Source organism: Lynx canadensis, chromosome B2 (assembly GCF_007474595.2).
Source record: "Lynx canadensis isolate LIC74 chromosome B2, mLynCan4.pri.v2, whole genome shotgun sequence".
NCBI lineage: Eukaryota > Metazoa > Chordata > Mammalia > Carnivora > Felidae > Lynx > Lynx canadensis.
Genome location: NC_044307.1, coordinates 56139918 through 56212006, shown reverse-complemented (window position 1 = coordinate 56212006; position 72089 = coordinate 56139918). Strand labels below are relative to the sequence as shown.

The 72089-nt window shown below is 35.7% G+C and overlaps 1 non-coding gene across 1 annotated transcript; it reads left to right on the top strand.

Moving 5' to 3' along the window:
• The first annotated feature begins 23809 nt into the window (after positions 1 to 23809).
• LOC115514086 lies at positions 23810 to 68547 on the top strand. The gene is made up of 3 exons (XR_004343640.1): positions 23810 to 23886; positions 49479 to 49537; positions 67679 to 68547. It is a non-coding gene; the product is annotated as an uncharacterized LOC115514086 (transcript).
• The last annotated feature ends 3542 nt before the right edge of the window (positions 68548 to 72089 follow it).

Below are 72089 nucleotides of genomic sequence, written 5' to 3'. Positions count from 1 at the left end.
GTGAACCTTCAGCCTTATTAGGAACTTTCATCCATAGCCTAGGGCTAATAAGGCTCCAAAACAGTGGTCCCCAAATCGGTCTGTTCATTACTATAATCTGGAGAACTTTAAGAATTTACCAATGCTCCATCCCTAGTACAGACCAATTAAATTAGAATCTCAGGAGGGGGGCCAGGCAAAATATCAAGAGATTTTATTAAATAATTTATTTTGATATCTAACTTCTAAAGCATTTCTTTAGAAAATATGTTACACCTAGTCCTTTTTGGTGTTCTGTTTTCACACATCCTTGAATATAAAAATAAGATCTGATACATAGGACAACATACGTGTCAAACTATTCAGAGAAGAGAGTGCCTAGAATGAATCCTTGCAAAATGTCATGAAATATTAACTTGTTAGATGTAAAACAGTTAAGTATATCCATTTGGGCTCAAGCAGATATTGTTATACTAAATTCTACAGTAAATTTGGTATTAAAAGTCAAAATTGTAATGACAATTTCTGGAGGAAAAACTTGACACTGAAAAATGTCTCATTTGTTAACTGGGTTGAAAAACACTGCTATCATTTCAATACCTTACATTGGCCTTCAAAGTTACAGTTTAAGAAACATTCTCTTAACTTCATGCTTGTTACTGATGCCTTTACACACTCCTTTTTCTTGCTTCTATTATTTCTTGGCTTACATTCATTCCACAGTCAATAAGTACCATTCACAGTTGATGCAGCATTTTCTTCCAATAATCAATTACAAAGATTTGTAAAACCAGGAGCAAGGTCCTATGTAAGGTCCTGCTTCAAGTGGGAAGGTTGATACAAAGAAGCATAAAATCTAGTCCATACCTGAAAAACAATTACTTTCATGACTTCGTAAAAACCTGCCCTTGTGTGCCTCTAAACATAGTCTGGGTTTATAATCCTTGATTCTCAAACCTGTACCTCAATTTAGAGGGAGACAGAAGTTCTGGAAGTAGTAACAGGCTCACCTTTCACTTACTGAGCATGAAGTCTGCAGCACACATAGGACTCACGCTTGGGGACCTCGCAAAGCTATCCTGCCCCACTTATGAATAATGGAACAGGTCATCACTTTATTTTTTGAGGCCCTCGCCAGAGGACCTGGATCAGGTGTTTTGTTTTAAGGGTTGTTGTTTTTTTTCTTTTTAGCAGCCCCCTTGCTTAACGTGGGGCTTGCACTCATGACCCTGAGATCAAGAGTCACATGCTCTATTGACTGAGCCAGCCAGGTGCTCCTCAGGTGCTTTGTTTTAATGCAGACAACTTCTAGGTTCTCCACGTTCTGAGAATCCCAGTTAAATTGTTGTCTTTTCACTCCTCCGTATCTGCATTAACTACCTTCAGCTGCTGTAACAAATTACCACCCATTTAGTGGTTTAAAACAACATAACTTTATTCTCTCAGAGTTCTAAGAGTCCAGAAGTCCAAAATCAAGGTCTTGGCTGGGCTGTATTCCCTCTAGAGATTCTGGAGAAACTCTTACTTCTTCCAGCTTCTAGTAGCTAGCAGCATTCCTTGGCTTGCGACCGAATCACTCCAGCCTGTGCCTCTGTGGTCACGTTGTCTTTGTGCGTGCGTGCGTGCGTGTGTGTGTGTAAAATCTCCCTCTGCCTCTCTCTATTAAGGACGCTTGTGATGTTATTTATAGCCCATTCAGATAATACAAGACAATCTTATCTCAAGATCCTTAACTTAATTGCATCTGCAAAATCCTTTTTTCCAAATAAAGTAACATTTACAGATTCCTGGGACTGGGACATGGACATATTTTGGGAAGTAATTATCAGTCAGCCACACCATGCCACAACACACACTAATTGTAGATGTGGATAACAGATTCGCAGCTTTTTCTGCATGTCTGGCCAGATCTCCACACTTCCTCTCATCTCCCTACTTTCCTCTCTTTCATTTAACCCTGGAGAGGAAAAGAAAAATCTCAACACTACACAAATATAAACAAATGATCCACAATTTGTTCAGCATAACCATTACTGAGTCACTCAGTGGAGCTGACTATAAGTTATAATCTCTGCTTAAAGATGTTTAGGGGCACCTTGATGGCTCAGTCTGTTGAGTGTCCAACTTAGGCTCAGGTCATGATCTAGCGGTTCGAGAGTTCTAGCCCCTGTGTAGGCCCCTGTGCTGGCAGCTCAGAGCTTGGCTCCTGCTTCAGATTCTGTCTCCCTCTCTCTCTGTCCCTCCCACACTCGCCCTCTGTCTTTCTCAAAAATAAATAAATATGAAAAACTTTTAAAAGAAAGAAAGAAGTTTACATCCATTCTACTGAACAGTTACTATCACCATCTTCTTTCTGAGAAGTGCTCATATAGTTTTGAGGGTACCAGACCATTCAAGTCATGATTCCTTATCCCCCAGAAATAATGATAGGTACAAAGAGAAGCATGTGATCTTCACTGATCACTGAAGTTTGAAAACTGAAGCTAAAAGAAAAACTTCTTTCTTTGGTTAGCTGCTAAATAATGTGACTACAGAACAGCTGGTGGCTTTATTCCCCGCAAATTGGAGATGGCTGACAGACAGAGAGATGAAAAATTGAAAAAAATAGGAGAGAGAGGGGAGAGAGTGAGGAAGAATGACACAAATGGTGTGTTTATGGCATTCCTAGAGCTACCTTTCCTTCCAGTCTGTGAACTACCAAATCCAAGTACTTCCAGTTGGTTTTCAGACACATACATGGCCATGAAGAATATAGCCAATGAAAGTTAAGTAAGAACTTAGATCCCAGTGAATTCTGCAAGTCTTTTTAAGTCACTAATATTATTTCAGTCAAAAATACATCTTATTCAGACAGTGCTATAAATCTCAGTCTCTCAGGAAAGCCTGCCCTGACTACCTTATTAAAATTTACACGCCCACTGCCCCTGTTCCAAAAACTCGGCTCTATTTTTTTCCAGATATCTATCTCCACATAGCATAATATAAACTACATTTAATCACTTTGTTTATTCTTTGTCTCCATTTTAACCATCAACTAGAATATCATCTCTATTTATGGAGAGACTGTTGTCTTATTTACTCGTGTATCACAATCACTGGATTAAGTCCCTGGCACCTTGCAGACACTCAAGATATATTTGTCAAGTGAAATAATTAGGTTTTCAGTTTGTTGAATTCTGTAATATTAGAGACAAATATTAGAGAAAGCTAATGAGATGAAGGTTTAAAAATAATGCAGTTGAGTAACATGTCTTTTTGTATTTTAGTTATAATTGTGTTGGATATTTGGCTTATAGAAAAGCACATTTAGGAAAAAGATTAGGATTTAGAATCGGCTAAAGCTAGGTCAAGTCTTGTCTGCTATTTATTAATCTATGAGATCTTGAATGAGTGACATAACCCTATTAAACTTATTCTAGTACTATCAAAATGTTGAATGGGACTTTCAGACCCAGGGCAATCTGACTAGACTTGGCCTAAACCCCAGACCAGACCTATGATGTATGAGGGCCCTCCCACTCTTGCCTGTGATTTTTGGTGCCTTACTTTCTGTTATGGCCTGTGTTGTGTCTCACCCATCTTAAATTCATATGTTGAAGCCCTAACACCTGATACCTTAGATTGTGATTATAAGGAGACAGGGCCTTGAAAAGGTAATTCAGTTAAAATGGGATTGTTAGGGTGGGCCCTAGTCCAATATACCTTGCGTCCTTATAAGAAAGGAGATTAGGACACAGATACCAGGAATGCAAACCAAGAGGAAAGACCATTTGAGGACACAATGAGAAGGTAGGCATGTGCAAGCCAAGGGAAAAGACCAGGAAAAAAGTAAACCTTCTGATGCCTTGATCTTGGACTTCTAGCCTCCAGAACAATGAGAAGACTAATTTCTGTTAAACCACCCAGTCTGTGGTATTTTGTTATGGCAACTCTAGCAAACTAAATACACATGCCCCAAGCTTTTTCTGACAACAGGCCCTTCCATCAGAGTGTGCCAATTTGGTTAATCCCTAGAATTGAATTAATAGCTCCTTAATCCTTTTCTAGGTGAAATCCAGCACTATTCAGCATTTAGGTATTATGTTTATTTAGCAAAAATGTGATGGATTGCATCGTGGACAATTCAGCCTTGTGTCATTTAGCTGATCATTCTGCCCCCTTTTCTCTGAGCATCTTTCCCATCTATGTGTCGCATTATAAAGTTCGGATTCTTGCAATAGGACACAACCTGCTGTGTGTGACCCCTTGAGAAGTTTATTTCATGCCCAATTCTTACTGTTTCTGTCATAGATAGACCCCATTGCCAAATTGGCTGGCTGTTCCCTGGAATTCAAATGATTAAAAATACACATACATTACCCCCTATGTAGGAATCAGTATAGAGAAATTATTAGTAGTTATAGGGGTTAGGAAATTGAGTATAAATTTTGAAAAAAAGTATAAATGAAAATGCATGGTTATTCAAGAACTTAACAAGTTGAGCCAGTGTGGTCTCGTAGTCTGTGAGTTCAAGCCCTACATCAGGCTATGTGCTGACAACTCAGAGCCTGGATCCTGCTTCGGATTCTGTATCTCCCTCTGTCTCTGCCCCTCCCCTGCTCGCACTCTATCTCTCTCTCTGTCTCTCTCTCTGTCTCTCAAAAATAAACATAAAAGAAATCATACAAGGATATCCTCAGTTGTAAAATGAGGATGATACAAGTAGTAGCCTCCTAAGAATGAATGGAGTAAGCTATGGGAAGTGTTTACCAGGTCCCAGAATATGTCATTCAAAATTCTTTACTATACTATGACATATTATAAAATTCCATATTTGTATATTTCTATTTGTTATGCTAATAATAGCAATAACATTACAATCACTACCATAGTTTTACTACGGGCATATCATGACACCATTCATATGGAAGGCTATGCAAGATAAAATCAGAAACATAGGAATTTATCCTTGGAAAGATCTATAACATTTGTCAAACTTGACTAATCCCTGGGATGATTAATTGCTTCCTGGTTCTTATTTTTTTCTTCTTTTGGTCATAAATGAGAAGGGAGGCAGTAAACAGGGAAAATAAGAGAGAGGGAAAGAAACAAATGTTAAAAGTTTAGAAAGGAAATAGTATAGGGGCATAGGATCAGAAGATGAATTTGTCTGGGAACACTTGATTGCTTTCCAAAGAAATGGGCTGGAGCTCATGAGCAGAGCCCCGCCCCGCCCCCCACAGGTGGATTAGCGAGGCTAATGGTTATAACCGACATTGCTCGCACATAACTGTCCAGGACATATAAAAAGGAACACTGGGAGTTCAGAAATGCCCAGTATGTGCTATGTGGCTACAAGAGTCTTATCTATTTATTTATTTGTTTATTTATTTATTTATTTTTATTATTATTTTTCAATAGAAGAGTCTTAAGGAGATTTAACAGAAATCTAGACAGAATGAGCCTGAACCCTGTAGACTGGCCTGGCTTGTTCCCTTTGGTGTTCTCTATATTTACCAACCCCGGCACAAGCCTCCCTACCACCATCCTGCTTCTTTCTCTTCTGTTACCCTTTGTCACTGGAACAAAAGTATGCCTTTATTCACTGGTCTCAGATTTAAGCATAGCACAGACTTTTCAAAACTGACCTTTCAAATCTTATGATGCTTTTCTCAATTCCTATTTTCTTCTCCCTGTGTTTATATCTCCTTGTGGCAAGAATGTTCTTTTGCTGTTCTTGTTGTTTAAAAAAAATGATAATATCACACATAACATGTTTCTGGTGCCTTCTACCCTTTACCACACAGTAATCTTATGTATTCTTAAAATAACTTCACTAATATTACACTGTATATTCACTAACTAAAATTTAAATAAAAACTTGAAACTTCAAAAAAAAGTTCATTTTGAGAAAAAAATAACCTTTCATTTTCAATTTTGTGAATGTTGAAAGCTTCCTTAAGTACAAAACCCAGAGGTCATTCTATTAGTTTATAAGGAAACATTAAAGAATATAGAACTGACAACATAAGATTCTGCTTTAAAATAGCAGTCTTGAAAGCATCAAAGATTCAGGCATATGAGTCTATTTGTCTCTTGTTGATTTTTTAAAATGATTATAAGAAGGATAAGTGCAGAATCAGAAAGTGTTTTTCATTTCCCTTAAGCTCATTTCTCCTTGCTGTGTTTGGATGTTTGCATATTGAAATTTTCTCAGAACTATCAAAGATTATTATGTCATTAGTAGTATCTTCATTTTATTTCTGGATTCTCCCAAAAAAAGTCAGTTTATTGACTTTATTGAAAATGCCCTCCAAGTTCCCAATCCGTTTCATTCACTAGAAAGCAAAATCACTCAAAATCACGAGAAAATCAAAGATACGTTATACAGTGAGACAGAAAAGATGAAGAGAGAGTGGATGGAAGATTCAAAAAATATATTATTTTTGCTATCAAAATGAAATCATTTATAAAATCTAAATCCTTTGGCTTTGTCTCCCTCTTTCCTTAAGTTTGAACTGAAAAAGAAAACACATCAAAAAAGTTTTGGTAGCTGAGTATTTCATATGTATCTTTCAGCAGTGCCGCAGTGTCCAATATGGTACCAAAGAGCCACATATGGCCACTTATTTTTAAAATTAAAATTAAATAAAACTAAAAATTCGGTTCTTAAGTCACCCTAGCCACATTTACGTACTCAACAGCTACATCTGACTATGACCGCCATATTGGACAGCACAATTCTTAGGAGGCTACTACTTGTATCACAGAAATACCTACTGGAGAGCACTGCACTTATATAAAGTCTCCCCGTATGAAATATAACAGGCATTTTAACATAAGCCAATGCAATGATAAATTTGGAAAGAAATTAATCACCACAGAGTAAATGAATAGTTAATAAAATAATATAGCAATCTGAATGATCTTTCGATACCAAATTGAGTTTCTATATGACAAACTGATATTTTTAGCCCATATAGCTAACATTTGTGAGTTATAGTAGAACATGTAAAGATGTTTAGTAAAGCAGAATGCTCTATACCATGGTTTATAAAATTTTTTAGATTGACTTTTTTAAAGAAATCTCATGTAAAACTTAAAACACAGCCAGTCGGGTTACAGTGAAGACAGAGGGCCCCTGCCTGCTCAGTCTTCCAGGCTGAGGGTTTCCAAGATACTTCTGAATCACAAGCCCCAAGAAGAACCTGAGTTCCCTTTAAAAAAGAAAAAAAAAAAGTAAACTCTGACCAGAGTAGGTGAGAGAAATTTTAAAAGTAGAATGTTAAAGGTACACCTGGGTGGCTCAGTCCATTAAGCATCTGACTTCTGCTCAAGTCATGATCTTGCAGTTTGTGAGTTCAAGCCCCGTGTTGGGCTCTGTGCTGACAGCTTAGAGCCTGGAGCCTGCTTCGGATTTTCTGTCTTCCTTTCTTTCTGCCTCTCCCTTGTTTGTGTTCCTCTCTCTCAAAAATAAATAACCATTAAATAAAAAGTAAAATATTAAAGATCAGGACTAAACCTACTTCAGCAGTGAGACTCCTCCCTACTCAGTGTCAATATACTTTATTATTAACTTAGTTAATTTGAATGTTTACATCTTCTCCATGAAAATAAGCACTGCTGAAACAAAATATCCCAGAAAAATAAAATTGGTAATGCTCTCATGACTTAGAACAAGATCAAGCTTTAGAAGACAATTCATGTTTTTCATTCAAAGTATCATAAGGTTAAGGATGAATAGAAGGGCATTGTTATATCTTGATATATTTCTAATCATAGGAATCTGTAAATATTAGAAATGCCTTCCGCTTTGGATAATACAGGAATTTTTGTTACACATAGTACTGTATAACTGAAAAAAGTCACCATAAAAATGAAGATTACTTAACTGGCTTATATGAAATCATTATTTCATTTTGATTTGCATTTGCCTGATGAATAATTTATTAGAAAGTGATTATTGTATAAAACAAAATATCAAAATTGCTTTATTTATGAATGTAAATGATAGATTCTTAAATTGTTTTTTAATTGAAACAAAATGTTACTAAAGATCATAGCTCAAATAGTTTTGGGGAAGAAATACTGAAAAATATTAAACAGATCCATCATGCCATCATACTCTTGTTTTGCAAGCCATTAAAATCCCTGTTTCCACAACCAAAATCTTATTGCCAAGAAGTATGACAGGAGTCAATATGGGGCTTGAACTTTAAGGATTCTATTTTGTTTTGTTTTCTAATTTATTCCCTGCTATACACAGGTTGAATCAAATCATTTGCATCAGATTCCTTACAACGACTTTTTTAGTTTCTTATAGCCTAAAACAGCAGCAACCTCAAGGCCCTTTATGGATTATTGGAGGTAAAAAAACCTTTAAAAAAAGAAATTCTAAAAAAACAAAAAACAAACAAACAAACAAAAACCACTTCCCTTGTGTGGCCAGCTCACTGAATTCCTATGATTAGAAATATATTAAGATATGACAGTGCCCTTCTATTCATCTTTAACCTTTTGGTACTTAATGAATGAAAAACATGAATTGTTTTCTAAAACTTGATCTTGTTCTTAGTCATGACAGTGTTTATCTTTTTTTCTGTTGAGTGAATTAGAAGGACTTAGACACTTGTAACACTGATTTAAAGCATTTGCTTTGGATTGTATTCTGAAGTAGGACTGATGCTTATGATGCAAAGTACATAAAGCATTAATTAGCACATTTAAAATGAATCCATTAGCAAACTAGCCCTCATTAGTATATTACTTTAAATTTCCAATTTTGATAGTCATTGTTCTATTCATTAACTAGATTGAACATACTGCTGTCTGATTCCTAAAGTGTTAAAAGGGGTACCTGGGTGGCTCAGTCAGTTGAGCATCCAATTCTTGATTTTGGCTCAGGTCTTGATCCCAGGGTCATGGGATCAAGCCCCACATCAAGCTCCACACTGAGTGTGGAGCCTGCTTGAGATTGTCTCTCTCCCTCTCTCTCTCCCTCTGCCCCTCTCCTCTGCTCACACACACACTCTCTTTCTAAAATAAAATGATAATTTAAAATAAAATAAAAATAAAAGGCATTTATAAAATAAAGTAGGAGAATCCTACTAATAAATGAATCTTCTCAAAAAACATAAAGTTAACAACTTTTCATGGCATAACTAATGGAAAATAACTAAAATATTACAGGATATCTAACTTAAATTAAACCATGGAAGAATTTTTTAAATAGCTACTACTTCTGTCTGTCCTCACCAAACACCAGGTATTACTATTTTTATTAATCTAGAGCTTGTGATGTACTTTGGTTTATTATATATTTTTTTACCAGAAAACTTAAAAAAGTTAAAAACTTAAAAATATAAGAATCACCTACTTGGAAACTTAAACCACATTTAATAGTATTGATCACCAAAAATATAGATAGATAGCTTTGAAACTTGTAAAATCTTGGAAATTAATTTTCAGTCATTCTTTCCAATAAAGAGAAGCTAATTTGAAACCAGGATGGTAGAAAATGTTAATATTCAGAAGAAGCAGGGAGTCTCACTAAAAATGTGTATCTATGTTTTAGGTGATTGTATGTCACAATTCACAATGTTTATTGCTAGTAATAGAAAACATTTGTTTTAACCATTCCCCTTGGTTAAAACACTATAGAAGTCTAGGAAGCAAAAGAAGTGCAGAATAAAAAAAAGGAGAAAGCACCTTCAATTTTTCCGAAGAGATAAAATTAAAGGCACTCACTATGAGCTGCTAACCTAGCCTTTAGATATTCAATAAACAAGGAAACAATATAATCATCTATCTATCTTTCCTCAATATCAAACATTACTTTTAAAGGACTCCTAGATTTCATGCATTTTGCTTATCTCTTCTTGGGAGAAGCAATCTACTGTGGACCCTGACTGCCTTTGCACTTTCTGCCTGGGCATGCCAAGAATACAAGGCCCTATTATCCATGCTGTTTTTCAGGGCTTTGTTTTGAACAAGAAACATTGAGGGATGAGGTAACACCTCCCACAGACAAAGAGCAGGTTTGCTTCTGCTTAGTTTAAGATCCCTGCAACTCGCTACTCCGCCCCTGTAATGCAGCCCAATGACTGTCAAGAATCCAGCTTGGCTCCACCTGCACTGCCCCCCTGGGTGGTGGGACGCATGAATTACAGGCACAATCCAATATGAAGCTCTGGCTATTACTCTACTGTGAGTAATGAAGTCCCTAGTTGCCTCATGTTTTCTGCCAGCATCCATGAAACAGTAATAGGTTAGCTTATTAACTTAAAAGTAGATCAAAATCTCAAACCCTGCAGGGTTATTGACATTTAAAGATATAACACTGTTTTTAAAATATATAATAAAAAATTATCAACCCAGCATGTTTTGAAATTATTTCCTCATGTGTTTTTTCTTTGAAAGATTTTATTTTTAAGTAATCTCTACACCCAGTGTGGGCCTCGAACTCAAAACCCCGAGATCAAGAGTCACATGTCTACCGACTGAGCCAGCCAGGCTCCCCTCCCCATATGTTTTTAACAGCTAAAACCTCAAACTATATTTTCATTATTATTTAAAACTTGCATACTCATAATGATTTTAAAATAGTCATGAGAATTATATTTTTCCATTAACAGTATTAGGCTTTTAGTAAAATAAATAGACATTAAGCACTAGACAGTGTCAGAGACTAGGTTTGAATTCTAGCCGGGCCATTTGCTGATGGGCTGTGACCTCATGAAATTACTTGTTTCCTAATCTGTAAAATGGATGTGTAAAGGTACAGAACATACTTTATAGGGTTGGTGTAGGTTTTTAAGGAAGTTCTGTGTGTATAAGCACTTCATGTACTGGTACTTAAGGGTCTTCTCATACATGCTGGTTGTATACAAATCCAAATGCTGTTCACGTGAATGTGATATTATCAATTTTATCTTGAAATGTACATAACCTCCATATGTACCTACTGAAGTTTGTTATTTGATTTTACTGGGCTTATCTAAATCAGAATTAGCCTCCCCAGAGATTAATTTTGTAGTGTAGGTATGCATGTGCATATAGCTGTCAGAGATGGTCTTATAGGTCTTTGGTAGCTTTTAATTTCCAAAGATTTCAGATACATGCAATTTCTAAACTTCATACTGAGTGTACATATATATGGAAAACTGATTAATAGCCACAATCTACATAGGAAATGAAGGTATTATAGAGTAGCTCTTATTAGGGACTGTTTCACTGATTTCCATAGAAAACTTTCCAAAAATTCAAGGTTTTGTCTCATTGCAGAACTAGACTGTTAGGTGTGGTGACTCCCCACCGATTATGTGGACCCTTATGCTGTAGGATGGTTTTGAAGAGATAATGACTTCCCACGGTGAGTGAGTGAGCTGACCTACTGCATCAGTAACAAAAGCTACACATTGGGGGGTATCCATAGCCATGCTGCTCCAAACCAACCAGCAATCTCTAATAGGCAGCCATTCTTTCAGTGGGAAAAAAGAAATGGAAGATACTATTAAAATCCTTTCTGTATTGTAAGAAATCCATCTATACAGCACCAAACAGGGAATGCATGATTTAAAAAAAAAAAAGCAGTAGGGAGTTATTCATATAAAAATAAAACTTTTAAGAAAAGAAACATGAGAAATTATAAATAATCCATAATTTAGGAGATACTTGTCATAACCATTGATCATTACATCCTGTGGGAATACTACCTATTAAGACATTGGGATTCTGTGTTTAGTTTTTGTTTTAATAATATTTCATGATATGTTTTTTTAATTTGTATAATTATAAAGAAGTGTTATTATAGTAACAAAAGATCATATATGAAGTGGACATTCTATGCATTTTATGATTTAACTCACTAAGTTAAAGAAGGAACATATGTTTATAAGAATTAACCACACTTCATAAAGAAAGTTAAATGTCAAGTTCCTATCTGACCTGTTAATTATATTCAATAACATTAAAGGGCAGCGTTTGCAAATTGCTTCTGTGCCTAGTATTTTAGTGTTTGGTGACAAAATTATGATCTTGACCCTAATAATGAAATTACTTAATTCTAACATATTTATTGGTTCTTGATTGCATGCTTGTCTTTATTCTCTTTTTCTCTCAATTGTACTAGAAAATTCAATGTTATTTCCTTTTATTTTCTTTTAATATCCACTGACCTTTTACAGAAAATAAAATCTGAAATGAGAATAATAGCAAATGCTAAATCTGTCACTAATGCTTGTTAAATTTAAAAGTCTTCAAAGAAAGTGGGGGTATATAACAGAGTGAAGATGACATTTCATATCATTTAAATTTCCAAATGATTTTCTTCTGGAAGTCACAATAATTTACTAGCATCATAAGACATTTTTGCTTCTCTTTATTTGATAAAAAATGTTCATTTTTATAGTTTCTATATTAGTATTAGGTTGAACTATAGAAATTGCCAATATTTGACATTTTTGACCTACAAACATGGCAATTTCATATGATCCAACTTAACTTTCCAGATAAGTAAATTCATTACAATAATCATTAACCACACTGTCAGTAACAGAATTTAATATTTTGGAAACAAATTTATGCATGCCTAAACTATGCTCTGAGATGGTCTCAACTATTTTTGAATGATGAGTCCCTTTTTGAGTTATAAGAAATCTTCAGAAATTCCATAAATGAGTGCTGATTAGAAAAAATCTCTCTATATAGAGGAAATTCAATATATAATCTATTTATGTTTCCCTTCTTGTCAAAATGTTTTGGTTTGGTGTCTGTGGGGGCAGTAATGTGCACACAGGGACAGCCAGAGATTTTCATAGGTACAGGTCAATGTTAAGAAAACACATCGGCGTGGGCATCTTTTACAACAGGATTTTCAACAAATAACATCTTTCTATTAAATCAAGACTGATCTTCTTTTTAGTGTGGGTTCTTCTTGTAGAAAACATGATTATATTTATTATACTGGGTGTTTTGCCTTCATTTCCTAGTGAGATGAAGACCAATTAAAGAGAGGAGTGGGGCTTATAACACCCTGTTCATGTAGAACATGAAGTAGCCTAAGCTTTTCATCTCAGTAGATACTCTGGTGGTTATTATTTCAATGGTCATCTATCTGTTGATGACTTCCAGAGCTCTATTTGTAGTCCAGACTACCTAAGCCTCAACCCCCTAGGTCTACCTACCTGAAACCAACTCGCATGACATCAAGGTCATCTGCAGGTTTTCTAACTTCTTACCAGAGGAACATTTAATCTCCTTTGGAAGGAAATACTGTCAGCCAAAGCTTTCTCAAGTTTCCGTACACAGTATTGAGGAGAGTTCACTGAAAGATTACAAGACATTGTTAGAAACAGTATCAATTCAATACAAACCAAGGGGAAAAAATAAAGGCACTGATGATTCAAATGTTGGAGTTGTCATCCAGGGGATTTTCAGTAACTATGATTAACATATTCAAGAAAATAGAGGGGGGAAATGGAGCCTAGTCCCAAAAGACTTGGCATTTTTAAGAGTCAAAAAAGTAAGTTACAAAATGCAGATGTATACTTTGTCATTCCACTGCTTGAAAACTTTCCATGGCTTCCTTCTCTACAGGATACAAATAAACTCCTTACCATATCATAGGAAGAATTTCAAACTTTACTCCTTCTATTTCTTTAACCAGACTTGCCTACCATTTCATAGATATTTTCTGCTTTAGTTAGATCCAACTACTAGCAGTTCACCAAACACAGTACTTTCTTTTATGGTGTCATGCATTCACGCCTGATGTTCTTGGAAACTGGAATGCTCTCATACTACTTGCTGGTCCACCTAGAAATAATTTATTTATCCACAAATAACCATCTCAAATACCTTTCCTGAGAAATTCTTTCATTCCTTCCATTGTAGTTCCATAGCACTCATTACATACTCTATTAAACACTTTTCCATTTCAAGAATTTCAATTTTTTTTATACATTTGTTGGTCTCCTACAGTAGGCCAAGAGCAGTGGCATGCTACAACTGACTTGTGCTAGCTCACAAGACCCTGTGTAAAATTTTTAGGGACTTTGTGAATTGGTTGTTAAACAGAGCTATTATTAAAAATTAAATTAGGGGTTCCTGGGTGGCTCAGTTGGTTAAGCGTACAAATTCGGCTCAGGTCATGATCTCACAGTTTGTGGGTTCCAGCCCTGCATTGGGCTCTGTGCTGAAAGCTTGGAGCCTGGAGCCTGATTCAGAATCTGTGTCTCCCTCTCTCTCTGCCCCTCCTCTGCTCATGCTCTCTCTCTCTCTGTCTCAAAAAATAAAGAAACATTAAAAAAATTATTAAAGACAGAGATAGCTAATATTTTCATCAATATGTGATTACTTTGTTACAATCTATGCTCTAGATTATTCATGTCTGTTGTTTTTGTATGGTGGAAATAATATATAATAGTGTATTACTGTTTATCTCTTCCCAAATTTGTTGTTTTTCATGCTAATAGCTTGACATCACCCATAGTATAAGTATTTATACCATAGTACCAGTAAATCCTAAAAGCCAGGACTTGATCTTTTATTATGTTGATTATTTGGATTTAAGAAACTATGGAGAAAAAATGAATAATACAGATTTAACTTAAAATTGTGTTATGTTGGATGCCTGGATGGCTCAGTTGGGTTAAGCTTCTGACTCTTGATTTCTTTTCTTTTTTTTTTTTTTTCAATATATGAAATTTATTGTCAAATTGGACTCTTGATTTCAATTCAGGTCATAGTCTCACAGTTCTTGAGTTCAAGCCGCAAGTCAGACTCAGTGTTAACAGCACAGAGCCTGGTTGGGATTCTCTCTCCCTCTTTCTCTGCCCCTCTTCATGTGCAAGTGTGTATGTGTGTGTGCACACAATCTCTCTCTCAAAAAAAAAAAACTTAAAAAAATAAACTAAAATTTGTTATGCCTATAGCCTTTACATTGTGACCAAAACACAAACTTGAGGAAATGTTCTTCTAGTATATGAAAACCATGGTCCAATTTAGAACAGAGCTGCTCACATAACTGACAAATGAGTAAAGTTCTGACATACATAGTTGAGGTTTTCCTTTCATTTTACTTGCCAACATTAATGAAAATTTCAAATGACATTTATGTCAGAATTATAATGTTCATGGATATAGAGGAGTCTTACTTGCTGAATAAGACAGTAATATGTAGGAGACACCATTCCAATGTCTTCTCCCTTCCATCATTTCTGTTGAAAAATTCTGCTTTGTCTCTATTTGTTTCACTCTAGGGATAATGTACCAGTTTTTCCTGGTGCTTTTAAAATTTCAATTTTCAGCAGTTTTATTAGGATGTTCCCAGGTGTATTTTCTTTGTATTTATGCTAATTAATGTTCATAGAGTATCTTGAAAAAAGAAGTAATCACGTTTTATCTATGTTGTGATTTATTGTGGTATCACTGCAATAGCAGAATTATAAAACTTAATTTACAAGAGATAGCATGTCACACTGAAGTTGTATGTGTATAAAACTTAAATTATATATTTTATCTATAAGTTCTGTGCTATAAACTTTAAAATATATAATCTTAGAGTATAAATGTAATTTATACATTATACATATTTATAAATTTGATTTTTATTTGTAAAATGTGTGCTCATGTCAGTAAAATTTACAGTGAAATTATGTACATACACACACACACCACACACATAAACACATACATGCAATTTTTTGAAGAGCCATTTGTTAATCATTTATCAGAACACCACAGGCTGAGAACCTCTCAAAGACAGGAATTAGGTCTTGTTTTTCTATCTTTATTGCCTGGATAATAAATTCAGTAGCTGATACAAAGTCTGGTGAATTACTATTATTTTAAGCTTATATAGAGAGCTAATACTATTTAGATTTGAAAACCCAAAATTGGTGCAGAAATCATAGTTCAAGATGGAGTGTTCAAATCAAATTGAAAAATTAGTAACATAATAAGGCAGAGAAGTATATTTTTCAAAGCAGATTTGAAAAGGGCTGGCTTTGAACAGCTATGTATTTATAGTAATACACATCTGTCCTGTATGCTGCTTTAGCCAGTACTCATAGAGTGTATGTATAATGAGACCTATAATTCATAAGAAACTATGAAGAAATCATCATCTCCTCATAGCGCTCAGGCCTTCCTGTCAGGCTACACTTCACATTGTAACTTAAGCAAATAGTAGAGGACATGGTGAGGATCTGGAAAACAGTCAAGACTGCATTTTCTAAGCATCTGCTTTTATTTGGTTCAAAGAACAGAAAACTAAAGAACTTATAATTTCACAAATATGAAGGAATTCAAGATAGAAGAGATATTCTTCATGACCATGTTCCAGAAAAAAATGAATCTTTTTTCTTTGGGCATTTTGGTTTTTTGTGAGAGATGCCAAATCATTTGTTGTCAGCTAGAAGAAAATAAAGTTAAAACCTTTTTTTTTTTTAATTTTTTTTAATGTTTATTTATATTTGAAAGAGAGAGAGTGGGGGAGGGGCAGAGAGAGAAGGAGACACAGAATCGGAAGCGGGCTCCAGGCTCTATGCTGTCAGCACAGAGCCCGACGCGGGGCTCGAACTCACGAACCGTGAGGTCATGACCTGAGCCGAAGCCAGACGCTCAACCGACCGAGCCACCCAGGCGCCCCAAGTTAAAACCTTTTTTAATGTTCATTTATTTTTTGAGAGAGACAGAGCATGAGCATGAGCAGGGGAGGGAAGAGAGAGGAGGAGACACAGAATCCAAAGCAGGTTCCAGGCTCTGATCTGTCAGCACAGAGCCTGATGTGGGGCTCAAACTCATGAACCAACCGTGAGATCATGACCTGAGCTGAAGTCATGCTCAGTCAGTTGACTGAGCTACCCAGGTGCCCCCAAAGTTAAAACTTTTAATTTCAGGAAGTGTTTTTGCTTTTACTGGGACACCAGTAGGAAATGTAGGAAATGCTACTCTGACACCCTGATAACTTAAGTAGCATCTGAAAGAGTCTTAATCTTTTAGTAGAAATGTGTGAATAGGCTGAGACATAAGATAGCAATTTCTTCAAAGGAAACAGCAGAAACAGTAGGGCAAAAATGGGAAAAATGTTTTTGGATTTCTTAGTTGAATATTCATATTTAATTTGAATCTCTTGCGGATACCAACTGACTTTTTAGGGTGCATGTCTATTTTACAGATTTATCTCAGAACATTACCAGCATGATCCATAATTATACTTGTCCTAAGAAAATTACATAAATACTTATATCAAGTGTTAGAAAACAAAAATAGATTATATACAAGTATCCACATTTACTTTCTCTTTTACAGTAAGGAGAATTATTTGGGAACTACTGTACCATATATTTTATGAAATTGTGGGTTGCCAGGAAAGATCTCTATATATTCTATGGATTTTCTGTGTAAGACTTAAAAAAATAAAGAAAAGTGTAAGTGAGGAGGGAAAATGTATGTCTTCCACAAACTAAATGGTAAAGCTATTCTTCATAAACAGAGATAATACTACTGTGTAATCATCATTTGAAATATTTCTCCTTTAGTGGTGATAGATGAGAATACTTTCCTTTGTGCTAATTTAACAGTTCAATACATATTTATTGAGCAAATACTCTATGGAATAAACTATGCTAAGCACCATAAGGTATCTAAAAAAGTAATTATGATAGAATCCATGCTTTTCAGGAGCTTCAATTCTAAAAAAAATAAAATAAAATTGTAAAAATAAATATACAGTATATATTTAGTACTGTACATATATCCTAAGTACTGATGAGATAAAAACAACAGGCTATTAGAATTCAGAGAATACAGGCCTCTGGGTGGCTCGGTTATGCGTCCAACTTCAGCTTAGGTCAAGATCTCACGGTTTGTGGGTTCAGGCCCCGTGTTGGCTCTGTGTTGACAGTTCAGAGCCTGAAGTCTGCTTTGGATTCTCTGTCTCTCTCTGTCCCTCCTCCGCCCATGCTCTCTGTCTCTCTCTCTCTCTCAAAATAAATAAATAAACATAAAAAATAGAATTCAGAGAATAGAGCGTTACCATAAGCTTGAAAGAAGGAGGAAAATTTTCCTAAAGATCATATAATAACTTTTAGACATCAGTAGCATTTCAACAGATAGAAACAAGAAAAGCAGAAGAAGTTTAGGGGTTAGAAACTCTGAAGACATGTACTTTTCCCCTCCTTGGCTCTTCTAGTTTGGGACACAAACACAACAACAAAATGGAACTAAACAAAACAAAACTCGCTTGTTTGCTTGTTCCTCATGGAAGTCAGAGCTCATGAGTCCTGAGTAACAAAGGAGGGTGAATGAAGCCATATTTTTATAATCTTGATGGAGAACAATAGCATGGATGCTTGAAAAGATGGTGCAGTCCCTGAAACACCTGTGGCAAATTCAATTAATCCCCTAGTTACTGACCTCATGATCCCCAAGACAGAAAGCTCAATTTTCTGTTGCAGCTATGGGAAATCCCAGCTATGATGTTAACTGTTGTTCCACCCAAGGGGAGATAAAGCCTTGAATTGAGAATAAGGATGCCTAAACGTCACCTGAGAACACAGGAACCTCATGTCCACACTCTAATGGTTGCTAATGTGTGTGTATATATGCATGTGTGTTGGTGGGGTATGGCTGTGTAAATAAAACTATATATTTTATAGGATGGTTGGAAGATTAATTTATAGAATTCTCCTATTAAGTAAAAAAAAAAAAAAAAAGAATAAGAGATATTACATAAGACACAAAGGTAAAATTAAAGCACCAATGCAGAAGATCCAATAGCTCACTAGTAAGAGTACTAGAACGAGAGAACAAAAGTACAATGGTATTTGCCAGAACTGGAGAATATAAGCTCCCAGAATTGAAAGAGCTCATTGAGTACCCAGCATACTGAATGAAAAGAGATACACACATACAGGCACAGCATTATAAAATTTCAGAATGCTAGAGGTAACTTTGTAAAAGCATCCATAAAGGAAAGAAAAAAAAGTGAAATGAAATAAAATAAAACTAGGTCACATACAAGTAGCAGGAATTCTCAGCACCAATATGTAGTGATGAAAACACTGAATCAAAGCTCTCAAAAATTCTGATTGAAAATCATTTTTCAGTCTAAACTTCTACACTCAGTTACCTGATCCAGTGTGGGATTAGAATTTAAAAATCTAAACCAGAGGGGCGCCTGGGTGGCGCAGTCGGTTAAGCGTCCGACTTCAGCCAGGTCACGATCTCGTGGTCCGTGAGTTCGAGCCCGGCGTCAGGCTCTGGGCTGATGGCTCGGAGCCTGGAGCCTGTTTCCGATTCTGTGTCTCCCTCTCTCTCTGCCCCTCCCCCGTTCGTGCTCTGTCTCTCTCTGTCCCAGAAATAAACGTTGAAAAAAAAAATTTTTTAAATCTAAACCAGATAAATGTCCAATATGCCAACAATATCACATATGTAGTATCCTTTCCAAAATATTGAAGCAAAATGTAATTATGAGAATAATCAAACAAGTTCAGAATGTGAGACAGTCTACAAATAATTGGTCTAGACAACTCAAAAAGGCAGTGTAATGGAAACCAATAAAAGTCTGGAAGAGTTTGATAGGGATTGCATTAAGTGTAGATTGCTTTGGGTAGTATAGACATTTGAACAATATTTGGTCTTCCAACACATGAACATGGAATGACTTGCCGTTTCTTTGTGTCATGTTCAATTTATTTCATCAGTGTTTTATAGTTTTCAGAATACAAGTCTTTCACCTCTTTGGTTAGATTTGTTCCTAGGTATAGTATTGGTTTTTTGTGCAATTGTAAATGGAACTGATTCCTTAATTTCTCTTTCTGCTACTTCATCATCGGTGCACAGAAATGCAACTGATTTCTGTATGTCGATTTGGTATCCTGCAACTTTACAGCATCTTTCACAGTGCTAGAAGAAACAATCCTAAAATTTGTATGAAACCACAAAAGACGCCGAATACCCAAAGCAATCTTGACGTAGAAGAGCAAAGCTGGAGGCATCACAATTCTGGACTTCTGTAGTGATCAAAACAGTATGGTACTGGCATAAAAACACACACATTGATAAAGTAGGACAGAACAGAAAACCCGGAAATGAACTCACAACCATATGACCAATTAATCTGCAACCAAGCAGAAAAGACTATCCCACAGGAAAAAGACAGTCTCTTCAACAAATGGTGTGAAAACTGGAAGGCAGCACCACTTCCTTATATCATACACAAAAATAACTTCAAAATGGATTAAAGATCTAAATGTGAGACATTAGGAAGTCTAGTTAAAATCCTAGAGGAGAGCACAGGCAGTAACCTCTTTGACACTGGCCATAGCAACTTCTTTCTTAGATATGTCTCCTAAAGCATGGGGAAAAAAGCAAAAATAACCTATTGGGTTTACATCAAGATCAAAAGCTTCTTGCACGGTGAAGGAAACAATCAACAAAACTAAAAGGCAACCTACAGAATGGGAGAAGGTATTTGCAAATGACCTATCAGATAAAGGGTTAGTATCCAAACTCTATAAAGAACTTCTCAAACTTAACCCCCATAAAATAAATAGGCAGAAATGGGCAGAAGACATGAATAGACATTTTTCCAAGGAAGACCTCCAGACAGCTAACAGACACATGAAAAGATGCTGAACATCACTCATTGTCAGGAAGTACAAATCAAAATCACCATGAATATCACCTCACACCTGTCAGAATGGCTAAAATTAACAACACAGGAAACAACAGGTGTTGACAAGGATGCAGGAAAGGAGAACTCTCTTACACTGTTGGTGGGAATGCAAACTGGTACAACCACTCTGGAGAACAGTATAGAGGTTCCTCAAAAAGTTAAGAATAGAAAACAACCCTATGATCCAGCAATCACACTACTAGGTATTTATCAAAGGATACAAAAATACTAATTAGAAGGGATACATTCAGCCTGATATTTATAACACCATTATGTACAGCCATTATGTACCATTATGGAATCAGCCTAAGTTCCATCAACTGATGAATGGGTAAATAACAGATATATATATAATCTATATAGAGAGGGAGGGGATATTACTCAGCCATAAAAAAGAATGAAATCCTGCCATTTGCAATGACATGGATGGAGCTACAGAGTATTATGCTAAGTGAAATAAGTCAGAGAAAGACAAATACTATGATTTCACTCATATGTTGAATTTAAGAAACAAAACAAACCAGCAAAGGGGGGGGTGGGGGGAAGAGAGGGAGGCAAACCAGGGAGAAAACAAAGAGAGGTAGGCAAACCAAGAAACAAACAGACTGTTAATTCACCCCTGAGGTTGGGGGTGGGGGAGGTAGATGTGTAAATTAGGTGACGAGGATTAAGGAGGGTACTTGCTGTAATGAGCACTGGGTGTATGGAAGTATTGATTCACTATATTGTACACCTGAAACTAATATTACACTGTATGTTAACTAACTGGAATTTAAATAAAAACTTAACAAAAAACCTGGAGGACTACATTAGTTCTAAAAATACTAAGCAGACATAATAACCAAATGCAATTCACAAATCTTGATTGGATTCTGATTTTTAAAAGGTAGCTGTAAAAGATGTTTTTGACAATAGCAGAATTTTGACTATGGACTGCACAGTAAATGATATTTGGGGATTATTAGGAGTGTTTTTGGTGGGAGTAATACCATTGTATTTATGTAGGAGAATATCCTTATACTCAGGAGATCCAAGCTGAAGTATTTAGGGATGAAATATCAGATATCCAGAATGGATAGAGAGAAAGAGAGAGAAAGAATAAGTATCACTTTCCAATATACCACTTAGTAAAAGTTACTGAAAGAGATATTTCAGGAAGAAAAGAGAACTAGTGAAAATGGAATTTGGTAAAAGATTTCATATACAAACAGTGGTGGTGGGGTGGGGGGGTGGTCCTTAGGAAAACCACTCTGCTCTCAGTCCAGACCAGAGTGCAATAAGTTGGCCTTGTGAGAGAGACTCTCCAGGTAACACAAAACGAAATGATAGATTATCTGGTATTGTTGAATATTTTAAAATATGATTGCTAGTTTGATATAACTGTTGGGATAATTAAAAACAAATAATTTGAATTATATAGAAAATCAAGAAAATAATAAAATGAATGAGGAATTCTTAACATTAGGAAAAACAAAAAGTATGTGAGAATAAAAAAATAAGTGTGTTAATCTATTTGGAATCTTAGTGAATAATATTTATTGTTATGTAATGATAATGTAGATATTGACTAATGAAAGTTATGATGAAAACTATGTTAATGTGTAGGGAAAATATGGGGAAGAGTCTATAACAGAACTAAATCCTTTACAACCTGAAGGGCTAGCCAATAGGGAATAATCAAAATTCATAAATCAAGGAATGTTAATTTAACCATATTAATAACACAAAAATTAATACTAAAATAATAGATGAAAAAAACTTAAAGAGAACCGGGGGTTAGAGAGGGACAAGGAAGTGCTGTTTTTTGGCCATAAACCCTTTAGTATTATTTTTAAATAATCTTATACGTTAAAATTAACTTCCAAATATTTAATTTTTTAATTCAATAGAAATCTAATTAGAATATTCAAAGATCAACTGGAGAAACTATTGCATACTGCAGAGCAAAAATATGATGAGATGGAAACCATAAGTGGAAAAATAAAAGAAATTGAAGTCAGACTCCGAAAACCCCATTTATAAATAATAGCATTATATAAACGGTAAACCAGATGGAGAAGTCATAATATTTTTAAAACTTTCTTAAATTCATGAAAATTATTAGTTTTCAGATTAAATGGGATCAATGATCTTAGTCAAGATTGAAGTAGAAACTTTCATATCCACACATTTTTTAAGTTTCTGAACACAATAGATTTATAATCCTCCAGACTGAAATGAAGTTATGAACTTGTGGGATGGGTTGGAAATGCATTCCAGGGAAAGAGACATACCAGCAAAGGTCCAGAAGCAGAAAAACCAGAGGTTTTTTTCAGAAGTAGGGAATAGTCCAGGTGGATGGCTAGGGTTTCGAATAAAGTCAGTGACTACAAAGGGAAATAAAACTAAATCTCTCACTAAGTGATCGGATAACTGCTAGCTTGCTTTCACATTCTGCAATGACAAGTCTGCCTTAGCTTTGATACCATTTTAGTTAGATAATAAGACTCACCACCAACATCATTTTGTTTATGAGACTTAAAAAGTATAGAATGCACAGCAAAATAAATGGTCTTTATTTTTTTTCCTCTTCCCTTCCTTCCTTCCCTCTATCCTCCCTCTCTCCTTCCATCCCTTTCTTTCTTCCTTCTCTTCCTTCTCATCTTCCCTTCTTCCCTTCCTTTTCCATCTTCTTTCCTTTTTCTTCCCCCTCCCTTTATTCTTTTTGTTTGTTTTGCAATGATGACTATCATTTTCTCACTGCAAGTTGATCACAATTTAAGGATCCCGTTTTTATAGGGTAAGAAAAAAAAACTCCCAGTGGGGCTGTAAAAAATAAAACCACCATTATGTTAGCACACTATCTACCTATAATATTTTCAAAAAAAAATTTATTTTTCATTCATTTTCTTCAGTACTACTGATCAAAATTCTGGATAAATCCTAGAGCAGGTATTGCTACTTCAATGATGTGCTGAGTTCAATTATTAAACATATTCTGATCCATGAAATATTATTCAAGGTTATGAAAAAATTGTTCATCTAGTAAAATCTGATGCAGAGTAACTAAGTAAACATAAAAACTAAATTAAGGTCACATTATATAAAATCTCATTAAGCAAAAACAGACCAAAGTTAATCAAGTTGATTGCTAATAGGTCTCTCTACCATTTTCTGCCTCAGGGGTATGATGATGGCTACGGGGGTGAATATGATGACCAGACCTATGAGACTTATGATAACAGCTATGCCACCCAAACGCAAAGGTAAGGCATTTGCTGTCTAAAGCATCCTTGTCAGGATTATTTCTAATCCTGCTATTTTGTTTCTTGTATCAGAGTACCAGTTATATTATGTGAGAGTTTCTAGCAGTGGTTTTTCTCCATTGTCTCTCTAAATTACTAAATTGCTTACTAGACTGAGGTAAAAGAAAATAATCTAGCAATTGTTAATAATGGTAGTGTGTTGGGAAGACTTGGTGGCTCAGTCAGTTCAGCGACGGACTCTTGATTTAAGCTCCAGATATGATCTCAGGGTTTCTGAGATCGAGCCTGCTAGGGATTCTCCCTCTCCCTCTGTCTGCCCCTCCCCAACTCATTTGCATGCGTGCGTCCTCTCTGTCTCTCAAAAAATTTTTAAAAATAATAGTAGTGTGTTATTTTAAGACTAGGTGATTATCATAACCAGTAAAACTCATTAAATAAGTTTTATGTAACAAAATACTGTTTTAGAAATTATTTTAGTAAATTCATAATTAACACAACAATGAAACACAAAGCACTTGCTCAATGGAGCTTTTTCCTCCTAAATGTAATTTTTAAAAAATATTTATGTATTTATTTGAAAGAGAAAGAGCATGCATGCCAGCAGGGGAGGGGCAGAGAGAGAGGGAGAGAGAGAATCCCAAGCAGGCTCTGTGCAATTAGAGCAGAGCCAGATGTGGGGCTTGATCTCAAGAACTGTAAGATCATGAACTGAGCTTACATGAACTTTGAAATCAAGAGTCAGATGTTTAACCAGCTGAGCCACCAGTCACCCCTGTAATTTTTATTTGTAAAACAAAAGATACAGGAATGCTTTTAGTGCTCTGAAAAGGGAAAATTTGTAAAACATCTTATGGAATGAATAATTTCTTTCCTATTTTGATGGATCTCTAAATCATTATTGACTATATCTCTTTAGATTGATTAAATTTGAAATATCAATGAATTTTTACTTCTTTAAAGTCATTTTTTTGAGGTAGTATTTACATACATTAAACTTTGCCCATTTAGGGTACAGAGTTTGTATGAGTTTGGCAAATGCAAACTATCAAGTGACCAACATCAAACTTAAGTTATAGGGCAATTTAGTCAGCCCCAAATGTTTTTTTATGGCTCTGTACAGCCAACTTTTCCTAGGCCCTGGAAACCACAATCAGTTTTTTGCCATTACACTTTTGACTTTTCTAGAATGTCATTTAAGTAGAAGTGATACAATATGTAGGCTTTGAGTCTGGCTTCTTAGCATGATGTATTTGATATTTATTTTATGTTTTTACATGTATCAAATTTCTCTTCCTTTTCATTACTATGTAGTGTTTCATTGTTAGGATGTGCTATAGTTACTTCATTCATGGGTTGAAGGACATATAGGTTGTTTCTGTTTTACTTTTTTTTCAATTATGTAAAAAAAATTGGCATGAACAAATTCATTCTTAGAAAAATCAATCTTCTAAATATTTTTCTGAAAAAAAAAGTTACAATTATCATGGGAAAGTAGGAGGAGTCCATATGACAGTTAAGTAATTCTTCACTACCTATAATTGATGGAAACCAATAAATGTTGCAAAATCATAGCATTGTCCATTTATTGATGAACTTTACTGGGACTCAGATCTGGATGCTTCATTAAGTAATATTTGGGGGGAGGTGACAAAGAAAGAAACAACTTTAAGGTCATTATGGAGTGGAGGAAATCTACATGTACTGCATAAGGTGCATTTTGTATGGTCTGAAGGACAACATAGTGAAAGGCATGAAGGGAAATTCTACTTAGAATATTGTGGGCAATTAGGAAAAAGATGAGTGTGAACTGATACTTTTAAAACTAAGCATAACATATCATTATAGAAATGACCATCTTCAATTTTGAGTAATTGGTTAATTCAAAATATGTGAAATAGAAGGGCTATCATGAGCTAAGGGTTTATATTATGGGTGATATCTTAATTGTCCCAATTGCATATTGAAACACAGCAAAATTATTTAGGATGGGGGAAAGTTTTGCATCATGTTACAGACACTGAATATTGTATGCAAATTGGCTACATATTTATATAGCATCTGCTAATATTTTCAGTCAAATTATTAGCTCATTCTTGTATATTAGTGCATAAAAATGGTGGTAATAAAGTTCTATAGCTTGTTTCAGAAATGATTTGGTAGAAAAAACAATTACCACTCACTAAAAACACAACTAGAACAGAGTAAAATAATTTCTTGATTTAGCTCTATAGAGCTACATTCAGCTGATAGAGATTTTGAAATAATTTTCTGAAAGTGAGAGACTTTCTGCATCTTTCTCTGGTGAGACTTAAATGGGCTTAACTGACCCTAAGACACAAGGAAGAAAATTTGGGGATTAGAATAACTTATTTTTGAACACTTAAAAAGTAAATGTTAGAAGAATTGAACTAAGTATGCATAAAAAGTAATAGAATAATTTCAGAAAAAAGTTTCTCTTAATGAACTATAATTTATATGTAAAAATATATTTTCTATGCACTTCTGCTATCTTCTTTTTTTCCCTTTCCTATCTATTCCACTTCCTATGGCTAAATTCATCCCATCCTCGTGGGCGCTGCTCAAAGCCAACTCTTCCAAAAAAGTTTTTCTTAATCCTTTATTTGGGAATAACCTGGTTTTGCTCTATCAGCACCATACATTTATTTCTCTATGGCACTTTCTCTCTCTGTCTTACATTTTACTTATCACTTTTTACTACTTTCCTAGAATCTTTGTCTCATACCTTCATGTCCCTCACAGTATCTAGTGTTGAGTCTTTCATAGGGTATTACTGAATAGATGATTGTTGAATACATGAATGTCAGACCTAATGCCTACCTACACTGTGAAGATACAAAATAAGAGCCTCTTGGGGTGCCTGGGTGACCCCATCATTTAAGTGTCTTGGTTTCGGCTCAGGTCGTAATCTTATGGCTTGTGGGTTTAAGCCCCACATCAAGCTCCACACTCTCAGCACAGAGCCTACTTGGGATTCTCTCCCTCCCTTTTTCTCTCTGTCCCTATCTCTCTCTTTATCTCAAAATATAGAAATAAACTTAAAAAAAATAGAGCCTCTCCCCTCAAAGGAGAATACAACATGCAAGATTCTATGTAATACATTTATTGACAAAATATTTATATATTGCTGAGATATCTTAGTGTTTAACCAGAAGTGATAAAGAAAACAGATCATGAACTTAATTAAAATGATACTAATATTCTATGATACAATAATTATAAAATATCTATTTTGGTCAAAACATATCCTTGATATTGGTAGAGTATCTGGCACACTAGAGGTTCTCAGTAGAGATTTGTTTAATAAATGAACAAAAAATAAATGAATGCATTAATGAATGAATGAAATTAACAGTCATTTCAGAAAACTCTGTGAAGAAGAATTTTTAAATATAGTACCAATTTGTAATAGAAATGGATAAACACTGAGAAAATTCATGACATGATCTATTAAATTCCTATATTTAGATTATTTCTATCAATCCAACTATGCCAGCAGAAGGGAATATTAACAGTTTAGTTAGATAAGAACTTATTAAATGATTATATGTGTCAGAGAGTATACTTGCCATGCAGTGACAACACTTATTTTTTGAAATTTTTAATTATATTTTAATATTTGCCCCTAACAATTTGTTTGAAGAGTCATTTGTGAGCTGTGTATATATTAAAATAACTATATTATAAGTGAAACAACTATAGAGTAACCAAGTATTAGAACTTATAAGTGAAAGTTTATTTTTATAAGAATCAGTATAGAACTAGTTCTCTTTAAAGTGGTGGCTCATTAATTGGACTTTTAAAATTATGATTTTGATTTATGGAGGAAAATGGAGAAAGTTTCTAAAGTTGACCAAAGAGAAATATATGAGCATAAAACATCTCCATCATTTATAAACAATGTGAATATTATTTTGGCACTGTCATGGCCAAAATTAGAAGAAATTCCAATTTAGAATCTGAAAGCAAAATAGTGAATTATGTGTGACTTAGCAGAATTGATATAAAAAAATAAAAATCTTTACAGAAAGTGGTCTTTAAATGACTAGTCAGAACAGGTGAATACAGAATTTGTAGAAATTATAGAGTAGAATCTGGCAGGTACCTAAATGGAGTAATTATATCATCTTCAATAGAGAGTCTAAGGGAAGTTCACAAGGTAACACACTAGAAAGGTTCACCTGGAGTTCAGAAGCTATAACAACTTTAATTAATCCCCAGTTGTCTTGTAAGGTGTCGTTAGTTCTGGAAATTTTCAAATGGATCAGAAAAGGGACTTCTCTGAAGATTCCTTAGGAGGCAGCTCAACATAAATGACATATTAAGGACTGGTAAAGAGGACGATGATATCACGGGTCTTGGACCATCTTTTTCTCTTGCTCTGTGTCTATGAGAATAAAAACTTAAAAAAATATGGATTGATGAGTTTATTATGCAAGCATCAACTTGCAGTATTAGTATTGCAGTTTCCAGGGGAACTCAATTATTGAAGTCTTTGGATTAAGACAAGTTACATCCTGTGATTAACAACTTTAATTGGACTAAATATTAAATTCTGTCCATGTTCTCAAACCCCATTTTTTATGTACTCCTCAAAGTCATTAACATTTTCAGAGATCAATCTTCTGAAATTATGTAAATTCATAAGGTTTTACCAACCAATTGACTTTTCTCAATGCCCAAATTTTCAGCAAGAATCTACCAAACCAAAGCCATAGATGTAGGAAAAAAAATTTATTGGCATGCGCTTAAGCTCAAATAGTAATATTGCAAATGAAAATCAAAAGACCAATTTTGATCATGGATTCTAAGGGCAATTTAATTTGGGTGTGAAATGTTAAGAAACTATAATTTTCCAGTGTAAATCTTTTTTTTTTTAGATAGTTGAGCTTTTTTTTATTGTTTCATTTATACATTTAATTCTGAATTAAAAAATTGTTTATTTGTTTTGGTTTAGTATTTATAGTCCTTCTGAAGTGATAGCAATGTAGTTCGTTTTGCTTGAATATTACATCTACCCTTTGCACCTGGGACAGAACTATATATTTTCTTTACAGGTGCTTAAACCCTAATTGGAATATTTCCCTTTATTCTATTTTTTTTAAGTTAAATTCAATTTAGTTAACATATAGTGTAGTATTGGTTTCAGGAGTAGAATTTAGTAATTCATCACTTACACAGAACACCCAGTGCTCATCCCAACAAGTGCCCTCTTTAATGTACACCACCCATGTAGCCCATCCCCCCACCCACTTCCTCTCCAGCAACCCTCAGTTTGTTCTCTGTATTTAAGAGTCTCTTATGGCTTGCCCCCCTCTCTGTTTTTATCTTATTTTATTTTCCCTTCCCTTCCCCTATGTTCATCTGTTTTGTTTCTTAAATTCCACATATGAGTGAAATCAAATTGTCTTTCTCTGATTCACTTTTGCTTACTATAATACGCTTTAGTTCCATCCACATTGTTGCAAATGTCAAGATTTCATTCTTTTCAATTGCTGAGTAATATTCCATTGTATATATACACAACACATCTTCTTTATCCATTCATCCATCGATGGACATTTGGGCTCTTTCCATACTTTAGCTATTGTTGATAGTGCTGCTATAAACATTGGGGTGCATGTGTCCCTTTGAAACAGCATACCTGTATCCCTTGGATAAATACCTAGTGTTGCAATTGCTGGGTCATAGGGTAGTTCTATTTTTAATTTTTTGAGAAACCTCCACACTGTTTTCTAGAGTGGCTGCACCAGTTTGCATTCCCACCAGCAATGCAAAAGAGATCTCTTTCTCCGCATCCTCGCCAACATCTGTTATTGCCTGAATTGTTAATGTTAGCCATTCTGACAGGTGTGAGGTAGTATCTCATTGTGGTTTTGATTTGTATTTCCCTGATGGTGAGTGATGTTGAGTATCTTTTCGTGCGTCTGTTAGCCATCTGGATGTCTTCTTTGGAAAAGTGTCTATTTACATCTTTTGCCCATTTCTCCACTGGGTTCTTTGTTTTTTGGGTGTTCAGTTTGATAAGTTCTTCATAGATTTGGGATACTAACCCTTTATCCTATGTGTCATTTGCCAATATCTTTGCCCATTCTGTCAGTTGCCTTTTAGCCAGTTGCTGTCAGCCAAGGTCAAAGAGGTTGCTACAGTTTTCTTCACTAGGATTTTGATGGTTTCCTGTCTTACATTTCCTGTCTTTCATCCATGTTGAATTTATTTTTGTGTATGGTGTAAGAAAGTGGTCCAAGTTCATTCTTCTGCATGCCACTATCCAGTTTTCCCAACACCATTTTCTGCAGAGACTGTCTTTTTTCCTTTGTAAATCTTTAACTTCAGATTTGTATAATAGGCAAAATATCAAAATGGAAGACTTTGCTTTCCTTAATTCATGAATCAGGTGAGGAATTCACTAGGAAAAGAATCTTATTTTCTGTAAATTCCAAGTGACTGTGCTAGGAGAGCAAATATACATCTCTTTCTGATATTTAAGTTCTCAAAGTTTTCTAGAATGAAGACCCTTTTTTGAATACCTGTATTGGTCAGGGTCCACACAGTAGAGGGGGAAATTACTCTTAAATTAGGATAATTTGAGAAAAGTTTAATAAGAGAACTATTTTCAATAGCAGAGTATAGGGAAACCACAAGAGACAATACGATGCCCTGGCACTAGTATCCTTGGGGCAAGGTGTTTGTCACCAAAATTTGTTTTGAGAGGAAACAGAGAATACTATTTGGAGAGGTCTCCTGACAGGAACTCAGACTTCTGATTCAGAATGGTAGCTCTGGTAATCCCACAAAGAGAAAAGTTCAGGGAGTTAACGCCCTGACCTCACTTTCCTCCCTCCTTCCAGTCTCCTACTCTTGGTCTTATTGGTTGAATACATTAGGAGGCAAAAGACAAGAAACCTAGTATATGGAGTTGCTGTTAGTCATCCCCAGAGTACAGAGCAGGCTGGAGGGAAGAATGGAAGTGTGTAGGCAAAGGGAAGAGAGCCAGCACAGCATACAAAAATTGTATCATACGTTCAACAACTAATAATTGTACATATTAATGTCAGTTGCTTGAAGATGTAAATAATGACTTGAATCATTATGGAAACAGTAATGCTTTTAAATGAATTTGTATTTTATTAATGAGAAAGCATCTACATACTTAAAAAAAAAGTCAGAATACACAGTGACCATACAAATGTACATTTGGTGAACCAATGGGTTCTCGGACTCCTTCGCATAATTTCTTGGCTCCTCAAGGGTCAGAGCCCACACAGTGGGAACCAATGCTGTGTTGTTCAGAGACTACTTGAAACTAATGATTCATAATAACTAACATTACTTTTGGCCTAGCCGTTGTGTTAATTGTTTAGGCCAATTTGTCTCATTTAATCCTTGCAGTAACATTTGAGGCAGAAAGAACTGAAGCTTAAAAATGTCAAGTGATTTTCCCAAGTTCATTCAGGTAGTAAATGTTGGATTCAAAATCACATCTTCTAGCTCCAGACGCCTTATACATAAAGACTAATAGTGTCTGAAAAACTAAATCAATTCATTGAGTCAACAGATTTTGTTATTACCTGAACAAGCCAGAGAATATGCATTTGATATAATAAAAATGTAGTAAGTCATTTGCATGCTTTTCAAAAGGTTCTGACAAAAGGATAATTTCAAGCAAGAAAAACCATGTGTTTAGGCTGTAAATTTAATGCGATCCCTGTATTTGATACTAAGAGTCTATGGAAGCCCTTCTAATGAAAATTTAAGTGTAAGTCACTGCAGTTATCCAGTAATTTAATAAAAGTTATCATATTAAGTATATAACAGCTTTTCCTATTCATTTAAGTGGTACTATTCACTATAAAATGACTCACCCTCATTTTGTAATTCAATTCTCCTATGTTTCAAACTATAGTCACTGATGAGATTGAATTTACAAAAGGTTATTGGATTTGAGATATTTTCCCAGTTATTCTACAAGTTAGTTGTATTTTCATGCCATCTACAGATCTCTGCATGCATGAACAGTGGATTGGCTACTGCTTGGATTTACTTCAACAAAGTGAGAATCCAGCTCTTGATACACACTATTTTTTTGTCCTCATCTGGAATACTTATTTTAGGCATCTAGGATACTTGCTGTTGATTTTAAGGAAGAATGTGTTTTCGCAAATTATCCATTTATTGCATTTGTTGATTTATTACTATAAGATTAATTTTGATAACTACTTCCCTAAATAGTCAATTTGTATTTAAAATATAAAGGGCAATAAAGGGCACCTGGGTGGCTCAGTTGGTTGAGCGTCCGACTTAGGCTCAGGTCACAATCTCACAGTCTGTGAGTTCGAGCCCCGCGTTGGGCTCTGTGCTGACAGCTCAGAGCCTGAAGCCTGCTTCAGATTCTGTGTCTCCTCTCCATGACCCCCCCTCTTGCACTCTGCCCCTCTCTCTCACTGTCTCCCACAAACATGAATAAGCATCAAAAAAAATTTTAATACGCAATAATATATCTTTTGCAAGACTTTAATAAGAAAAGCTAGAAAACTATTTTCCCTAGTCATTTGAATGATGAGTCTCCCAAGAAAACTTAAGGAAATGTCCCAGTTAGTAACTGAAACCTGTTTAATCATTTACTGAGACGAGGATATGTTAGCATGTCAGTCATTTCTTCTCAGCAGATTACTTTATAAATGGAGACACACCTCAACTAGAAACAGGAATGTATTAGGCAAACCATCTGCAGTGAGAGCTTTGGAAAAGGGAGCTGTTAGATCATCGTAGACTCTTGAAGAACCTGATGTGTTGCAAAAAGTCTAGTATTAAGGCCAGTTAAAGAGCCTAAGATGAAATTCTGACTTCAATAGTAATTAAAGATACTTAGCTCCACCAAAAGAAAAAAAAACATATTTAGGGGTGCCTGGGTGGCCCAGTTGGTTAAACATCCAACTTTGGCTCAGATCATGATCTCACCATTCATGAGTTCAAGCCTCACATGGGTCTTGCTGCTATCAGCACAAAGCCCACTTTGGGTTCTCTGTTCCCCTCTCTCCCTGCCCCTCCCCCGCTTGCTCGCGCTCGCTCTCTCTCTCTCTCTCTCTCTCTCCCAGAAATAAACACTTTTTAAAAAATAAAAACATATTTAACAGGTAGTTATCAACATATTTAGGGGTCACAAATGCTCACAAGTGTATATAATTGTCAAGGTGCAACAATAAGGAGTGGTGGAGACTGGCAAACTGGAAAGTGCATGCTCTGTTGAAGGCAATTATCTTCTGTTCAAGTTTAGGATATCATGGCCATATAGTTCATGTAGAGTAAAGGGTACAGGGGTGTTAGATGTTTTTCCCCATTAAATCCCGTTTTCCGGTTACTGTTGCTGCATAACAAACCATCCAAAAGCCAAGTGGTATAAAATAACCATCTTTACCATGCTCTCTTATAATTGAGGATTTTGTATATCAGGAATTCTAACAAGGCACAGCAGGGTGTCCTGTTTCTTCTCCCCTACATCTGGAGCCTCTCAGCAAGAAGGCTCAAAAGGTAAGGATAACTCAATGGCTGGGATATGGAATCATCTGGAGATTCTTCTCTCATCTGTCTGGCAGCTGATGCTGGATATCAGCTGATACCTAAATTGGGACCACTGCTTAGAATGCTCATGTAGTATTCCACATTGCTTAGCTTCCTCACAGCATGGCAGCTTAAAGCACCAGATTTGAGTACTCCACAGAACAGAACAGAACAGAAGCTGCATTGTCTTTCATGACTTAGCGTCATTCTGTCAAGTCCATCCAGATTCAAGAGAAAGGATATGAGACCTCACCAGTCACTGGGGAATGGGAATGGTTCAAGGATAGAAAATGATGTTCTGTCCATTTTTGGAAAATCGGACTTGCCACATCAGTTTTTCAATGCAATGCCCTGATGTTTTAAATGTTGGCAACTAATTTTTGAAAGTTAAACACTATAGAGACTAAAGCAAATATAACTGTGGGTAGCCAGGTCATTGTTTTCTACATTCTGTTCTACACAAAATAAACAAGATAGAGAAGTCAGTATCCAGAAAATGCTTCCAAGGGCACAGTAATAAAAGAGTCCTTCAAAATGGTTATATGGGGGCACCTAGGTGGCTCAGTCGGTTGAGCAACTGATTTCAGCTCAGGTCATGATCTCACAGTCTGTGGGTTTGAGCCCCACATCAGGCTCTGTGCTGACAGCTTAGAGCCTGGAGCCTGCTTCAGATTCTGTGTCTCCCCCTCTCTCTCTGCCCTTCTACTGCTCACACTCTGTCTCTCTCTGTCTCTGTCTCTCTCTCTCTTTCAAAAATAAATATAATTTTTTTAAATGGCTATTTGAGGGCACTATATGGTCCATGAAGGATGTCCTAAAGTCCAGGAGTAGACTCTTTGGAGACAATTGGTGAAGAAGACAGACCTGCAAATAAACATGTAGCATGTGATAAGTACTTATGCTAGAAAGAGGTGCCAGAGGATATGAGAGAACATAGGAAGCTATCAAGTAGACAGTTACAAGAAAGTACCAGAAGCTTCTTTTTTTTTTTTTTTGAGGGAGGGAGGGAGAGAGAGAGCATATGCAAGTGGGGGAGAGGGGGAGAGTGAGAGAGAGAATCTTAAGCAGGCTCCGCGCTCTGTGTGGAGCCAGATGTGGGGCTCAATCCCATCACCCTGGGATCATAATCTGAGCCGAAATCAAGAGTTGGACACTCAACCAACCGAGTCCCCCAAACGCCCCCAGAAGTTTTCTTAAAAAGAACTGATGCCAAGCTGTGATTTAACTGGGTAAATAAAATTTAGCCAGACAAAGGTATGTACAAAGACAAAGATATGAGAATATAATTAATTACTAAAGAACTGCATGTCCTTCAGGTGACCTAAGATACTCAAGAATGGTAGAGCATTTAGCTGAAATGACAGGAAAGGAACAGGAAAGCCTAGATATAGCACTCAGATGTACAAAAAAAATGATTTTTGGATAGAGTTTGAGGTTGTCATCATATCTAACAGTTGGCAAAACCAAATTCATCTTTGGTGACGGTTATGATCATCCTTTTTTTGCGTCAGCCTGATTTGGTCATTTGAGCTCAGCAAGTTCTCTATTAGTTGCTATTCCATCCTTTTTCTAAATGATCCTCCTGTGCTTTCATTGTTGTCTTTTGTTTTTCAATCAGTTGGAACTTAAATTAACCAAAAAAACAAAACCAAACAAACAACAACAACAACAAAACGGTCTTACTTTATTGCACTTGAACACTGGTAATGAGAGAAGGGAGGTATTTTTCTTGAAACACCCATGGTCAAGATGAAAAATATGGACTTTGTGATCTTGAAACTGTAGAGTAGGGGAGAGAAAAAAAACCCATACAGAACACTTTAGATCCCTGGAGAACCTCAGAAAAGGAAACAATTTATCTCAGATGCATGTGGAATAGAGCCAAAATAAGATACATATATTAGTAATTCCCCATAATTAGGTTCCCCTTTATAATAATCTCAACACCTTATTTTACTGTTTCATTAAAGCTATTTATAAAGAGCTATTTTCTAGGGGCTAGAAGAACAGTGAACTATATGGTATATGTAAGTACAGGTATATGTAACTATTCCATAGTTACAATACTGTGGACTAGATGTTTCATATTCAGAACTAATTATATTTTATAAAGGTAGTACAACACATAAATTATATGTTGCATCTGGGCCAAAAATATATATTCATCTCATTGTATTGAAATAAATGAGTGACTATAGTAGGCAGGACATAAATAGCTATAAATAACTAATCATTTTAGATAAGAATTTTGTTGCCTAATGATTTCGACATTCAGTTGAAGAAAAATTGGGAGTTCAGAGTTTTCGGATTTAGAATTCAAGTGCTTTAAGTAATTGTGAATTAGTATTATATAATATTCAGTAAGACCAAATTATAGATGTGTGAAAAAAGCAAGAGTGGAGTGTGAAGGGCTAGTCAGGAAACACTTGACCATTTCTAAAATAATACAGAGCAGCTGCTATATGCAGAGGCCTGTACTGAATATTTCATAACATTATCACATGAGGTAGACAGCTTAATCCTCAGATCACAAAGAAACTAGGTTTCCAATGTTTACCTTGCCCAGGCCTAGACAAGGTTCAAACTGATTTGTGTACAATTCCAAAGACTGGGTAGTTTGTACTAATACCATAGTGCTCACACCTCAGCTTATTAGGAAACTCTTAAACTGAAGTAATATCTTCTCCCCTGTAATCTCCATTTATATATATTGACCAGTAATCAGCTTGTGAAGCTACACATAATAAATCATTTTGGTCCACATACCAGCCTTTATGAAGATAATGTCCCTCTATCAATATCCAGAATGTGATAGAATGCATTCTTGGCTACGATTCCGCACCCTCCCTAAGTTCACACCCTTTGCTCTGTGATTTTTCAGTGTCTCTCATAAAAGAGGCAGAGTGTTTGCCTCCTCATTGTCCTGTATCTTGCTTTGACTAATGGAATAATGTCACATCTGAGCCTACACATTAAGAGGACTATGCATTTCCCACTTGCTCTCTTGCTGTTGCCAGAATAACTTCTCTAGATAGCTATTAGGCCCTTAGTCTTGGCTCCAGAATGAAATGGGGAGTCTGCACCTCAAGGAGTCCAATCCCAGTTCTATCCAAGCTTGAAACAGAGCCCCCAGTGATCCCAGCCTCTGGGAAACCTCTAGCCAAACAAAAACACACGACCTAAACAATTGTCTCTTAGTGCATGATAGTAATGTTTTGTAACTGTTTGTTAAGCTACATTATTGTACCAGTAACACGTAGTATCCAAGGTCAGTACTCACATAGAATGGTTTTCCTCAACTGTTGTCTCTGGTTGACTCCAAGTATGGAGTCCAATGACTCCAGTTGTCCAAGTATCCATCCTGAGGTGTGGCACAGTGATCTCAATACGTTACATCAGAGGAGAATTGCCTGGTGCAAAGCAGTGACATGATTACATCCTGTATAATAATGCTTCTTATTTTATTTTTTTTTTAATTTTTTTTTTCAACGTTTATTTATTTTTGGGACAGAGAGAGACAGAGCATGAACGGGGGAGGGGCAGAGAGAGAAGGAGACACAGAATCGGAAACAGGCTCCAGGCTCTGAGCCATCAGCCCAGAGCCCGACGCGGGGCTCGAACTCACAGACTGCGAGATCGTGACCTGGCTGAAGTCGGACGCTTAACCGACTGCGCCACCCAGGCGCCCCAATGCTTCTTATTTTAAAGCACTTCAACATCATCTGACCATTGTCATATCATTGGGTTTTATTGAATTTGTTTTCAACTGAAAATCTAGGTCCTTCCTAAATGAACTTCTGTCAAGCCAGTTCTCACACCATCCTGCATCTTTGCAATTGATTTTTTTTAACCTAAACGCAGAAGTGTACATCTCTGTGACATTTCACCTTGTTGTTGAGTCCTTCTATTGTTGATTTTGAACTACTTTTTTGAATACTCATTCTGAAAGTCAGAATATTAGCTATATTTCTTAGCACATCTTATATTTCTTTATCAAGTACTTTTCAAAAAAATTTTTTTAGAAAGACAGAGTACCAAGGACATAGTTCAGTAGCAACCTTTAAATTGACATTGACCACTAATTAAAATTCTGCTTGAATAGTTGTAAACATAGCCACAAATCTCCATGGCTGTACTGTCAGGCAGCATACAAACTATTCACAAAGAAATTATGTAGTATTTTAAAACTATTCATTTACTCAACAAGCATTCATTGAATGTCACTATTTTGCACCTATATATTCAAAACAAAAAAGGCATAGCCTGGTTGTTGATTTATACACAATTAGTGCAGTTTGTTTTTTGGGTGTTTTTTTTTTTTTGTCTTTTGCTTTATTTTGTTTTATTTTATTTTATTTTATTTTATTTTATTTTATTTTATTTTATTTTATTTTAATTTTATTTTTTACAAAATATGATCCTGGACTTCTGCATGAGAAACACCTGCAAATGAAATTGCAGATCTTGGGGTCTTGCGTCTTTGTGATGCTTATGCACACTAGGTATTGAGAGTCCTTGAGCTAAAGGAAGAGACAGAATTTAAAGAAAATCCTCATTCAATGAGAGCTGCTGTACATGAAGATGTCAGCAGGGCAAATGGGAAGGGGTAACACCTTGCCTGGGAGGCCAGGTAATGCTTTAATAAGCCAACCATTGAGCTAGACCCCAAGAGGATGATGGATACCTTCTTTAGTGAAGAAGTAGAGGAAGTTCCATCTAGATTGAAGGATACCATGGTCAGGGGAATGGGGTGATGAAATGATTCATGATTTTGGGAGACATTCTACCATGTCAGGGTGTAGGGTTTGGTAACGGGAGTGATAAGGAAAAGGCTAGATAGGTCATTAAAATGTAGATACAAAAGGGACTTGTATGCCATACTAAAGAATTACCACTCACAGTCTGGGATTAGAGAAAAGGGAAACATGAAAATACACAATTACAATTCAGTTCACAGCATGCCACAAGGATGGTGCACAGAGACACAGCCTCACCTGACTTTGGTTAAATATTGAGTTTCTGGAAGAATGTGGCTTTGTTTCCTCACATAAAGAAAGACTTGTCAAAACAGAATCATTGTTATTAATTTATATACTTTCCCCAGACTTTGTTTTATTTATTTAAATTTCCAAAGTCTGGTACATGAAAATAATCCTTTAATAAGTAAAAAGTGGTTCTGGAACATTATGCAATAGAGGTGAGATTCCATTTCCAATTTGAATGGGAAGAATATAAATCACCATTAACACATAGCCATAGTGCAGTTTGCACCAATGAATTCAGTCTCAAAGTCAACTAGAATAGAGTACTGAAATAATTAGAAATTATACTGATGTTTACAGAGCTGAAATCTTACTGATATTCATGAATTATGATTCAGCCAAAAAACTAATGTGTATACAGTTGGAATTATGTCCATTTCAAACTAGGGTTCAATAACTTCTATGTATTTGTACCAAAAGCATGTAACAGCTCATTTAATAATGTCATGTATCACTGAGCCTAATTAATCAGTCACTTGAAGGTCTTATTTATAGAAAATAATTGCTATGTTCTAATGATAATTCCATGCAAAAAAACCCCAGAAGATTAATGTTTTTGTTATAAAATTGCTCACCCTTCATTTATGTAATAAAGGGTCAAAGTAAGCAAAAAATACAAGCTGAATTGGAAAAAAATGATTAAAGAGAGTCTATAAAAATAGACCATTTTCAGAAATGTATGTGTAGTGTTGAATCCAGAAAGCAAAAGTATATCTAAATGTATTTCTCTCTCTCATTTGGAGCATGAGGTTGTACTCTCAAAATACCCATTTTCTATAAAGCAGATCATTGCAAAGCTGATCATAATTCTACACTAGATGCCTTATATGGACCATCTATCTTGATCATTAATCTATGAGCAGAACAAATATGTCACTTCCCTCATGAATAATCAGCCTATATTTCATCCTGTGAACATTAAATACCATCAACTGAAACTTAAGAGGGCATGTATGGTTATTTCATGTTTCAGAGTATTTCAAGAAGATGAAATCTCTATCAGCATTGCAACCTTTATGAATATGAAAAAGGGGAACTTTATGTCTGTGCCTTTATTGATTGGACAATTACCCATTATTAATATTTACTAAGTGCCTGATATGTACCAGGCACTTATCATGGGGCTGTCTCAGGTTATCTCATTAATACTTGAGGTAAATATTATTATTGCCATATTAAAGGTGAAGAAACTGGAGTTCAGAGAGATTAAATGATTTGTCCAAGATGACACAGTCAATGAAAATGGAAAATAGCAGCTTTCAGTGTTCAGTTCAAATACTTTTTTTTTCTGTATTCTGTGTATCATTTCTATAAGAAATACTGATTTTCCTCCAAATGGATCCAAGAATGGATTGTGGACTTTTTCTGTCTCATAACAAGTTACCTTTGAGTGAGAGATTTATATCTTTGACTTTCTTAAAGTAAATTGTCCAGGATAACTGCGAAGGGTTATTTGTTCTCTCTCTCTCTCTCTCTCTCTCTCTCCCTCTCTCCCTCCCTCCCTCCCTCCCTCCCTCCCTCTCTCACTCTCTCCATCCATCCATCCATGCTCAATGTATTTGGTTTACTAGTTAATCTTGCAAGGCACAAATTTATATTCTATTTATAAACAAATACGGCCACTCTATAACACAATACTTTTCTGTGTAACACTATTGGTTGGATTGAATGAATGAATGAAATCAATGAATGGATTTCAAAAATATTTTAAACTATGCCAATTTGATGGAATTCCAAAGATACTTTAGAAATACATATGTATCTAAAGCATTGATCTTCTCCCTTGTTAGAACTCTGTGAAAGCCAACATTTCCATGCTGACATTTGAGCATGAAAAAAAGGTATTTGCATTTTAGTTGAAACATGTACACATTTAAAAAGGAATGTATTTCATATAATATTTTGTAGCACACACACAAAATTATCAACATATTTTCAATGTTTAAGAGAGTTTCATTTATTTAATTTTTTTTATTTATTTCTGCATTAGGAATGTATAAGTTATGCAGTTGAGTTTAAGTGTTTCATGTGGTTTATTTTTATACCAAGTTTTTATTTACTAATAATTTCAACGATAGTGAATTCTCAAAAGAGAACATGATCATATATGTGAGCACTGATTTCTAGTATAATAGTTAACTTGTATGTTTCAATTCTCCAGTTGCCCTCAAAATAAAGGCCAATTTCTAAATGGAAAATTCTTGAATGGAAAACGAAATGTATAAAAAATGAACACATAAGGGTGGTTAAGTAATTTAAGCTATATATTTTTCATATTTAAACCTCTTATTAATTACAGTGGTATTAGTATTTGTGATTTTAATCTAAAAACATGAGATTAAGAATTTTAAACTATACATAGGTGGATTCACTCATAATTAGCAGTTATAGTATGTTTTCCTTCCTATGTTTTTCCTGTATAACTGGATGTATCGTAGTTGTGTTTTATATCTATCTGTTTTAATAATTCAGAATATTTCATTTCTAAGCCCTTGAAATTAATTGGTAGCAGCCCAATAAATATTATGAGTCTTCATTTCTATCTACTTGTAGTATTAATCCTGGCAGTGCATTGAGGCCACCATTCATTTGTACAAATTAGTTACCAAATTCAAGCACATTTGGTTGCTTTTCAAAATGTATCAGTGTGTTGCAATCATAATCTACATACTAGGTTTACAGGTTTGTAAGTAGTACTTTCATGGAGCTTTATGAAACGTAACAGAAGGCTTTAATCATCATGTAAGTAGATATAAAAATAAAGAACTACCAATTCGAAATTCGAGGGTGGGATCTGGGCTGAAAACTTAACCTTTACTTGACAAATATTTCTGGAAACACAGCATAAATGCACAACATAACAAGGCTTCAGTGAAAATGCTTAGGAGAGCAGTTTTTTCCCCCACATTTTCACAACCTAATAAGCCACAGTGTTCCCCAATGCGTTGCTAAGAGAATGAGTACAAGATCCAATCCCTTTAGCCAGTGCCCCATATTTTTTAAAAATGTTTTTATTTATTGTTGAGAGGGAGGGAGGGAGGGAGAGAGAGAGAGAGAGAGAGAGAAAATGAATGAATGAATGAATGAATGAATGAATATGTAAGCAGGGAGGGTAGAGAGGGGGAGACACAGAATCTGAAGCAGGCTCTAGGCTCTGAGCTGTCCGCACAGAGCCTGGGGCTCAAACCCAAACCCAGGAACCATGAGATGATGACCTGAGCCAAAGTCCGATGCTCAAATGACTGAGCCACCCAAGTGCCCCACAAGAGCAGTTTTCTTTAAGAGTAAAAATTTTAAGAGTACTTAAGGGCTAAAAATAGGTAGTTATAAGTCTCTCATATTAATACATTAATCAAACCTCTCTATCCCTTCTCCTAAAATATCATTTTAGATATTTAAAAAAAATATTTTTAATTTTTTTTTTATATTTGAGAGAGACAGAGACAGTGTGAGTCGGGGAGGGGCAGAGAGAGCCGGAGACAGAATCTGAAGCAGGCTCCAGGCTCTGAGCTGTCAGCTGTCTGACGCTTAAATGAAAACCACCCAGGTGCCCCTAAAACATTATTTTATATATTTTTTATTTTTATTCAATTTGGAAAATAATTAATGAAGCTTTAGTTAAAACTCATCCTCATCTATCTGTCCTACTTCATAGACACAGATCTTACTCCAGAATCAAGAAAAGATTGAAGTGAAAGACAACATAGCATAAACTAAACGCAACTAGAACTTATAAATGTGGAAGCTTTAATCTTTGGAGGACCACAAAGAGCAATGGTGTATTTGTAACGTGTTTAATGATCTCTGGTAATTTTTATATCCTACCAAAGTAAACAGCTGGAAAATTAAGCAATGTGTGGATTTTTAATAAACTGCCTCCCCTATTTTTTTTCCCACTTACACCAGTCTAACTGGTTTGATGATATGAACACATCTTCTAGAGCGGAGCTCTCACTTATATTACTGCCAGTATCTCTATTTGTAACAAGTGAATGTCCAACACATTTCCTTTATGAGCTTGGTTAGTCTCGGTAGCTCCTGAACTAGCCTGATCCACCATCAGTGTGGTTTCTCCCACCACACAAACACGGACACCAACTGCTAGATTGTGAAGCACCATAGAAATGTGTTATTATGACACAGGTGGGTGCACTAAGAACTTGCTTGGAAAAATAGTTTGACTGTGGTGATAATATTATTTGGTTTTCTAGAAACCGCATTTCATCCTAATGTTGTCTATTGTGCTCACTGCCACTTGATTAACTGTCTTAGTAAACTGCTAACATAGTCTATTTAGGGTAAAATGCTCCTCTGTCCACCAAAAAAGAACTGGAATTTTCCATACCTGATTTTCTTTCTCGTTTTACAATTGATCATTAATAAACTGATCTCTTTCCTACCTCTTTTACTTCACTTCCTTATATATTGGGTTTTTTTTTCCTCCAAGTATTTTTTAGTGTCTACAGTCTTGATATCAAAAGGCCAAAATGTTGTGCACAATTTTACTAATAATTACATATTTTTTAATAAGTCATTTTAGCTAACATGTTGTATCTTGATTTTATATATGTCTCAATTCCTAGGAAAGTTATATATGCTATAACCACCACAGTAATTAAGGTCCAAACCACCAATAATTGTCATTTTAATGAACACTTCCACAATTGTCGCAATGTGTTTAGATACCTTGAGAGCTAAATTTTCCAAAATATAAGGTGGAATAACAGTGAACTGAAAATTAAATAACCAGGTTGTGTTTAAACTGAATTTGTTTGTTCACTTTATTCACATTTCAACATTATTAAGAACATGTAAATGAAACAAATGTAATAAAATGATAGTTTCTGAAATAATGATAAGTATAGAGCCAACACTACAGTCTACTTTCTCTAGCTAAATCTTGTATGATTTTAAAGTTCAAAAATAATATAACAATATAAAAATCACAGATGCATTAGTCAGTTACAATATTTTTAAGCTGTCAATCTGAATTTCATTCATATCAGAAAATAAATTTTTTTCACTGCTCCCATTACTGTCACTATAACTAGATATTCCTTCTGAAGCATACACAAAGTTTTACAAAGATATTTATAGCAAGATATTCTAAGATTATTCATGTTCAAACACAGTCATGTCATCTTTGAATTCTTTTATTCAGTCATTTATTCATTCAACAAACGTTTACTGGATGCCTGTTTATCTTCAAGGGACTGCTTTAATTGCCACCATATTATTTTGGATATGGGGCATAGCTTCTTTAGTAAGGAGATCCACAATTCAGTGGCCTAAACAAGAAACAAAGTTTATCTCCCTCACATATAATAGACATGCACAAGTAGGTGGGCTCTGCTTCATGGCGCCATTCAGGGATCTAGGCTATTGGAATGTCATCGGTCTTAGTTTGGCTGCTATGACACAATACCATACATGGGGTGGCTTATAAAAAGAAATTTATTTCCTAAAGTCCTGGAGGCTGTAAGTCCCAAATCAAGGTGCCAGCATGGTTGGGTTTGAGTGAGAACTCTATTCTAGGTTGTAGACTTCTGTCTTCTTCTTGTATCTTCACATGGTAAAGAAAGAAAGAGCATGAGAGCTCTCTGGGATCCCCTTTTCAAGGGCACTAATCTCACTCAGAAGGGCTCCACTCTCAACGATCTAATTACTTCCCAAAAGTTCCACATCCTAACACTATCACATGGGGGGGTTAAGATTTCAACATACAAATTTGGGGAGACAAAAAGATTTGGTTCACTCCACCATCATTAACACAGTTTTCCAAAATAGTTCCAAGTCATTCACATTTCCAATCAGTTACATAAAGTTGAAACGAAGTAGAGGACAAAGGAATTTACTTTTATGCAGATCATTAAAACATTTTTACACATCACTCTACATCTATGCTAGGAAATATAATTCTGAGATAGTCTTCCTTACGCAAAAGACAACTGGACTTGGAAGGGATAACTAGAAGTCTTCTCTGTCCAACCCTCTGGCTATGCACATACAAGTGAATACACTTCTTCTCATTAAAACAAAGATACCTACCTACTACCCAAGAGAGAAAATCCAAGTTCAGTTCCAATTACTGCAGCCAGCTCAAAATCCAGAAACTATGGAAAATATACAAAACTACATTAGGTTTTGATATGGTTCTTTGAGGTCTGACAACCTATAAAATGATGAGCAGATTGTCTTTGCCACTCTCAACTTTCTTCCCCATACATAATACCCAATATAAAGTGTTGGAAAAGGAACAGAATCACCACAATAGAAACTTTCATTGGGAAACACTGAAGGCTCCATAGGCAATAACAATTATAAAATCCGCCAAGTAGACATTAAAAGACACCTAAGCAACCACGCTGAAGTTTTTTGGGTAGTGCATCTGGCAATCTTGTGGGTTTTTTCGTGTTTGTTTGTTTTTGTTTTGTTTTTTTTTTTTTTTTCTGGAGATTATACCAGATTTACTAGAAGGTTCTTCTTTATCCTAATGGATAAATGGTCTTAGTCCATAGCCGCATCTGTATTGAGTCAAGTATAGTGTGCCCTCGTTGGGGACTTCATAATTTTTACGGCCAGCATGCTTGTACATGTTCAGGAACCTGAGGAATGTTCTAGGGATCATACGTGGCAGTGAAGTCTAATGGGAAGAGGTGAGGGCATTTTTGAGCAACCCTCATCTCTTCTTTCTGTCATACAGAAACAGCTGACTTCTCTAATCCTGCCAAACCACAAGTTTCTGAACACTCTTTCATTTTAAATTATAGAACTCACACATAAATAAGGCAGAAATAACTTCTCTTAGCAAAGTTCTTCACTTCTGTTTCTTCTGGAAAAATGGCCCAATCTTATTTAAGCACATGACTTTTGTAAACCTTTCTAAAAACAGCAGGATTAAGAACATTTGGGCTTTATTCAGCTTTTTCCTGTAGTGTCAAAATATATGCAGACCTATATGCAGCCTACTGTTCCAAGTTCACAGGCAATGGCATAACAAGGCCTATTAGCTTTCTACCCTACTATAATTTTTCTCCTTGCACTCTCCACTCTCCCACTAAGCTAATGCCCAGTATTTGGGGGATTTTAATGGCAGTTCTACACTTCTCCCTACTCATTTCTTTGACCAATTGTTGTGACAGAGAGATTCAAAGTTCAGTGGCTCAAACAAGATAAAAACCATTTTTCCCCCACAACAATCCCTAAGGTAGGCAGTGGTTTACACTAAGTCTGCTCCAACATGATCATTTAGAGACAGAAGTTCCTCTCATGTTGCCACCCATGACTTCCTAAAGCACTGTCTTTATTTGCATGGTAACTGCCAGATCATTACTTTGAGTGCCTTCTACCAACTAAGGAGATGACTGCACAAGTCCAAGATGAGCTTGTCATTGAATTGGAAATAACCTCAGGGTTGCCACTCCAACTTATGTGTACACCCTGTGCTTCCTGACTTAGTCATAAGGACACATCTAGTTGTAAGGATAGGTGAGGGATGTATTTATTCGCAGTGCAGCCATTTGTCCATGCAAATGTTTTCTGAGGGAAAAAATGAGAAGTAATGTTTAGACAAGCAAAGGTATGGACTCTGACAGAGACCACTATGCTTATTATCCGTTATTTTGCATTATCCATTATTTTACAAATATCTGATATGTCCCACTTTCCCGTTTTTAGAGTAGCTAAAAGTTAAAACTCCCTCTTGTTGTGGATGTATCATTTAGGACAGACAATAACTGTAGTTTCTTTGTCACGGTCTCTCTCTTTTTCCCATCCCTTACCTTCATCAATTAAAATTGAAACTGAGGGGGCGCCTGGGTGGCTCAGTTAAGCATCTGACTCTTGATTTCAGCTCAGGTCATGATCATAGTTGTGAGATGGGGCCCCATGTTAGGTTCTGTGCTGAGCATGGAGCCTGCTTAGGATTCTCTCTCTCCTTCTCCCTCTGTCCCTCCACCACTAACTCTCTCTCTTGCTCTCTCTCTCAAAATAAGTAAACATTAAAAAATTCAAGTTGAAATCCAATGAGAAACATAGTAATGCCACTAGACAGAGTTTGGAGCTAGTGGTCTTCATACAGCACGTTGGGAAACATAGTCAGGTTTTTTCAAGGAAACATGATTGTGACAAAGGGAAAGAGAAGCTGCTGTCGGTGCCCTCATTTTCTCTTCATCCATATAAATGGGAATGCTGCCTGTTAAATCATATTCTCATGACTTCCATCTCTTGATCATCCAGGGAATCAATGTAACATCTCTCAGAAATTTGCGACACATGCATGAGGGTTCTCAATGAAGCTGTATCACCCCTTTTAAGCTAAGTATGTGAAAGAAGAGAGAAACATCCAGCCACTAGCCAATGGCCTTCGACCTCTATAGTCTCAAGGGTGGGAAGAAACACATACTACCATACATTTTTTCTAGATAATTTGTGTATAGATATTCTGGGCAATGAAGGCTGCACTCAGTAATCTTCTCTTTTTCCCAACTACTTTGTACTAAAACTGAGTAAGTGAATTCTCAGTTGCCTCCCTAATTTCTCTCTCTCATTTTCACCTCTAATACATAGACTTGTATTTTCTTTTTTGCTTCTCTTTCCTTATTAGTGAAATCTAAAGTATTTAATATAATGAGACCTATGAGATTGCCTTGAGGGATAATGACAACCACAACATTTTAGGCCTATCTCTCCTTTCAACCTAACCTTTTGGTATCTGTGGCCCACACTCAGCCGTTATATAATTTGGTATTTGATCTTAAGCCATTTTCTTGCCACACTTCATCACTGGACCAGTGGCCCATAGATTTAATAAAATTCTTAGAGGAGACTGGAACTCCAAAGTTAAAATCTCTGCTTTTTATTGAACACTTGGGGAAGAGGATTATTTTATGTATGGAGGTGTTGCTTCTTAGGTAAACATATATGAGGATCTGAATATTCCAAGGTAGAGTAAAACCTTGGTTTGTGAGCATAATTAGTTCCGATAATATGCTTGTAATCCAAAGCACTTGTTTTTTTTTTTTTTTTTTTTTTTTTTTTTCCCAAAGCACTTGTATTCAAAGCAAATTTCCCCATATGAAATAATGGAAACTCAGATGATTCATTCCAAAACCGAAAAATATTCATATAAAAATGATAATACTGTAATATAATACAAAATAATAAAGAAAATAAAAAATATAGGGAAAAATAACCTGTTCTTACTTTGGAAAACCTTCATGGCTGGTGTGAGGGAGATGAGAGAGAAGAAGATTATTGTAGGACAACTTTCACTATCACTAACAGAATCACTGCTATCTATTGGCTCAATGGATCTTTTTCTGCATGAGGGCCATTGTATCTGCTCACACGGATGTTGACTATAGTATAGTATTAATAAACTTGTGTCATATCCTGTATTTAATGTAGCTGGTAATAAGGCAGCAGAGGAAAGGGTCTATATTTGCAGGCAGCCTGACCTAGAATGAAGCAAAGCATTCCTAAGCTTACTCTTATATGGAAAAGCAAAGGGCTGCCCATAGGTGCTTTGAAGTGACAAAAAAATCCACTAGTGTCATTTCTGGGCACCTTCCAGTGTTCTGAAAAATCACTGATTTCTGCCAAACACCATGGCCTGAGACTGAGCATCTGAATACAGGAGACAATCACCCATAATCCCACAGCAAGAGAAGAACGACTGCCTCAGTTGTGATCATGTGACATTGGCAACACGTAATACTCATATTGCAAGACATCGCTCATTTATCAAGTTAAAATTTATTAGAAATGTTTGCTTGTCTGGTGGAACACTCGCAGAACAAGTTACTTGCAGTCCAAGGTTTTACTGTACTTAAAAGGAATTAGTAATCTTGACATTATTTATAAATTTATCTTATATAATATTTAAAATTATAAATGAAGATTCAAGCAGAGGATGTAAAATGAAGGAGCTTATTTGAGGGGAAATATCATATATCATAAATTATAAATATAAATATAAATGTGAATATATTAATATAGTAATTCTGAGGACATCTCAGAAGTAACTAAAATGGCTAAAGGAACAGTAAATGGCCAACTGTTTTAAATGGTGCTAATGTAAAATGAGGACCATGTCTTGACCACTGGATTTGAAAATGTCAGGATATTGACAAGAGCTGTTTCAGTGGAGACAACAGCCTGATTGGAATATCTTCAAAAGCATGTGGAAAGCAGTGAAGAGAGTGAACAGTTGCCTCTTTTCAAGAAATTTTTCTGTAAAGGGACAGAGAAAGGGCAAGTCACTAGAAGAAGATGTGGGGGTGAGGGAGGACTTTTTTGGGAATGAGAGATATATGAAATGCTTGGATGTTAGTGAGAATGGTACCTTAAAGGGGGAAGTACCACTGCAGGACAAAGTGATGACAACTGTAGTGGGGGAAGCCTGTTAGTAACTTGAGTAAGAAATGAAGGAAGGGCACCTTCTTGTCAGTTATTGAAACACAGAAACATGTAGCAAAATATTAAGTAAAAATAAACAGCTTATATATTTGAGAAGTTCATGGACATGCCGTTGAAGGGCTAGAGGGGAGTATAAATATAATTTCAGTGTTTGGAAGTAAAGATGAAATTGATGCTTAAGGTAACAGCATTAAAAGCCACATACAGTTGACCAGATTGTCATCTTGTATAGCATAGCACTTTTTCTTGGAAATAGACCTTTATAACTTTCCTCTTGACAAATTTTGAAGTATGATACTTGTGTTTTAAGGAAAATTTGATTTATAAAATTGGAGGTTAGAGATAAAAAAGTTCTGAGGTGGCATGAGAAAATCATAGCGCTCCTTGTTAGTAACCTGTATGTCTTACAGAGTATTTTTTAGGATTGTGTTTTATGCTAGAGGTTTTTGGGATATTACTTTAGCACACATTTTGCTTTCAAATTCCATATGAGTTTCTGGGTTGATTCCCCCTTATTACAGTAGCATTGATTGCTGTCTAAATCTGTTGCAGTGTGCCTGAATACTATGACTACGGTCATGGAGTAAGTGAGGATGCCTATGACAGCTACGGTAAGACGTTTTCTTTACTAAAACTGTGAAATCAGAACATCCATCAGTCACTGACAACTCAGAAATTACTTCTATCTTTCTACCCCCAGTTTTTACAGAAGTCCAGACTAAATTGATTTATGTAATTCCAGGGTGAGATCTGACGTCCAACAGCCAGTCCCAGAAAACTGGACAGATCAATTTTGATCAAAATTTCAAAAGCAATTAATCACAATCATAGATCGTTTTCAACAGCAACAGTGAGCATTTTGAATAGTGTCTTACATGTTCTACTGTGCCCATTGTCTGACTCATTGATTTGACAACAATGCTGTGTCTTTCCTGCTGTCACAAAGATCATCAGGGCAATATACAGTTAAAATATTTTACAACTTTTAAGGGCAGAAAATGTGGCTTTCAAGTTATTTTTTTATGGCGTGCATAGGCATAGTTCTTTAAAGTGCCACATAATGCTTGGCATGAGAATTAATCAAACAGCATGTCAGTCTATAAAAATAATTAATTTCAAAAAATACACCATTTAATTAAAATACTTAAAGTTAATTGTAATTCAATTCAGTAAGATTTATTGAGTATCTGTGACATATCAATATAGTATATCACTTTTGAAACGTAGTTTTTCATCCCTTAAAATCTATATGTAGTATCACCAGTTAACCACCTTGAAAACACTCATGTAATTTTTTCAGCCCCCAATTTTTATTGAAATAATACCAAGGCCTCTCCATTTCTCTTTATGGGGAGCAGTAAAAGAGATCATGAATGTTGCCTCTGTGTTGGGGCTCCACATTATGAAGGTGCGGTGCTCCATAAAGATGCGGAAGGGAAGGTCCAGAGGTCAGGAGGAAAGGAGGAAGTGCACCCTCCTTGGAACTAGAGTTACCAAATAGACTCAATTCTCTAAGGCAATCATGAGGCCAAGCTCAGAAATAGTAGAAAAATAAAGCACCCCCACAATGATTGCCATTCATAAGCTGATTACATATATATATTTTCTCATTTATTTTTTCATAATAAGTTGAACTATTAAGTGTTTTGATCTCCATTTTATAATGAGGAAATGGAACAACAGAGGTTAAGCCGATATGAGAGTACAGCCGTGAGGCTCGACTTCGGTTTTTATATTCTCATCGGTGGTTGGAACGCTATTAATTGATGCTACCATACATGAAGTACCTACCTATTATGTCTCTGTACTGAGCAATTTATAACGAGGATTAGAGATAACAGAAATAATCCTCATTCAACATTATATGTATATCTATATAATCTAATCCCCATTAGACACATACAGGGTACACACTCCTGTTGCCATCTGCATTTGTCAAATAAATAAGGGACTAAGGCTCAGAGCAGTAAGTAACTTGCCTGAGTTAAACAATTAGCAAATGACAGAGCAAGAATGTGAATTCAAGTGTGTCTGATTTTGTTGTTGGGAAGTGGGGGGCAGAGTTCAGTCGACCTAGTGAGAAAGAACAGGATCTGCTACTTTAAACCTGACTTTGTTTTAAAGGAAGGGAATTGAGCTCAGTGAGATTTCTCTAAATCCTTCCAGCTGCTCTCCCACTAATCTAAGGTTGTCTACAGTATTTTACAGGAAAATAATTAGTCTAAAATGAGCACTAGGCTCACTCTCTCTCAGATTCCAGCTTCTCCAGCACCAAATGAACCTAATCTCCCTGCTGTGAGAGACAGGCATATTCTCCAAAATAACTTAAACATATTTTCAGAAATTATTTCACAGACAAAATAAGTGATAGACAAGTTTGCACAGGTCTGGCTCAGTTGGTACAGCATCCGCTTAGTTCAACAGAGCAATAAGTCAGTCTGCATTGTTCCAAGCATATTCTTAATCAAATAGGAATCAAGCCATATGCCTTGTATAATTAGTTACTAAGGATGATAGATGAATAAGATACAGCATGGGCCTTTCTTTAATTCATTCAACTTTGTGCATATAGGTATCACCAGGCTGTAGGAACATGATGTTGTACACAACAGACATTTTCCTTCCTCAGTTCCTACTGTTTACTGTTGAGAAACAGATGGGTACATATAAAAACTCGTGCCATATTGGGGTGCCTGGGTGCCTTGTTCGGTCAAGCATCTGACTCTTGATCTCATTTCAGGTCATGATCTCACAGTTCATGGGATCAAGCCCCACACTGGGCTCTGTGCTGACAGCACAGAGTCTCTTGGGATTCTCTCTCTCCCTCTGCCCCTCCCTGCTTGTGTGAGCTCTCTCTCTTTAAATAAATAAATAAACTTAAAAAAAATGCACCAGATTATAAACTATATGATACAAGAGAACGTCAGAGAACATTATTTATGTAACAAATATTTATTTAGTGGCTAACACGGTTAAGCCATTGTTCTCAATTCTGGAGATACTGTAGTGAACAATCTCTTCACACTTACATTATTATTTATAAATCACTTTTTTAAAAAATGGAATCTTCATTGCAAAATACAGTCATTGCTGTTTATACTTAGCACAACAATTTGAAGAAAATCACACCTGTGAGCTTTATTTTATGGAATTACATGTAGTAAAATCAATGGCAGGGATGAATCTGACGGTGTAGTTGGGTAATAGGAGATGGGTTTTCTCTTTCTCAGTTTTTTACATTTTAAAATGTTACCACCATGTAAGGTAGTAGAGAAAAGGTGTGAACACAAACTATTGCTTCTCAGATCTTATAAGAGACACGAAGGGGGCCATGGTCAGGAGAGTGGGGCTCACCTCTGTAACCGATAGGTCTTACATGATTCTTTCTTGATTATTTGATTCTTCTGCAGCAAAGTCTCAAGACAACCCCTTTTATTTTAAAAGCTACACCTACCCAAAAGCACTAGATTTCATCCTGGGTCAAATTACAATTTACCAATAACCAATTCTCAGCACATAGAAACAGTTGATAAATTATTTTTTTAAGAAGTAATGAAGAAAAGGCAGAAAAGGATTTGACTGGACAGAGTAAGAAAGTTATTAAGTAGGAATTTTTACATAGTAACCTAACCTATTTTGTTAACTAAAATGTCAGCTAAATTGACCATATTCTTAGCATTTGAAGATTACGTATATACATGTGCCTAAAAACAGACTGATGTTTAGGGCCATGATTTTTTCTTTGACCACTAGGATCTGTTGCCATATTGTGACATTATTGAGCAAGCATTAATTCAAGAATAAACTTCACATTCAAGATGTTTTTATTCTTTGCCTGAAAATGTTGGTATGTCAACACTCTATGCATTCTAATTTAGGAAGTGCTTCTTGATTTTCATGTCAGAAGGATAATTGTTCAGGAGAGAGTTTAGTTATTTTATTGAGGTCAGAAGTGATATCCCAGGGGCTGAAGCAAAGAAATCTAGCTAATATGTTGCAACCTTCTTTCCTGGTGTAGATCTCATAGAAAATGATATGTGTGCAGTGCAGTGGAACTGAAGGAGGAGCTGCTCACAAGCCAGGATTCAAGCTGTCCAAGGTCCATTCCACAACCCCATAACCCTCTCAGCTCACTACAACCTATCTCTGGTATACATTAGGCCACAGAAGGGGGATCAGAGACTCTGAACAAAAGCAATTCTGTTTTAAATGATGCACATGTGAAATTGATTTTATTTTTCTAGATTTTGTGGGTTTTTTTTTTTGCCACAGGTGTTCAGAAATCTAAGCAGATACGTAGGTCTGATTAACCTAACAAATAAGTTATTTTTTTTTCTTATTCTAAAAGTAATACACTTCCACTATAGAAAGTTAGTTTTGAAAAAGACAGAAATTTTCAAACCATCCTGAATTACACTACTATATTCATTCTTTACTTTTTGTTATATATTTTGCCAGTTTTTTAATCCATCATGATACACATTTAAAAAGAGAACACAAAATAGGATACTTAATAAAAATTCTTTTAAGATTTTCCTATCATTAAATAGTTTGTTTTTAGTTCTGAATCATTACAATTATACCTTGACAAAATGCACAATTTAATATACTTTCACATGCAGTATCAGAATTAACCACTACTATGATCAGTTGAAAATGATCCTGCTTTTGTATAACCAGGAAATAAAGAAAATACTTGCAGTCTATCCATATTATTACTATCTCATATAGTAATGAGATTTAAATTTTGAGAATTCGCATACGCTCATATCTTCTATAGACAATAGTAAAAGGGCCAGGTCAAACGCTGAGAAATAGTAAGCGCTCAGCATCATAATCTTAAAGTCTAATTAATAAATTAACATGCATTATATACATCCAGATTTTAGTGTTAGCTTATTACACAAAGGGAGCTTCAAGTACAAGTTTCTTGCTGATAGGTTGCTTATCCTATCATATCCAAATGGGCAGATGATAAAATTTAAATATGCATGTGGAACAGTTATTTGAGGACCTATTCATCTCAAATACAGATTGGTTGATGTTTTTTCATTAATTTTCCATACCTTACATATTAACTCATATCCATTTATAGCTGACCTTTAATGAGTTGTGCACAGACTTAAATCAGTAACACTTAAACCTTGCATCTCCACTGATTTGTTCAATTCCTTTCTGAATTAGTAATTTCTCTCTGTTACAGTTTGATTGTATCATTGGTACAGATATTAAATCTCAATGGGAAGTCTGTATTTTTTATAAAATAAATAGCCCCGCTTCTCACTTTCCTGGCAACACTGCAGATTTGGACTGTAAGTGAGGAGGCTCAGAATCAGTTGCCTCTCCTGCTCAGGTTGGTGGAAAGACCTGTGTGGTAAACAGCTTTGGGAAAGGAGGAAGGAATGTTCTTCAGGATAATTGGATCCTGCATTCAAAAGACTCACAGATGGAATCTCTCATTTAGGATTCCTTTAGAAATGATTTGAAATAAACCACTGGAAGTAAAAATCCAATCATTCAGTGTGATGCTTCACTCTGAATCTTCATAAATTGTGTGTATCACCAGATTAAAATTATATTTGTGTCTTTCAGGCCCATAATTCATGTTGAAGTGGCAAATATGTTGACTTCAGAGAAAAACATGCATCCTTTTGGACTTCATCACAGTTAGATTATTTAAGATATTTGCATACAATTTAATATTAATGATTAAACTCTTTTCTGGTAACACTATAAATATAAAATTTTAAATATTAAATCTTTTCAACGTGAGTACTAAAATACAACATATATTATTTATTATATTTAATATTTAATGTTTTCATGTGTATTAAACATTTCATTGATCTTTAATTATTATTAAATTAATATTTAAATATTAGGTTTCTGATAACTTGAATTTACTTTGGATCACAAATATTTGACTTACAGGAATCCAAATCAGTTTCTTCATTTTAAAAATATTTCCTAACTTATCAGAGTCATTATAATTGTTTTGGTTAAGTCTGAATAGTTCATAATTCAGTAAGGGTGCATTTTAAATATAGTGCATAGATTAGCTTGGCTAAACAATGTTTCACATAGGAAACATTCTCTAAATTCTCTCTGAGACTGACAGCTAAGAATGGACGGCAAGATTCTCTTCTCAGAGAAAAGAACTGTTTATTAAAATGTATTTAATGTATGAACTGAAGAGCTAATTATGCATCCATTCTTTAGTGGCATTTAAGATGACAGCTGTGTGGAAGCAAGGAGGATAATATTAATACACTGTCTTGAAATGAATGAAAGCAAAAAGAATTTTGTGCTATATTCTAGGGTATTTGAGTGCCTCACTTCAAGACGATTGCAGAACACAAAACCCATTTTGTGTTCAGAGGCAGGAATGATTATTATCCCAGTATGAAAATAAGCCCTGAATTGATTAATCTGTGAAAACAGCAAAAGAAAATGAAGCTAACTGGCAATCATGCCATCCATGTGATTCAAGAACAAAGACTGTCCATTTTTAAGAGTAAGTGGAAATATAAATTTGAGGAAATTGATTTTACAGATGAAGATGAGTTCCTTAATATGGGCAAGAATTTACCAGACATTTTAAAAACTAATGTATACAACCAATTTATTTTTCCTAGGACTTATTAATATTGAAATTGCTACATGATAGGCTACTGAGAAAAATACCACTGTTGTTTATTCTATTTAACTTTTAATATAGATTTTTAAACTCTATTTTTAACCAAAAAGATTAATGAAATGGCGCTTCTAAAGTATTTTTTACTTTTACTTATTTATTTTGAAAGAGAGAGACAGTAAACAGGATAGGGGCAGAGAGAGAGAGAGAATCCCAAGCAGGCTCCACACCCTCAGCCTAGACCCCAATGTGGAGCTCAAACTCAGAATGCATGAGATTCTATGAGATTAATTACAGATTTTAGAATCACCTGGTGAACCTTGAAAAAAATACCAAAGTCCAGTTACTACCCAAGATCAGCTCCAACACAGTTTTGGACACAAGAACTGGGCATCAGTTGAATAGTGGTCTCAGTGGTCCTATCTGAAGCTAAAGTTGAGAATAAGTTTTAGATACATACATGGGAACTTGATGAAAAGTAGCCAATGATCTTAATATGAATGGTCAAAACTGTGCTGGGCACTTGCATCCTTAAAGGCACCATACAAGTTATGCACAGGCTGCCTTTAGAACACTGGGTACTTTAAAAGCAAATATTGTGTTATAGGACCTGACATTTTCAATTCACCTTTAAAAAAAAAAAAAGCTGTAAGTTTAAGTAGTGGAAAATAGAATCTGTCCTTTTTTTGAACAATGGTGTGCTGAACAGTTAAATCTTAAACTTGACGTTGTCTAAAATACACCCAACAGATAGAGAGTCCACAAAAAATTATAGCCCACAAGCACCCAACAATTCTCTTGTTGAGACAATAAACCAAGCCATAGGAAAGTTCTTTTATCACTTTCTTTTCTGCTGAGCTAATGGGGCAATCATTTTAACTGATGGGGAGGGAGGAGTTGAGTGATTTATTGTCAGAATCTTGGGGTGAACAGATCATGTACAAAAAGTATATTCAATATGATATAGATTTTCATTTAGAATATACAAAATGAGCTCTTTTTAAAACACAAAGTACAGAATACAAAATATAAAGATGGGAAAACATTTTCTTGGAAATACACTAGCAAAGAAAAAAAATATACTAGAGGCCTACCACCTTAGGGGGTCTTTATAATAAATTTCCACAGTTTGGGGAGATTTTTATGTTTATTAAAAGAGGATATGAATTTTAAAAAGACCAGTACACCTTGTCCTGAAATAAATGTGTAACATACATTTATCAAATATCTCATAATTTATTGAATGATTCAGTGGGAACTGATATATATGCTGAAAAAAGTATGCCAGTTGAAAATATAATTATGATTATTGATGACTAATCTCAGTGTCTTTTTGTAAATGACCTAACCATATGAAGATCTTGTCAAACCTTTAGTTCTGCTGGTAACAAAATATGCCAGGGGATGGGAGGATGGATCTAGAACACTTAGGTCAGTTTCTCTGGAGCCTGGAAACTGTACAGGAAGATTCCAGAAATCCCCTTGTGATCAGGGGAGTATAGCAGCAGAAGATAGACAGATACCCCTGGAGGCCATTAGCATTCGGAAATTCCAGCAGGGATAGGTCCAGTTATGGGCCAAGAGCTAGGTAGGATTTGGCTGCTGAGAAGACTGGGGAGAGCAAACAAAGAAATTAGGGTGAGTGCTTAGAGTTAGCCCAAATGTCACAAGTTAAGGGCACAAGTATCCACAAAAGTGCCCCTACTTCACACTCCAGTCACACATTTGGGAGACTCTAGACCACCCTCTCTTCTGACCATTTGGCTATAGATTTGGAGTTCCCACTACCCCCTTGGGTTTGATAATTTTTCAGAATGACTCACAGAAGTAAAGGGCTTCTGTAAAGAAAGGGCTCTAACTTACAATTAATTTTATTGGAGCAAAAGGAAAGAAAGCAGAAGGAGGCAAAGAGAGAGATACATAGAACAGGGCCTGGGTGAATCCCAAATATGAAGCTTTGAAAGTCTTCAGGATGGCACTATCCCTCCTGGCATACTGATGTGTAACAACACACAAGGTATTGCCAAGCTCTTGAAAACCTCAGTGCCCAGAGTTTTCATTATAGCTCCATGATGCAGCATGAATGCCTGAATCATCTCCAACTCCTGCCTCCTTTTCTCTCCAGATTGGGCTGATATCACTTGGTTAATGCCCAAATCCTCTAACCTCCTGGTTGGTCTTTCAAGTGGGACCAGCCCACATCCTGAGTCATCTCATTAGCATGAACTATCCTGTGTGGTCTGAGGAGCCACCACTGATAACAAAGACCTTCCCATCACTCCAGGACATTCCAGAGTTTAGACTTAACTTCACAGTAACCAGGGACAAAGGGCAGCCAAAATGTTTGTTTCCGGAGGGAGGGGGTGGTGGTAACAACGTGAGCACCCACCTGGAAAAGCAGGCAGAGAGGCATGCTGAGAGGAAAGCAGAGTCAGAGCTGGTCACTGTCAACATTTTGCTGAGCTTAAAACCTGGTATTCTGTAACTCCCATAACTTGGTGTCGGTCTAAGAATATACTCTGGGCTCATTTCTGTTCTCAAGTATAGAAATGACAGATGTGAGGGGAGTAAGGCAATCAAAACTGTTACAAATTCAGTTTCTTTGTCTATGAAGCTATGCTACCTAGCGTACCTTCTTCACTGAGTTGAGGGCATTATTGGAATTCTTAGAGAAGAGAATCATAAAATAGTATTTTGTATCATCATTCTTATCCTTCCATTATTTTTCATAAAGTTCTTATTTACAAAAAAAAAGTCTGTGGCTGAATTCTGCAGACTTTTGATTGATTCAGGGTTTTATTTCACAACAGTAAAAGTATTTTTTAAACTCAAGTCACAAAAGATTCTGCGTTGTGTCCAATTATCAGCCACCATTTTTTTTCTGTACCTTCCATTTTGGAATATTTTGCATATTTTTTCTCTTCTGTTTTTCATTTTTAGTGTTTATTTTTGAGAAAGAGAGATTGTGAGCAAGGGAGGGGCAGAGAGAGAGAGAGAAAGAATGTGAAACAGGCTCTAGGCTCTGAGCTGTCAGCACAGGGCCCAGGGTGAGGCTTAAACTCAAGAACCATGAGATCATGACCTGAGCTGAAGTCAGACGCTTAACTGACTGAGCCACCCAGGTGCTCCTATGCATATTTTCAGTATGTACTACATTTTAAAAATTCATATTTGTTTTTATATCAACAAATGGACTTTGGAGTCAGTTTACTTATCCGTTTCATCGTCCACGTGGGCAATGGAAAACAGCTGCTTTCAAAAACCACTTAGGGACTTCACCTAAGAGCTTCTTCAAAGACTAAAATGAATTGCACTGTTTTCGAGGAACTATTGGTATTTAGGAGAAGTTCCCCAGTAGCTAAGAGAAGCTTTTAAGAAGCCCCAAAACACCCAGCCCATCTCTGGCGTGTGGGATCACTACCAGAAATCATCATTATCATTCTTAGGATGAATCAAAATAAGCAATAAAAAAAACTAATCTATAAATATTTACTAGTTGCTAAGGGAAATATAAGTTTTTTCTCAACATATTAAGCAAAATGAAATCATTAATTTGCTGAAATACAACAGGTATCTAAAGTTTGTGTCTTATACTTGAAACCTTTGATTGGTTCGTTCTACTGGTTTCTTCCCCTAATTGGTCCATTTCCATGCAACAACAAGATGACCTTCCTTTTGAGAAAAAGAGTTTAAAATCTTAACTATACCAACAACACTCATTGTATTTCAAGACCCAAGACATTTTTTTCAATGAATACTGTAGAATACCTGTACTTTAGTTGATCATCAAAGTCATCAACTCCAATGCTCTAAAATCAAGGGTCAGATCATGCTAGACTGTGCATGGAATTCCTTGCTAAGGAATTTGGACTTGACCTTGAGTATGCTACAAGAGCAATTGACCAGGCAGGCCTCATCATTTGTACTAAGAAAAGTCCCTCTGGCTAGAAGGTGAAGAAGAGTAGGAATGTACACATACACACATTAGGGGAATGTGTGTGTGTGTGTGTCTACACACACAAAGATATACCTATGTATAACATATTACAACATATCACATCATATTGTGTGTGTAGACACATATATATATATATATATATATATATATATATATATATATATATATAAATACACACATTTAAAATCATGGAAAGACCCAAAAGATATAACTAGGTAGATGAGCACTCTGGGCAAAGATGAGAATGGCTTGGCATGGAATAGGGTTGGTAGGGATGGAAAGAGATGGATGAGTTAAATGCATATTAAGGAAGAAAATATAATAATCCACATTAAGGAAGAAAAGACAAAGCTTGATGATTGATTAGATTGACTGAGCAAAGGTGAGAGGATGCCAAGGGTTTTGATGAGTAACTAGACAAGTTGTAGGTGGTAGCATCAGTCTCTGCAATACAAAACTTGGGAAGAGCATTAAGTATTTGGAGAAAAAGATGAGTTTAGTTTTGGGAAACACTGACTTTGAAACACCTGAGGAGATGCCCCTCAGGCAGTTAGATATACATGTCAGAAGCTCAGAATGGTCTGTGACAATTAAAATGTATCATCCGTATGCAGATTAAGAAACTTACCACCTGCCAAAAAAGTCTTTCAAGTAGAGGCAGAACCAGAATTCAAATGCAGACCTGGCTAGAGAGCCCTGAGACTCCCATTCGAAGTGAAGAGATCTGAGGGAAGGCTATGGCTTCTTTTATGGGTACAAATGAAGGTGTAAAATATTTAAGTAGAATTAATTTATTCAATAAATAATTACCAAGTGCCTGCCATGTGCATCACAAAACTCTGGAGTTGAGAAGAGAGTGCTTAGAAAGGCCCAGCCCTCTGATACTCTCTAGATGGAATATTCCAAGTGTTACTTTTTTCTAACAGGGAATATCTAATTAAAAATTTGAAATAGTGATAAAAGATGTAAATGCTTCTCAGAAGCTGACTGAATTTCCTGAGAGCATAACTGATGGTGAACTCAAAGTTAACTCTTCTTAGAACATAATTCAGTATGTTCATCTGTGAAAACAGATGCTGGTCACCCATATTTCCCCTTCTGCACTATAATATTTTACCCTCTGTATTTTGTAACAATAAACTCTGCCATTACACATGGTGGCAATACAAACTATGTAGATAAAATTGTTGAACCATTAGGTGCCAACGTTTCATTAATATTTTAAAATGCTCAGGGCAGAGCAGACATGCTTTCTATGTTAGAGGAATGAACACCTAGATTTGCACCTTAACAAATTCAGTTCAAGCAGCCCACACTCTTGTTAACAAAATTAAAGCTATGCTCTCACTCATTTAGCTAATAATTTGTTGTAGGAACCACTAGTTATAAAGTAAATCAAGGGGATTAGAATAAATGAAGTCCTATTTCCTAGGCAAGAAAAGGAGAAAGGGAGTGGAAGCCAGGAGCTTCTTTCAGATGAAGGCAGTGGTAGAAAATGGTAAGATGATTATAGATAAAAATTCTGGGTCTTCCAGACAAACTTCCTGAGCTATAATTTTCTCATCTTTAAAAGGAAGACAACGTTGGCACATACCTTACAGGAAGTTGTGAGGATTTGCTAATAATACACATAAAATGCCCCACACTGTATTTGGCCCTTGGAAGATGTGATGACAGGGAATATCTCATTTTTTTTTAAATGATAGGTATTTAAAAATTAAAGAAAATGCACATTGTTATAGTGAGTTACAAGAACAAAACATCTAATCTAGCATATTCTCTTTGGGAATAAATAGCAATAACAAAACATGTAAGAATATATTTGAAAGGTGCTTTTAAGTAGAAAGATATGCCTTAGAGAAATATGAGAAATTTAACTGAGACCAACAAATGGAGTGGCTTAGAGCCAGGTGAATTTTAATCAACCTTGTAATGTTCTTATATGACTGGCAAACCAGACGCCAGTGGTTTGTAATAATAGAAATTAGATTTCCCACTTTCCTTGTGGTTTTTACATACTGGTTTCTAGTATACTAAAAATAAATAGCATGAGCTCTCCCTTTTTGTTGTGGTGAGTTATTTTTATTTTGATTTTTGGGGGTGTTGTTGTTGGTGTTGTGTTATTGGTTTTATTTTGAGAGAGAGCAAGAGAGAGTGAGAGCAACAACAAGAGTAAGAGAGAATCTTAAACAGGCTCCCCAGTCAGCACAGAGTCCGACACGGGGCTCGATCCCACAACCCTGGGATCGTGATCTGAGCTGAAATCAGGAGTCAGATGCTTAACCCGACTGAGCCACCCAGACACCCCTTAATTATGTTATGGTATGGTATGGTATGGTATGTTAATGTGGTGAGTTAAAAAAAAATTTAGGTTCTTTTTAAGATATCAGAACTATAAACAACTAGCTATGTAGGGTCTAGCAAACTGTGAGCATAAAATCAGTGCTCTCAATAATCTCCATGATATTCTATATCCTTTCTAAATGATTCCTAAAGTTAATGTACTCTGAGGGTGGCATTTTAAACCTACTTCTGTAAAAATAAACATTAAAAGTTTGCTTTCCAGGTACTTAAATGATGCTGACTTTTCCTAAATTGGTGCCTTGTTCCAATGCTTCAGTTTCCCCACCAAGAACCTAAACTCAATATTGATAGCGTCTCTGGAACAGAGAACACAGCTTTGTAGCTTTAAATATCATCCAGATTTTTCTTTCCTGCTCTCAATGCTCCCCAAACTAGGTGGTCTCAGGGCAGGAATGAGAGCACATTTAGAAATGCACACCACTGGGGCGCCTGGGTGGCGCAGTCGGTTAAGCGTCCGACTTCAGCCAGGTCACGATCTCGCGGTCCGTGAGTTCGAGCCCCGCGTCAGGCTCTGGGCTGATGGCTCAGAGCCTGGAGCCTGCTTCCATTCTGTGTCTCCCCCTCTCTCTGCCCCTCCCCCGTTCATGCTCTGTCTCTCTCTGTCTCAAAAATAAATAAAACGTTAAAAAAATTTTTTTTTAAAAATAAAAATAAAAAAACAGAGCCTGGAGCCTGCTTCCATTCTGTGTCTCCCCCTCTCTCTGCCCCTCCCCCGTTCATGCTCTGTCTCTCTCTGTCTCAAAAATAAATAAAACGTTAAAAAAATTTTTTTTTAAAAATAAAAATAAAAAAAGAAATGCACACTACTTAATAAATCTGATTCTGCTAAAAGCAGAATATTTGAGATGCAGAAGCTTTTGAAGTCACTAGAATAACATGGAAAGCACAAGAAGAGTTACCTGGGTAATTTACACCCCTTTATCAAAGTATAATATTCCTCAGTGATGCTTATTAGCATGTAATGGAGATGCATTCTATGGAATTCTATAAGACTTGACTCAACTGGGGGAAAAAATCAGTCTAAATTAAAAGAACAGAGGTGAAGTAATTTTTAAAAGATATATTAATATATTTCAAATATATGCAACCGTATCCCCTAATTGCTAACAATGTGTCTGTAAGAATTCTGTTTTACTTATTTTACAGAATTGATTTTAAAATTCCTTTTTGGTTAGTAACATCATCTGTTTAAATGTAGCTTACAGATACTTACGGTGTTCTTCCTATGTATCTACCACAACAGAAGGGCTCTCCCCTCCTAGATCTTAGAATCCAGTTTAAGAAACAAGGCCAGGTGATACAAAATAATTAACATAAGAGTCTTCAAAGAAGGTGAGTTCTCTTAAATAGGTTAAACAGTACCTCAATTTTTAGTTACTCTGTATATTTGCTCAGAAAATTACTTCTTTGAGATGATTAGATGTTAGAGCTCAATCCAGGTTCAACTGAATAATGAAAATTAGTAGCTCTCTCTCCTCTAGGCCTTCCCCAGCATTCTCTTCAACTATAAATGTACTATAATCTATGAAATTTCATACTAGTTTTGTCCTGTGATCTCCTAAAGACTCCTTAAAGTATCCTCATACTCAGGGCTCAGTACAATGACTAGCATATAGGAGATCTTTAGTAAAGAAAAAAAAATTATTTCATGAATGCTTTGTCTCCTTCCCTCTTTATTTCATATACTGTATGGTACATTAAAATCTGAATTGGTAAGCCTATTGGTGGGAATTTGATCAAGTCACTGAAGCCTATTTCTCATATCTTCATTTCCTATTTCCACATCCCCAATTCGGTAAACCATTCCAGTAATTTCAACTTGTTAGGCAGCTATTTTGCACATTCTCTGAGGAATTATTTGTTATCTAATTGCTCATTCACATCCATAGTCTAGCTAGTGCTTCTCATATGACAATGATCCTGATACTGAGAGCATCTTACATCCTTTATTATTTTCCAAAAGGACAAAGAAAGATTACCTCTAAGTTTCATTGTCTGTGTTATATTTAAAATGGCATCCTAGACCATATCATGGGAATAGAAACCACTGGCAAGGACTCCAAAATTTGTATGAATCTCTAAATATTTTAAGTCCATCTTGTCTGCAGAATAGAACCCAAAGAAAGACAAGCACTTTCTAAGTCTATTCTTGCGCCTTTCTTTATACTTCAAATTTTAGAGAATTCCCATCATAAAAACCTTACAATGATTTGTCTCTTCCTATGCTTGGGTCTTTTCCATGTGCAAGGTTCTATGGTGGCCTCACATTAGAATCTCTTTAGATGTCTAAGCATCACTTCTATCTCTGATACTTGCAGTGAAGAAATCCAATGGTAGGCAACGAGGGGACTGGCTGACTCTGTAAGGCTCAATGACACACTACATGATGATAAAGTTGAGTCGGTGCTCTCCAGTCCAGATTCAAAGAACATAACTTCACTAAAAGAGGCTGGCTTGTATTATCAGGTGATTGTAAACATTTGGCCATCTATAAACATTCTGATATTAGAAAAAAATATAGACCAAGGAAATTTGGCACAAATAGAAATAATACCTTTCCTGATCTCAATTCACTATTAGAACATGAATTAAGTGAAATATATCCTGATTCCTCTGTTAATGGGAAGGAATCTCAGAAAATCTAAAACTTTGATTTATGTAGGAAGTCATTTTGGCTGGCTTTCTGGTCACAGTTGTCCTAGACTAACAGTATTTCCCCTTCCAAGACTTCAGCAAGGAAGAAAGAACAGTACGAACTTACATACAGAATTAAAAGAGCATATTTTTGTACAATGACACATGCTTTTATACTTTTTTGTAATGGGATTCTACTATCATTTTTTATGGAATCCAGTCACGAAATACTTTTGCTATTTAGCTACCTGACCCTCTTGAGTAAGAAGTCTGACTTTAACTCCAAAATATTTAATATTTCTAGTTCTAAAGCTTTTCATATTAATATCAAATGTCTTCAGCTCAAATATTATGTTTGTAAGGTTGTCATTAGGAGCTTTTTCTGCCTCATACATCCTCTGTTTATTCATTCATTCATCCTGTCTTTCGTGCCATCTTTCATTGTGTTCAACCCCTACTAGGCACGGCACTTTTTCCAGGCACTGAGGATACAACAGTGAATAGCGACACTCCCCATTTTAACGTTAGCCAAAAGTTAGTAAATGAAAGGTTTTAGCCCATACATTAGCTTCCCTAGAGCTTTAGATAAAATCAAGTACACCTAAATCAATGAGTTCTTATTAAATACTTAATGTGCCCTGGGGCCGGTTCTCAAGATTATGTCAGTTTAAAAATTCTGACAAATCTAAGGTAGCTATGGCAGGTATTGCTATGACTCTGTTTATGTTGTTTCACTATTTTGCAGAAACTACCAAGAACATTAAGCATCTGACAAAGGATCCAGGACTGGGAAAACTTGAAACTTATATTATCTCAGTTTCTGAATCCCATAGACTACAACCCAGGGATCTCTAACACTCTAGCACAGAATGAAGCAAAACGTATTATATTCCTTTTATTAAATGCATTAATAAAACTGATTAGAGTTGGGGGCACCTGGGTGGCTCAGTCAGTTAAGCATCTGACTCTTGATCTCAGCTCAGGTCATAATCTCACGGTTTATTGGGTTCAAGCTCCACATTGGGCTCTTCACTGACTGTGTGGAGCCTGCTTGAAATTCTCCCTCCCTCTCTCTCTCTGCCCCTACCCTACTTGTGCTCTCTCTCTCTCTCTCTAAGTAAATAAGTAAACTTAAAAAATTAAAAAGGAACTGCTTAGATTTTACCACTAGAAGACAAGGACATTGACATATTCTTGATATTCATAGTCAAAGTATAAAACTCATATTACATAAGACCAAGAAGGCACTTGCTAGTTCTGGAAGTAGAATTGGTTTTCCCTTCTAGTACATCAAAGAGTTTTATTTAATCCAAAAATAAATACATACAATTATTTTTCACAGTGTCTTACTGAGAAATTAGGGCAGCTTTAGGAAATCCTGTCCTCAAGAGATCACATCAGAAAGACCAACATCCACAGTATCCAACCAAAAGAAACAACATAATCTAGAGCAGGGATCTGAAAATCTTTTCTGTAAAAACCCAGACTCCTTCACATCCATTTTAGGCTTTGCAGACAGTACGGTCTCCCTCACAATTACTCCATTCTGCCTTTGTAGAGTGAAAACAGCCATAGACAGTATGCAAATAAATAAGCATGACTGCATTCCATGAAACTATTAAAAAAACAAAAACAAAAACAAGCAGCTAGCCACATGTGGCCATAGTTGGCCAACCCATGATCTAAGTAGATCTGTATTCTGAGAAAATGTAATATTTCTCATTTTTATTTAGTTTCTCATTTCTATTTTATATCTTATCAAATACTGAGATAAACTTAAGCATATACCTTAAACAATGGAAAAGATAAATTTTTCATTAGGTATCATTTTTAATAAAGAAGTTCTGATGAAGAATATCTCCCCAAAAAAACATTTAAATGCTATTTTTTTCCTATGTTGATAGGCTTTTAATCCTTGTTCTACATTGTATATCACTCTCCTTTGTTTTATATACAGTATAGTGAGTACAATTTAAATTTTTCTTACTGCTTTTCCTTAATCTCCCTGAACTGTGTACAAAAATATTCTTAGGGTCACTTGAACTATGTAGGGACATGCCCTACATCAGTTGGCCTCAATCTGCAGTTTCTTTCCAGTTGATATGTCCATTACCATCATTATCCTATATATTAGCTGTCAATGTCAGTGTGTCTCTTTCTACTAATCCCTTCTATGTCCCTACTTCCTTTCACCAGAGCTCCTTGCATAAAGTCAGCTCTCAACTGAAAACTGAATGAGGATTGAAAGACCCACATAACCTAGCTTCAGGAGTTACATAGAAGTAATCATGAGCCCAGTATTAAGTCCCCAGCCCTTTGAGGGAGGCCTACATTCCTCTTCTGGGAACATGGACTTTACAAAGGCTATTTTCCCCAATACTCAAACGCTTGCCATCTTATTTCTTGTTGTTGTTGTTTGGCTAGGTTCCAGAACACAAAGTTACTGGAAAATCTGATTAACAGGTAAATGAGGAGTTTTCTTAGTGTAGTAATACCTCTTTATTTTCAAAGTACTTGTAAAAACTGACATGAGCATATTCTTTATTGATTTTACTGCTTAAATTTACTCTGTTCCACTGTCACTAACTTTGTCTAAGATAGTTTAGCAGAAGGATCTCATCCTGTACCACTTAAGAATCTTCTAGGGGATCAATGGAAAACAGCAAGCCCCAGGTCTCACCCTGTAGTTTTCTAATCATTAAGTTTGGGAGACAGAGAACAGGCATTAGTCATTTTTGGTTTGGTTTTGTAGTGTCTTAAGATTCACAGGTTGTTTCTCAAGTTAATCAAAGGCTAAGCACCCCTAGATTCCTATATCCACTTTCTTTTAGATGCCTGCATAAAGAATAAAATTTGGAGTGGTTTACACAGATACTCTTCTCTTTTGTGGCACAAAATTTTGCACTTAATAAATGTGGAATTATCCAAGGACTTTAACTTTCTCTTCTTCGAAGAACGCCCTGCAAGTTTAATTCCACATGGCTGCATTTCAAAGTATACACTTTTTTTGATGATCTCACCATGTGGAAAACATAGTAAGACTTTAGCCTTCAGTGTTGAGATCTTTTTTTCTCTTTTTCTGGGTCAACTCTTGTGTCTTAAATGACTGTTTTTGGTAACTGTGAAATCACATGAATGTTATTGTCTTTCTCTTGTTCATAGCACCAGAAGAATGGGCCACAACCCGCTCCAGCCTGAAGGCACCACCGCCAAGGTCAGCCAGAGGGGGATACAGGGAGCACCCCTATGGTAGATATTGAAGGTCCTTCTCACCCGTGACCTCACCTCAAAGACAATTCATAGCCTGTGGTCTCCACATAAACAGCAACAAGACAAGTAATAGTCCTTTTTTTTTTTTTTTTTCCTATTCTAGGGATAACTGCTCATGATTTCTCCCATATATTTCTTGTATTTCCCCCTATACTGTTGGCGTGACATTGACACTAGTATTATTTTACAAAACGGACTAAAAAAGACATTGGCAAGCACTGTCTATAAACCATTCAGTAGGATGATATTCTCCTGGTTGTTTTTCATTGTTGTGTGTAATCTTTTTTTTTTTCTTTTTTTTCTTTTCCTTTTTTTTTTTTTTTTTTTTAAGAAAGAGCATGAATCTGTTAACAGATTTTGAGTCTCAATCAACTAGCAAAAACTTTGTTTAGGGTTGCTAAAAGACTGTAATATGATTTTTGAACTAGCTGATAATAAAGTTGTAGATAAGATGTTTTAACCTGTCTTTTAATATCTGTTAGTTAGATGAAGATGTTCGATATTAAGTTTGTAAATTTAATTTTAAATGCTGTTTTAATGGAGTTGAAAACAAGCAGCTACTGTATGTATGTAGCTAACTGAATTTGTTCAGTGTTTTAACCTGTATTTGTTAAAAAAGAAAAAAAAAAACACACACATAAAGTTCCATGTGTAAGCTACTCTAAATAGGAAACCACAATTTGTCAAATATGTTTGCCATAATTTGTCAATAAAGCTGAAAACTTTTGTAAAAACTAAATTTGGAATTACTTGTTTTCTAGCTTTAAATGCCTGCTTTATTTCTTCTTCAAGAGATGCCTAAAATGTTTTCTATTTAAAAATTACAAAAATGAACCCAAGCCTGTTTTAAGATATTTGTGTAATACTTAAAAACTGTATTAATAACTTATGGTTGTTAAATAATTTAAAAGTTAACAAACTAAACTGTTACATGAATCATGGTTAGTAAACACTAATGTATAACATGTTAATGGAAAAAAATGGATTTAGAATAATAAATGGATTTTAAACTATCCTCTAAGCTTTATCTTGCTAAACACAAATTCTGATTGACTTGTTTGCATTAGCATGTCTCTCGTGAGAAAGAGTAATGGAGTATAAAGAGGTAAGAGTACCACTTACCACTGTCTAAATGCCTAGTTCTTCAACCTTTGAGTTTCCCCGCACATTAAATATCCCATCCAACATGTAAGCATTGCGTAGATTCACTTTATTGTTTTCACTCAAAGGAGTGCGTGGACTTCATTTGCGTAGTTTATAACAATTTGTTTTGACAAACAAATCATCAGTGTCACTGGCCAGTTGTTGCTATTCAACCTCAAAAACTTTATTTGTAATTTTCAGTGCTAAATATCACCGCCCTTGAAGGCAGTTTAGAGGGCTGATATTTCTTTTGAGACTATCAGACTTGATGGCTGATGATTATTAAGGAAATATGTCGCAGGACTCAAAGGATGACTAAACGTTAAACAGGTAACACTAATAGTAACTCTGTAATTTTGCCTATGCAACAGTAATGTTAAATATTCTCAGTTATTAAGTTCCTGATAGTTAAAAAAGTAAACCTACAAAAACTTAACAAATAGGTCTATAGGCTATTAAAACAACTAATTAACATTAACTAGAGGCACCAAAATTATTTTACAATATATAACCCTCAAGGTAATAAACAGAACTAAAATTAACAATAATAGTAATGCAACTCTTGCTAACATCAAACGTAATCTAAATTTTGATGGAAAAAGAAAGCAAAAGACTTGATGGTAGGGACGAATGCCAAAACTGTTCATCTTTTAAATACAGTTTTTTTGTTTATGGTGGCTTTTGTCGATGTGATTGGTTTACTTTTTTGCTGCTAACCAGCTTAGGCATATTGCTGTTCAGTTTTTGCAGCTGGAGTTGCATGCTAATAGTTTTATGAAGTGTGTGTCTGTCATTGATTAAAATTGTAAATGTTTGCCTTGCACAAAATGCTGTTGAGTTATATTTAATTTTCCTTTTTTATTCTTTCTCACTATTTCAGGTATCCACAAGCAAAGAGCACATAATTGAATAGCAGATGTGATGGCCTAAGAAGGATAGAGGTAAGCTTATTTTTTATCCTCTCCGAAATAGGGAGATAATCTTTACCAACACGGAGCTATGGCAGTGAGCTAGGACACAAAATGCCACTTGTTGAAATACCGAAAAGGTTGAGACTGTTGTGAAGGAATGGAGTTATTTTTATCTTCTTTGAAATAAAGTGATCTAACTTGGTATTTTCCTGGCAAGGCTTTCTGAGCTTATTCAGAAGCTTGTCAAATGAAACGTGAATTAGTTGTTAATCTTCAGCCTTTTTCTTTGCTACGAATTACTGTATATTGCCTTTCCCTAATTGTATGAAGGAAGAGTATTCAAACCTTTAATCTGCATTTAAGAGAAGGAAATCACAATTGTTGGCTGAGATGGAGGGAGTGGGAAAGGGAACCCCATAACCAGCCTCTCGCCTACCTTTTGTCAATGAGATAATATTTATTAACATGAACATTTATTTAGTCAAATACAAAAACTAAACTTGCTCTTATTTTCCCCAGTTATTTCACTGGACTTGTCAATAAACTTGTTTCTCACCTGCCATTCTATTTGATTCAGCAAATATTTACTGAATCCAAAGCGTTATAGGAAATTGAGACTTAATTTCTGTGCACAAGTAGAAAACTTTAGCCAATAAACCTCAGACTGAAAACAATGTAAGGGCAGTTATGAAATCCACAGACTGACTTGAGGCTCAGAGAATTGAAATGGCCTTGCCACAGCATTTAAAATAGGGGTAAAACCCCAAATTTCTCCTTCTGGGCCTGGTCTTCTTTTTACTACACAAATATCTATAATACCACGTAGCCTTAAACAAGTGCCATAGGAGCAGTATGAGAGAGCCTGGAGATATCTTTATGACTAAAGGTAGGACAGAAACTAAGGGACCCTGAGATGAGAGGGGTAGCCTGTCCATTGATGAGGATCAAAGCGCCACCTGGTGAAGGGAATAGGCTGTGTAACTTCATGGAGTCCAAAAAGTTCAGGAAGTGTTTGAAAGGAAAGCAATGGACCCTGAGATCCAGATTCATGAAGGCACAAAGGTAAGGTCAAATCAGGTGGCTGTCCTTGAGTGCTATGTTAAATTGTTCAGATTTTATGTGAAAAATAAAAGGAAGCCACTTTTGGTTTGAAGTAAATAATCAGAGCTAAGGAAAGTATCCCAAAGAACCACGGCAAACCACACTTTTCAGTCATTTTTATAATTACTAACTGCCTCTTCATCTGGGAGAACTTTTCTAAAAATTCAAACTGTTAACTATTTAAAACTGCAGGTGCTTCAACTAATCAAGTCCCTTTGTTAAGCCGCAGAATGAAAGATCAAAAGTTAACAGAGAATACAATTCTGAAATCTCCTTTCTCAGTAACATTCCATACCTGATTTGACTCTTTAAAAATGTTACTGTTTTTATAAACCAAGGGGAGAAAGAATCTGTAATCCAGATATCCTGCATAGTATTCTCCTTTGATCCTTTTCAAACAATAGGCTTGATCTTGTAAAGCAATGAAAGAGAAACCAGTCACTGTCTGTTATTAGTTTGATATATTCATCAATATGTTTTTGTGTCCACTGGAATTCTTTTATTATTGCTGTTGTTGTTTCATCACCCTGTGGCTTTCTCACCATTCAGGCTATATCTTTGAATGCATTAACTCAGGGCAGGGCTGTCAGAGCAGAAACATCAGTGCTGATCAACAGAAGAGAACATTCTTGGCTGCTGAATTAAAAAGTAAGAGTTTGTAAAGCACAAAAAAACATGATTTGTGAGAAAGCTGATTTTGAGTTTCAAAAGCCTGCATTTTGAGTAGGCTTAAATAGCACATAAAGTTATGTGTTAATAGTAGACTCCAATCGATCAATCAATCAGCGATTCATCCACCAAACTTTGACTCTTAAAATAATCAGAAGTGAATATAGTAGGTTTCTCCAGCAATGGGGAATGATAATTTCCCTGAGTTAGTGGCCTTTTAGCAGAAACCTTTGATAGAATGAAACTGTTCAGAGTGCCCAAAGGGTGCCTTCTTGTCTTGTCAGTATCCCACAGTGATGCCCCATCCCAACGTCATCCCTTCATGACATCACGTCTGCTCTTACTAGTTTCAAAGTGCTGGCACCCAAAGATGGCAGGCAAGAGCTACCTTGCCATTGATATACAAACATTCTCAAGTCTGACATTCACTTCTGCAAGTCATATAAACTTGCATGGCAAATTAAAGTTTATAAATGATA